This window comes from Hypanus sabinus, chromosome 21 (genome assembly GCF_030144855.1).
Source record: "Hypanus sabinus isolate sHypSab1 chromosome 21, sHypSab1.hap1, whole genome shotgun sequence".
NCBI classification, from domain to species: Eukaryota; Metazoa; Chordata; class Chondrichthyes; order Myliobatiformes; family Dasyatidae; genus Hypanus; species Hypanus sabinus.
Window position 1 is genome coordinate 57,838,833 of NC_082726.1, and position 72,089 is coordinate 57,910,921.

The 72,089-nt window shown below is 43.6% G+C and overlaps 1 protein-coding gene across 1 annotated transcript; it reads right to left on the reverse strand.

Annotated features, from left to right (window-relative positions):
- Positions 1-12,909: 12,909 nt before the first annotated feature.
- Positions 12,910-50,885, reverse strand: LOC132379257 (pro-neuregulin-4, membrane-bound isoform-like). The gene is made up of 5 exons (XM_059946959.1): positions 50,854-50,885; positions 41,848-41,892; positions 25,364-25,451; positions 19,158-19,313; positions 12,910-13,058 (listed from the first exon to the last, which is right to left on the reverse strand). Exons 2-5 carry the CDS (start codon positions 41,858-41,860, stop codon positions 12,941-12,943), a joined length of 375 nt encoding a protein of 124 aa, XP_059802942.1. The 5' UTR covers positions 41,861-41,892; positions 50,854-50,885; the 3' UTR covers positions 12,910-12,940.
- Positions 50,886-72,089: the final 21,204 nt, after the last annotated feature.

Genomic DNA, 72,089 nt, shown 5'->3' on the forward strand with positions numbered 1-72,089 from the left:
GGGCAAGAAGTTCAGTTGTGTTTAGACTAAGCATCAAAATGGTGTGATCTAAGTGACTTTGACTGCAGAATGATTGTTGGTGTCAGATAGGGTGGTGATTTTCTGGCATTTTTACACACAACAATCTAGAGTTTATAGAGGGTGCTATGATAAACAAAAATCATTCAGCTTGTTAACGAAAGAGGTCAGGAGAATGCCCAAACTGGTTCAGGCAGACAGGAAGGTGACAGTAACTCAAATAACCATGTGTGACAACTAGCGTGCAGAAGAGCATCTCTGACTGCACGGCACATTGAACCTTGAAGTTGATGGGCAGCAGAGAACCACACAGGGTTCCACTTCTGTATCTAATGAAATGGTCACTGAGTGTACTGTATATTGCAATTTAATCAAAAGAACTTACAAAAGTGTGAGATGTGAATTGGCTTCAGTGGATTGGGAAACTACGTTAAAAGATAAGAGTAAATAGTCGATGGCTGGCATTTAAAGATGATATTTTTAATAGCAAATATGTATCCCTTTCATGACAAATACCTAACAAATGTCCAGCTACCATTGACTGACAAGTTAATGATAGTAATAAATTAAAGGAGAAGGCTCATGACATTGGCAAAAAGAGCAGAAGAATGGAAAAACTTGAAAATTCAAACAGAGTAATCTACAAAGGAACATGTAAACAGAGTTAAAAGGTTCTACAGTTTATAGTCAGAAAATATAAAAAAGGTAATGTAACTCCTTTGCAGCAGAGGTTGGAAAAAAGGAAAAACAATGGCAGAAACAATTAAGGAAATGGGTGGCTACCCATTTCAATGTGACCTCCCATTTTCTCACCAACGTAAGATCATAAAACATAGGAGCAGAATTAGGCCATCTGGCCCATTGAGTCTGTTCCGCCATTCAATCAAGGCTGTTCCTTTTTTTTCTCCTCAAACTCAGTTCCCTGCCTTCTCCCCGTAACCTTTGATGCCATGCCCAATCAAGAACCTATCAATCTCTGCCTTAAATACACCCAACGACCTGGCCTCCACTGCTGCATGTGGCAAAAAAATTCCACAAATTTACCACCCTTTGGGTAAAGAAATTTCTCTGCATCTCTATTTTGGAAGGGCGCCCTCTATCCTGAGGCTGTGCCCTCTTGTCCTAGACTCTTCCAACATGGGAAACATCCTTTCCACATCTAGTCTGTCTAGGCCTTTCAACATTTGAAAGGTTTCATTGAGATTCCCCCCTTATCCTTCAAAATTCCAGTGAGTACAGACCCAGAGCAATCAAATGTTCCTCGTATGATAACCTTTTCATTCCTGGAATCATCCTTGTGAACCTCCTCTGGATCCTTTCCAATGCCAGCTCATGTTTTCTAAGATGATGGTCCCAAAACTGTTCACAGTACTCAAGGTGAGGCCTCACTAGTATCTTATAAAATCTCAGCATCACATCCTTGCTCTTGTATTCTAGACCTCTTGAAATGAATGCTAACATGGCATTTGTCTTTCTCACTACAGATTCAACCCGCACATTAACCTCCAGGGTGTTCTGCACAAGGACTCCCAGGTTCCTCTGTATCCCAGATTACTGGATTTTCTCCCTGTTTAGAAAATAGTTTGCACATTTATTTCTACTACCAAAGTACATGACCATGAATTTTCCAACATTGCATTTCATTTGCCACTTTCTTGCCTATCCTCCTAATCTGTCTAAGTCCTTCTGCATCCTACCTGTTTCCTCAACACTACCTGCCCTTCCAACAATCTTCGTATCATCTGCAAATGGCAACAAAGTCATCTATTCCAATACCTAAATCATTGATATACAGCGTAAAAAGAAACAGTCCCAACACCAACCCCTGCGGAACACCACTAGTCACTGGCAGCCAACCAGAAAAGGATCCTTTTATTCCCACTCACTGCCTCCTACCAATCAACCAATACTCTAACTGTGTTAGTAACTTTCCTGTAATACCATGGACACTTAACTTGGTAAGCAGCCTCATGTGGCACCTTGTCAAAGGCCTTTTGAAAGTCCAAATATACAACATCCACTGCATCCCCTTTCTCTATCCTACTTGTAATCTCCTCAACAGATTCGTCAGGCAAGATTTTCCCTGAAGGAAACCAGCTGACTTTGTCCTGTGTCACCAAGTACTCCAACATATCAGTCCATAGACTCTACTGCCACTATGAGGCCAAACACAGGTTGGGAGAGTAACAACTCATACTCTATCTGGCTAGTCTTCAATGTGATGGTATAAACAATGATTTCTCTGACTTCCAATAGCCACTACACTCTGCCTTAAATCCTGCCTCCTTTTTGGTTTTACCCCCATTTTGATGGCCCTCTCACCACTTTTTCTCCTCTCTGCCCTCAGTTCCCCTCCTCCTTCCCTTTCTTCTATGATCCTCTCTCCTGTTAGATTCCTTTTTCAGCCCTTTTCCTATCCCCTTCCAGCTTCTCATATCACCCCACCCCCCCCCCCACCACCACCTTCCTCCCTCATCTGTTGGCTTGTACTCCTACCCCTCCCTCCACCTTCTAATTCGAGCTTCTGCCCCCTTCCTTTCCAGTCCTAATGAAGGACTTCAGCTCAAAATGTCAACTGTTTATTTCCATCTGTGGATGCTGTCTGACCTGCTGAGTTCCTTCAGCATTTTGTGTACGTGCTGTGCAGGAAAATGGAAAAATTTTATAGCTGAGTTAAGGGGAAAAAAAGTGTAGCTAGAGAAATTTAGATAATTTTATACAGAAGTGAGAGAATCCCATTCCAGCAGAGTGAATCTACTTCCCAACTGGGGAATGAATGGAGTTCTGAGTGATTTTGGGGGTTGGGGAGAGGGAATGGGTGGAATTATAAGACATCAGGTTTAGACATAAGAATTAGGTTGTTTGGTCCATTGAGTCCACCAATCGGTCATGGGTGATCTTTCTGTCTTAACTCCATTCTCCTGCCTTCTCCCTGTACCCTTTAATGCCCTTACAAATCAAAAACTTATCAACCTCTGCTTTCAAAACACCCAATGACCTGGTGTCCACTTTGACAATGAGTTCACAGATTCACCACCCACTGGCTAAGGAACTTACTCCTCATCTCTGTTCTAAAGGGTCGTCCTTGTATTCTGAAGCTGTGCCCTGTGGTTCTAGGTTCTTTCACGGATGTTAACATCTGCACGTCCACTCTGTCTAGGCCTTTCAATATTCAGTAGATTTCAATGAGATCCTTCCTCACTCTCTTAAATAAAACAAGCAGGAGTGACAGAGTTGATGGAGGGGAAAGCAAAGGGTGGGGAGGCTGATGGTGGCAGTTAGGGGGAATGGTACAAACAGACCAAGGGAGAAATTAATAAGAGGAAGGAATTGAGGCGGGCAAAATGAAACAAACTGCTGGAGGTATTGAGCCAGACAAAGGTACATCCTTCAGCTTTGGGAGCTCAGCTCAGGGCTGACAACCCTAACAATGCTGTTAAGGAAACAGCAATGGAGAATCCTTCTACATCTGTGTAGAAGCATCCTAAATCTTCACCCGGGACTGATAGTGTATCAAGAGGAAGCTACTGAGACAATGAAGGACGCAGTAATTGTCTCCCTAATGGCCAGTGGTGTAACAGGCGAAAGCAGAAGAAAGACAAAGGTACTGTTAATGTTTTGTGTTGAGACCCTTCTTTTGGACTAAGGGAGATAGCTGGTATAAAAAGGGGATGGGGTAGAGGAAGAGCTGGTAACACACACACACACACACACACACACAAAGTGTTGGACCCAATGAAGGGTCTCTGCCCAAAGTATCGACTATTTCCCTCCACAGATGCTACCTGACCTGCTGAGTTCCTCCAGCGTTTTGTGCGTCTGGCTAATGATTTCCAGCATCTGCAAAATCTGTGTCTATTGAAGTTATTGATGGATTCAGGTGAGGAGGGGCCATTGGTAGATGAAGGGTGGAAATGGTGACAGAGGCTGGGAGGTGATAGGTAGAGGCAATGAAAGGGACATGAGGGAGAGGAACTGAAAAAATAGGCTGCGTGTCTGCCTCCATGAATGTGGTCAGTGTATCTGTGTGTGCTAAGCTCCATCTTGGAATATCCTTGTCAAGGCTACACAGTGTGCAAAGGCTTCCCCAGTATTCAAAGAAATCACACTTGAGTGGAGGAAAGTCATCCTCAATTGGAATGGCAGCTTAATTCTTACTGTCCCAGTGACTCTGGTTCTGTTCTGCCACTGCAAGGAGATCGTTAGTTCTCCCCAGAATCACACGAGTTTCCTCCAGGTGCTCCAGTATCCGCTGGCATTCCAAAGACGTGCAGATTAGTAGGTTAATTGGTCACATGACTATAATTGGGCAATGCAGCTTGTTGGGCTAGAAAGACCTGTTACCATGCTGTATCTCGAAATGTGTAAATCCCAAGGAACTGACAAAGCTTGCTCTGCGTAGATCTGGTCCTTATATGAGTAGAGGGATGCGCAGAGAGATGGGAGAACTTGCTTAGCTTTACTGATCTATGTTCTAACTACCGCTTGGGAGCAGGTGTGACCTGTTTGTTGTTAGCTCTGGATCTTTATCTTAATTGGAAGAACTTCTGTTCCTGTAATGAGAGTTGCTAATTACATTCATTAAATTTCTTTTATCATAGGGAAGGTACTAAAATATATGCATGCACACTGACAATTATCACTGTTTTTTTTCCACTGTATAAAATTGCACTGTTGTCAAGACAGGGTTGATTATTCCTCCAGTAATAAGACATTAGGATCACATACATTGGTTGAGTTACTGACGGAGCCTGCAGTTTTCAAGTGGGAAGGAAAAAGCTAAAGGTCGGTTGAGATTACCGGAAAATTTATTCCATTCACAGGCTGATTATTTAATGTGGGAAGTAGGGACAGGATCGAGGATCAACTTCACTTGCTATATATATATATGTATGTATTTGGAATTTGCTGTGCTGTGTTGGGCAGGGTGTGACATGAAATAAAAAACTTCATCAATTTTAAAGGTTAAAGAATTATATTAAAAAATATAAAGTTAGAGGTTAAAGTATGGATATAGAATAAAATATGTATAAATACCATCATGTATTTACAATGTAAAGAGCATTATAAAAAGCGGTTTAAAGTATTTACAGTGCTGTGTTAGGGGTAATAGAAGTGGTCTATGGGAAATTGAATGGTCTGTCACTGCCCCCTCCCACTTGTGAACAGGTTAAATAGGTGAGGGAAAAAACTTCTACAATGATGTGAACTTTTTTGTTGTTTTGCTAGCCCTGTGGTGCTTACCAGAAGAGAGCTTTTGGATAAGGCAGTTTGCAAGGTGGTTAGTGTCCAGTGTAGTTTTTCCCGCCCATTGCTTTGTCCTGGACAACTGGAAGTATGTCGTGGGAATATCTGGGCTTTATCAGTAGAGTATATACACAGAGAAGTCATGCTTCATGAAACTTATGGCCAGCTGGGAGTATTGGGTTTAATTCCCACCACCGTCTGTTAGGAGTTTGTAGATTCTCACTGTGACCTCATGGGTTTCCTCCAGGTGCTCCAGCTTTCACCCACAGTCTAAATGACATACAGGGCAGTAGATTAATAGGATCACATTTGTGTAATTGGGCGCCACAGTCTCATTGGGCTGGAAGGACCTATTAAAGTGCCGTATCTCTAAATAAAAATAAAGTAAATTCTGATAGCTATTTAAATGCATTAGTGAGAGTACAGGAACGAGTTACGAAAGAAGAACGGGGTCAGATTTGATGGGAGTGTACCAACATGATGAAGGGTGTGGACACAGTAGATAGAGGAGGTTGTTTCCTTTTGTGGACAGGAGCTCACAGATAGAAATTAAAGGGTGGGGTGAATTAAGAGTGACACAATGAAGTTTTTTTTAACAACATCTGACTTGTCCCTGGAATGCACTGCCTGCAGGCTTGTTGGAAACATCATGACCTTCAAGAGTGAACAAATATTGTGGTAAGGCTATGGGGAAAGAGCTGAAGGGTGGAGCAAGAGACAATCAACATGCACACAATGGGCTGAATGGCCTTCATTTTCTTTGCTCAAACCATTTAATAATCCCGTGTGCCTTAGATTAGTAAATTTTGCATTGTAGCTGATCTCCGAACAGTATTTTGATGCATAGATGAACCCCAAGAGAGTCCATAGGAATGGGCCAAATGGCAGACGCCATTGTTGTATGAAAATGTGATTAATGTAATGTGATCAGTTATTCATCAATGAGTACAAATTTCACTTCACGGGTGTGGGTTTTGAAATTAATTAAGTGAATAAATCTGGAATAAAATGCAGTTGCCAATAATGGCGACTGTGAAAATAACCTTCAGAACTCGTACCACCAGGCTCAATTGCAGCTTCTATCCCACTGTTCCAATAAGTCTCTTGAAAGGACCTCATACACCAGTCTGCTTTGTCATGGCCTTTGCATTTTATTTCTTTACCAGCACTGCACTGTCTGTAAATGCAGCACTCTATCTTGCATCCTTTTCTCTATTACCTCAATGTAATTAAGTATTTATTTATTCATTTAGAGGCACAGCATGGCATAGGCCCTTCAAGGCTCAGTAACCCCCAATTTAATCCTGAGCCTAATCATGAGACAATTTACAATGACCAATTAACCTACCGACTGGTACGTCTTTGGACTGAGGGAGGAAACTGGAGCTCCTGGAGGAAACCACGTGGTCACGGGGAGAACATGCAAACTCCTTCCAGGCAGCAGCGAGAACTGAACCCAGGACTCCTGTACTGCAAAGTGTTGCGCTGACCATTACTCCGCCTGTCCAGTGGCGTGCAAACAGGAACTTTCCACAGAGTCTCGGTTCACTCTTGAAGTCAGGATGTCAACACAATAATAAACCAATCGGCAATAAGATGGTCTTAGATAAAAAGATTAGCTTTATTTGTCACACATACACCAAAACGTACAGCAAAATGTGTCGCTTTGCATCAATGACAGAGTCCTAGAATTGTGCTTGGGACAGCTGGCAAGTGTTGCCATGTTTCTGGTGTCAATATAGCATGCATGCAATTTACTAACCCTAACCCTAACCATTGGGATGTAGGGGAAAACCTACGCGGTCACAGGGAGAATGTACAAACTGCCTACAGACAGTGGCAGGAGTCGAACCCCAGTCTGTGATTGCTGATGAGGAAGGCAAATGCAATGTTAGCATTTATTTCCAAGAGGACTAGAATATAAAAGTAAGAATGTAATATTGAACCTTTATGAAGCACTGGCAAGACCTCACTTGGAATATTGTGAGCAGTTTTGGGACCCTGATCCCTGAAAGGATGTGCTGAAACTGGAGAGGGTTCAAAGCAGGTTCATATAAATGATTCCAGGATTGAATAGCTTGTCATATCTGATTGCTCTGGGCCTGTATTCACTAGACTTCAAAAGAATGAGGCTAACCTCATTGAAACCTATCAAATGATGAGAGGCCTTGTTGGAGTGGATGTGGAGAGGATGTTTCCAGTGGTGGGAGAGTTTAAAACCAGAGGACACAACCTCAGAATAGAGTGGATTCCTGTTACAATGGAGGTGAGGAGGAATTTCTTTAGCCAGAGAGTGTGGACCTGTGGAATTCTTTGCCACAGGCAGCTGTGGAAGTCAATCCTTTATATATATATTTAAGAGAGAAGTTGATAGATTTATGATTTGTCAGGGCATGAAGGGGTATGGGAAGAAGGCAGGAGACTAGGGCTGAGGAAAAATGGATCGGCCATGATGAAATGGCGGAGCAGCCTTGATGAGCCAAATGACCTAATTCTGCTCCTATGTCTTGTGGTCTAATGTTATACAGTCACAGCTTCCTCCTGTCAGCCATCAGATTTATGAACAGCCCTCGAGCACGACCTTGGTTTTTTTTTTGCTCTTTTTATTTATTTTTGTAGTTTATAGTAATTTATGTATTTACACTGTATTTCTGCCAAAGGAAAAACAAATTTAATTTTATACAAGTTAACTTTAACAGTTACAGTTTCACGACCATCTGAACATTCTATTATGATGGAGATGGGGAAGAATGGTTGCTTCCCATTCCTGGACACATTCTAATACGACAGAAACTGGACGGTAGTCTCGGACATGGCATCTATCGGAAACCCACAATAATAGCCATCATCACGCCTCCCAACATAGAGCAGTTTTGATTAACCTTGCGAAAACTATTTCAGACCCGGAGGAAATAAGAGGTTCCTAAATATTGGCTATAAGGTGAAGGAAATCAATTGGGCCCTTAAAATTGCTGATGGAAAAAAACAGGAAAGCTAACAATGACGAGGAACCCATCGCTGCCGTCAGTCTTCCCGATATCTCTCCGGTTTCTAGAAGGACCGCCAGGATCCTGAAGACGTACTGTACCGGATTAATGCCATCCACAAACTCTTAAAGGAGCTCAAATCACAGCTGATGTGGGTCAAAGATGACCTGGGACTCGGGTCGGCCGGCGTTTACAGGATTCCCACTGAATGCGGAGCAGTGGATTATCCGCCAGATGGGGCACGGTGGAAACCCGGTGTATCCGTTTGGGTTACCCGGGGAAGTCAGCGGGAGCAGAACATTACGTTCACAATGGACATGGGATTGACTTCGATGACACAAAAGTACTGTGCCGCGCCAATGGCTTTTGGGACCGCCATTGAAATAAAACTAGAGGAAAATTTTTTTTACAAAGATGAAGGTCTCTCTCTAAGAACAGGAATTCGATTGTAAACAAGGTGGGCGAGCGGAAACCTGATTGGATGAGGACTAACCAATCAGGAGGGGTGGAGTATAAACACTGCCCGACAAGACATGCCCAGACATCATCCCTGTTGAAGATGGCATTTTGTCATGGAAACGTCGGTTATGATCGCTACCTGTATCCAGCTGGAAGCCCAAGAAGTTAAATTGTTCCCGTAACCACTCCCCCTCTGTCCTCCCTCCCCCCCCATGTTTCCTTTTCTTTCTCCAACTTATTTAATTGGCTTCCATTACTGTCTTTCTCCTCCCCACCGTCTTCCTGTTTCCACCTGCCCATCATCAACACACTCCCTCCCTCTCTCCCTCCCTTTATTCCATTGCACCACTGCCCTCTGACCCCAGGTTCCATCAGCTTCATGCCTTTGTCACTTCCACTTATCACCTTCAGCTTTTGACATCATTCCTACCTTGTGTGCCAATCACCCTTCACCTCTCACTTGCTAGCTCTTGTTCACCCCTTCCCCTTACCTTTTTATACTGGCTATCTTCCCCCTTTCTTTCCAGTCCAGATGGAGGGTCTCAACCCGAAACTTCAACTGTCCATTTCCCTCCCTAGATGCTGCCTGACCTGCTGAGTTCCTCCAACCCTTTTCATATTGCACCAGATTCCAGCACCTGCACTCTTGGCTTGAACTTTCAGGATAATGCAGTTACTTAAAGTTGGCTGGTATATCAAGTCCATTTTAAGACTTTGCATTCTTTTGTCTTTCTGATATCACCTTGTTTGCTTGCTAGTTGTAAACAACAACGCTGAAAGTACAAACCCCATTTCCAGAAAAGTTGGGATATTTTCCAAAATGCAATAAAAACAAAAACCTGTGATATGTTAATTCAACTGACAAAAGTACAAAGAAAATATTTTCAATAGTTTTACTGACCAACTTAATTGTATTTTGTAATACACAAATTTAGAATTTGATGGCTGCAACACACTCAGCAAAAGTTGGAGCAGAGTTAAAATAAGATTGAAAAGTGCACAAAATATTAAAGTAACACCGGTTTGGAAGTCTCCACATTAAGCAGGCTAATTAGTAGCAGGTGAGGTATCATGACTGGGTATAAAAGTAGCGTCCATCAAAGGCTCAGTCTTTGCAAGCAAGGATGGGTCATGGCTCACCCCTTTGTGCCAAAATTCGTGAGAGAATTGTTAGTCAGTTCAAAAGGAACATTTCCCAATGCAAGATTGAAGAGAATTTAGGTCTTTCAATATCTACAGTACATAATATTGTGAAAAGATTCTAGCCAATTATAGCCATCTAGGCTCGGGAGTACTTCAGAAAACCATTGTCACTTAACACAGTCTGTCACTGCATCCAGAAATGCAACTTGAAACTGTATTACGCAAGGAGGAAGCCATACATCAACTCTATGCAGAAACGCCGGCGAGTTCTCTGGGCCTGAGCTCATCTCAGATGGACCGAAAGACTGTGGAACTGTGTGCTGTGGGCAGATGAGTCCATGTTTCAGCTAGTTTTCGGAAAAAATGGGCGTCGAGTTCTCCGTGCCAAAGATGAAAACAACCATCCTGATTGTTATCAGCGAAAGGTGCAAAAGCTGGCATCTGTGATGGTACGGGGGTGCATCAGTGCCCACGGCATGGGTGAGTTGCATGTATGTGAAGGTACCATTGACTCTGAGGTGTATATTAGGATTTTAGAGAGTTATATGTTGCCATCAAGGCGACGTCTCTTCCCGGGACGTCCATGCTTATTTCAGCAGGACAATGCCAGACCACATTCTGCTTGGGCTACAACAGCGTGGCTTTGTAGACACAGAGTGCATGTGCTTGACTGGCCTGCTGCCAGTCCAGATCTATCTCCTATTGAAAATGTATGGCGCATCATGAAGAAGAGAATCAGACAACGGAAACCACGGACTGTTGAGCAACTGAAGTCTTATATCAAGCAAGAATGGACAAAATTTCCAATTGCAAACCTACTACAATTAGTATCCTCAGTTCCAAAATGATTAAAAAGTGTTATTAAAAGGAAAGGTGATGTAACACAACGGTAAACATGCCTCTGTCCCAACTTTTGTTGAGTGTGTTGCAGCCATCAAATTCTAAATTTCTGTATATTTACAAAATACAATTAAGTTGGTCAGTAAAACTATTGAAAATCTTTTCTTTGTACTTTTGTCAGTTAAATAAAGGTTCACGTGAATTAACATATTGTGGCGACCCATTTCCTGGCACATCCGAACCGGCTCACAATTAGATAGCCTACGGGGGTTTGCGAGCACAGAGCTTTGGAGCCTCTGCGTCACGGGGGGCAGGTTGAGGGAGGCTTAAAAGTGAGGCTGAGGATTTCGAATAAAGTTTTTTCCTTTTTCTACAGTTACCGACTCCGTGTCGTAATTTTAGCGCTGCATGTAGCACACCGCTACAATATCACAGATTTTTGTTTTTATTGCATTTTGGAAAATATCCCAACTTTTCTGGAAATGGGGTTTGTAATTTGCAAAGCAGAGGAACCCTCCTGTGAAACAAAAGGATGTGTGGGATGCATTGGGGGTGGGCATTCAACAGGAGAGGGAAGCACTGCAGTGGTACCATTAACCAGGAGGTGTAATTACAACAAAGGACTACATAGATATTTTCTATTAGAAATAGGGAGACAATTTCTAATGGTAAAAGTTGACAAGTGTAATTAAAATATGGCAAGACGTAAAGATATTCAGAACTGAAATATACAGGATTGATCTGATACACTACATGCAGAATGATGCATTCTGACTCTTTTCAAAACATGCTGTTGTTTTATTTACTTGGAGATACTGCACCATTTCGGCACTTTGATCCACGCGGCCCAACAACCCACCAATTTAACCCTGGCCTAATCACAGGACTCTTTACAATGACTAATTAGCCTACTAACCAGTAAGTCTTTGGACTGTGGGAGGAAACCCACATGCACATGGGAAGGAACGCACAAACAGAGGATGCCAGTATTGAACATTGTCACTGTGTCCAATAACAGGACGCACAAGATGCTGGAGGAACTCGAGCAAGATCTATGGAGAGGAATAAATAGTTGATACTTAGGACCATAAGAAATGGGAGCAGAATTAGGCCATTTCTCTGTCATTTGATTGTAGCTGAGTTATTTTCCCTCTCAACTCCATTCTTCTGCCTTCTCCCCATAACGGTTGACACCGTTATAAAGGTACCAACCTCTGCTTTAAATACACTCAATGACTTGATCTTCACAGCCGTCTGGCATTGGATTCCACAGATTCTCCCTCTCTTGCTAAAGAAATTCTTCTTCATCTCAGTTCTAAAGCGTTGCACTATATTCTGCACAAATATTGCGCCCTTTGGCCCTAGATTCCCCATTTTAGGAAATATCCTCTCTGCATCCACTCTACCTAGGCCTTTCAATACTTGATAGATTTCAATGAGATCCTCCCTCATTGCTCCAGTGAGTACAGGTCCACAGCCATCAAACGGTCCTCATGAAGGATCACGATGAAGAGTCTTGGCTCGAATGATTAGCTGTTTATCACCTCCATAGAAGCTTCTGGTTTGGAGAGTCCATCCAGTATTTTGTGTGGGTTGCTCAAGATTTCCAGCACCTGCACAATCTCTTGTGTTATGATCTCCCCATAACAATACTGTAGCACATGGAGTGAAGCCCTCACCATCACCGCCTCAAGGCCATTCAGGAATTGGACAATAACTTTGACCATCCCAATCTCACTCACAAATCAAACCAGAAACGGGTCTGTGCAGTCAAAAACTCATTCTAGGACAGTGTTACCTGCTTGGGTGAGTATTGGCTCTGCTGAAAAGAGCAGTGAAGTCATGTTGCTAAGGGTGAAACCATCCTGAAGTGTATCGAGCAGTAGAGCAACACTATTGTAACATAGTTCTTTTAATTCAGCAGTTAAGCTACGAGAAATTGGTTCCTTTCACATTCAGCCTTAGCAGTTGATCCACAAAGCAGGTAACACATTTATAGTCACTCTTGGATGTTTAAGTTGGTTAGGACTTGAGCAATTTTCAGTTCATTCACTTTGTTGGTCACCATGAGGGATTGGTAAGTAATGGGATTTGAAGGTGTGGTTCTGAGAGGGAAAGGTTTCAGGCGGGCAGTAACTGAAGATGCTGCTCTGAAAGGAAAGTGAGTAACTCGTAGCTTAATGGTTCACTGATTCAGAATGAGGCCGTCTAAGGATGTAGGCTACTTCTGCACAGCAGCCGCGCACTTAGATGTGTTGACAGTCTTGCTCATGCTTTGTGGCTCCAGTGCCTTTGTCCCTGTGTCTGGCCACCACTTGGTACAGGCTCCTGCCCCGCTCCTTCCTTCTCTTCTGCTGCCGTTTCCTGGAAAACAAGCACAGATCTGTGACTAACAAGTGCTGAATGGGCACTGCTAGACTTGCCGGGAAGTTTGCACAGCTGGGGTTGGGGGAAGGTACTCTTCCAATTCAATATTGCCCTCGTCCCAATCCACACTGTGACCAGACCACCCGATCTTCTTCTCATCCTTTTCAAATCATTTCCCCACCCTCCCCCTTGTGACCCCCTCCAGCCCTACAGTCTGAAGGACAGTGTAAGTGGTGCAGTGAGCAGAGCTGCTACTTCACAGCTTCAGACATCTGGGTTCGAGAGCAACACATAAAAGTCTGGATGATCTCCGCTGGTCAGCTGCATCTATGGAGGAGAACAAACAGGGACATTCGGGCTGAGACACTTCATCAGCACTGGAACTGTCCCAGGGTATTCATTTTTTCCAGTTTTGTGAATGTTCTATTTTAATTAGCTCAATTAAAGCTTCAGGGACAGTTCAACTACAAAGGAAAGACAGGAGTCTGCAGGTAGCGGGAGAAGCTGGATAACCTGATGCAAGGTTTTGACCCAAAACATGGGCAGTTCTTTTCCACCCTCAGTTGCTTATTGTCCTGTCAGTTTCCACCAGCAGATAGTTTGTTATTCCCACTTAAAAGGTCAACACAACATCATGGACCAATGAGCTTGTGCTGTTCTATGTTCTATCAACATATCCAGACCATCACCACTTTACTCCTTGTGTGCTCCAGTTGGCTGAACCTTTTGCCCTAATGACAGTAGGGACATTGTACTGTCCTATGCTCTAGATTCTGTGATCTGCAGCCATTTGCTGCCTCCACCTATCACTTCCCAGCCTCTGTCTCTCTCTTCCATCCTTCCCACCTGTGGTAAACTGTGGTATACCTGTCTGGACCTGCCCCTCTGCTGACTACTCCTGTGGCTCCTCCCACAGACCCCTGTATAAAGGCGATTGGGGCACTGCTCCTCCCTCAGTCTCCGAGATGTCGTGCTCCCTTTTGCTGCTAATAAAAGCCTATCGTTCACTTCCAGTCTCTGAGAGTTATTGATGGTGCATCACCACCACCACCCAACTCCATCTGCCCACAACCTCTCCTCACTTTCCAGTTCTTGCCCTTCTCCTACCCTTCACCTCTATATATAGGCTATATCCCCCATACAGTTGTGCAAATGAAGGGTCTCAATTTACAATGCTAACTGTCTGTTTCCCTCCACAGATGCTGACTGACCCACCAAGTTCCTCCGGCAGCTTGTGTTTGGCTTTGAGAAAGTGGAACTGTCCTTATAACTCCAGTGACTCGGGTTCAGTCCTGACCTTGGGCGCTATGTGGAGCTTGCGGGTTCTGTTCGTGACCATGTCAGTTTCCCCCGAATGCTCTGGTTTCCACCCTTATCCCAAAGCCATGTGGCCTGGTAAGTTTATTGGCTGCTGTAAATCACCCTGGTGTAGGCTTTAGGTAGAATTAATGGAAATATGGGGAGAATTAAACAATTAAGTGGTGGGTAAGCAGTATGGCTCTGTGAGCTGACGTGGACCAGATGAGCCAACCTAGTGGCTATATTTTGAGGAAACCTAACTAAAACTATATGTCCCCCCCCAAACTGGTAATCCAGATTAAAGATTAGTTTTATTTGTCGCACGTGCATCAAACCATACAGTGAAATGCATCATTTTGCATCAATGACTAACACAGTCCAAGGATTGTGCTGGGACAGCCTGCATGTTATTGCCATGTTTCTGGTGCCAACGCAGCATACCCACAAATGACTCACCCTAAATGTATGTCAGTCGGAATGTGGGATGAAACTGGAGTACTCAGAGGAAACTCACCTCGTCATGGGGAGAACCGATAAACCTTTTTACAGTCAACGGTGGGAAATGAACTTGGGTCGCTAGCATTGTGAAGCATTATGCTAACTGCTCTACTACTGTACCTTATTGTAGGGCATTGCGGGAGCTTGCTAGGTACAGCTTGGGTGATAGATGCCCTACGTTACAATCATGACCACACTTTACAATCAACTTCGCTGTCTTTTATTTTTATAAGACAGGCTTTATCCTTCGATCTCGAAAGGCACCATAGGAATGTTACTCTTCTCTCACGCCCAGGTAAGCGGTGAGGGAAGGTTGAAATATCAGCTGTGGCTACAGCTCATGATTTATATCCAGTGAGTTTGCAGAAGCTCTGTATGTTCTAACACAAAGGTTGTGGCTACACATGACAGCAGAAGTTTGCTGGTGACTCCAGCATATGCTCTTGCCTTCGGAAGGCTTGAAAAGGCATTGGAGGTCAAAGCAGATCATTTTGTTTTGTGTCTCACATTTTCTTACACTGGTGAAAGAGGCCATTTAGCCTATTAAGTTAATTCTAACACTCAGATTAATCCCATTCCTCTTAATTTCTTCTTATAGAGGTTTATAAAATCATGAGAGACATAGGTAAATGGAAAATCCTTCCTTCCCAGCACCACTCAACTCCATCTGCCCACAACCTCTCCTCATGTGCCAGCTCTTGCCCCTCTCAGAATTGGAGGGCATTGGTATAATGTGAGAGAAGAAAGCTTTAAAAGGACCCAAGGGGCAGCGCTTTCACACGCTGAATGGTGAGCATATGGATCAAGCTGCCAAAGGAAACAGTTGAGGCAGGTACAGTTACATTTAAGTCAAGTCAAGTCACTTTTTATTGTTATTTCAACCAAAACTGCTGGTTCAGTAGACAGTAAAAACGAGAGAATGTTTTTCAGGACCATAGTGCTACATGAAACAGTACAAAAACTACACTGAGCTATGTAAAAACGACACAGAGAAAAAAACTACACCAGACTACAGACCTACCCAGGACAGCATAAAGTGCACAAAACAGTGCAGGCGTTACAGTAAATAATAAACAGGACAATAGGCACAGTAGAGGGCAGTAAGTTGGTGTCAGTCCAGACTCTGGGTATTGAGGAGTCTGATAGCTTGAGGGAAGAAACTGTTACATAGTCTGATCGTGAGAGCCCGAATGCTCCGGTGCCTTTTCCCAGACGGCAGGAGGGAGAAGAGGCTTTTTCCACTGAGATTGGGTGAGACTAGAACTGGAGGCCATGGGTTAAGGGTGAAAGGTGAAATGTTTAAGAGAAACTTGAAGGAGAATGTCTTTACTTAGGGTGGTGACAGTGTTGAGCTCTCAGCTTCAATTTCAACATTTAAGAGAATTTGGATAAGTACATGGATGAGAGGGGTGTGAAGAGCTATGGTCCAGTGCAGGTTGGGGGAACTAATAGTTTGGCATGATCTAGATGGGCTGAAGGGTTTGCATCAGTGCTGTAGTGCTCAACGACTGTATAGGTAGGGAAGGTTTAGTGTAATGTGGGCCAAACATAGGCAAATATGACTAGCTCAGTTAGCAGAGAGAAATAATCACTAACTAATCCTTCAGTATAGCAAAACTTTTGCATTACAATTAACTTTGGTTTTAGTTCTAATCGTATTAATTCCTTTATAATTATGGTTAATTTGTGTTTTTCTAATGAACGTTGGTCTCTATGAGCAGCACACAGCTCGAATCACATCATCAAATTTGCTGATGACACAACCGTGGTGGGTCTCATCAGCAAGAACGACGAGTCAGCTTACAGAGAGGAGGTGCAGCAGCTAACAGACTGGTGCAGAGCCAACAACCTGTCTCTGAATGTGAACAAAACAAAAGAGATGGTTGTTGACTTCAGGAGGGCATGAAGCGACCACTCCCCACTGAACATTGACGGCTTCTCCATTGAGATGGTTAAGAGCAACAAATTTCTTGGTGTTCACCTGGCGGAGAATCTCACCTGGTCCATCGACACCAGCTCCATAGCCAAGAAAGCCCAGCAGCTTCTCTACTTTCTACGAAGGCTGAGAAAAGTCCATCTCCCACCCCCCCATCCTCACCACATTCTACAGAGGTTGTATTGAGAGCATCCTGAGCAGCTGCATCACTGCCTGGTTCGGAAATTGCACCGTCTCAGATCACAAGACTCTGCAGCAGATAGTGAGGTCAGCTGAGAAGATCATTGGGGTCTCTCTTCCTACCATTACAAACATTTACATGACACACTGCACTCACAAAGCTAACAACATTGTGAAGGACCCCACGCACCCCTCATACAAACTCTTCTCCCTCCTGCCATCTGGGAAAAAGTACCGAAGCTTTTGGGCTCTCACGACCAGACTGTGCAACAGTTTCTTCCCCCAAACCATCAGACTCCTCAATACCCAGAGTCTAAACTGACATCTACATCATTTACTATTATATTGAAATTTGTCCTCTACTGTGTGTATTGTCTTGTTAATTAATCAATCAATCAATTAATTAATTAATAACTATTGTACTGCCCTGTACTGTTTTGTGTACTTTATGTAGTCCTGTGTAGGTCTGTAGTCTAGTGTAGTTTTGTGTTGTTTCATGTAGCACCAGGGTCCTGGAGGAACGTTGTTCTGTTTTTACTGTGTATTGTACCTGCAGTTTATTGTCAAAATGACAATAGAAAGCAACTTGACGACTAATGCATTGTGCCTGCGATGTTGTTGCAAGTTTTTATTGCACTTGTGCATGCAACAGACAGTAAACTCAGTGTTGACACTGCCTTTTGACTTTGTGTCGGGCTGAAGGGCTCATTTCTGTGCTGCCTGGTTCCATAGCCCTATTTATTTCCACAGAGACATGAAAGATGGCAGACGCTGGAGCCTGGAGCAACAGATAGCCTGCCTGAGGAACTCAGCGGGGTTGAGCACTAAAAGAGGGAGGAAAGGAATTATCAATGTTTCAGGTTGAAAACCTGCATCAGGACTGAACTTCCCTACCCTGGGGGAAAGGCCACAACTATTCGCCTTGTTGATGTGGTTTGACCCACTTCCTCCAGCAGATTGTTAGGGGTTAGGGTTAGGCAGATATTTACACTCTGTGGCCACTTTACGAAGTACCCCATGTATCTGATAAACTGCCCCCTGAGTGTATGATCATGGCCTTCTGCTGCTGTAGCCTACCCACTCCAAGTTTCGACATGTTGTGAGTTCAGAAATCCTATTCTGCATTTCACTGGTTTCCAACAGTAACTCGAATAATGCTTGGTTATTTGAGTTACTGTCTCCTTCCTGTCAACTGGAACCGGCCTACCCACTCTCCTCTGAGCTCTCTCATTAATAAGATGTTTTTCCCCACAGAATTACTGCTCACTGGATGGCTTTTGTCCCATTCTCTGTAAACTTCAGAAGATATTGATCCTGAAGATCCTAGCAGGTCGGCAGTTTCTGAGATACTCAAACCACCCTGTCTGGCACCAACGATCATTCCACAGTCATGTCTACTGTTTAGTGTGATCAACAACGGAACCTCTCAGCCACGTCTACATGCTTTGAAGCATTGAGTAGCTGCCACATGATTGGCTGATCAGATATTTGCATTAATGATCAGGTATACCTAATAAAGTGGCCATTGAGTATATTTTCTAGTTATTTCTACTTCTGCGATTGCCTATTAACCTGATCCTTCAAGGGAAATTTTCAGCAGCCAGCAAGTCTTTGGAATGCAAGGGGAATTCAGAGCATCCAGGGGAACTCTACATAGTCACAGAAAAAAATGTTCAAATTCTTCATGGACCGCACCCAGATCGATGGAGTCATGAGAGAGTTGCATTATCTGCTGCGTTGCTGTTCTACCTTAAGTTGGTCCCTTAAAGTAGAACTTGGAAAAACTTAACTCAGATACCAAGCAGGGCAAAATGCTGGAGGAACTCAGCGGGTCAGGCAGCATCTATGGAGGGGAATAACCAATCGATACTTTGGGCAAGACCAGGACTGGAAAGGAAGGGAGAAGAGCATGGAGGGAGTAGGTGGTGATAGGTAAGGGGGAAGGTGGTGGATGGATGGGGGAGGGAAGTGAAGTAAGAAGCTGGGAGGGGATAGGGAAAGAGGTAAAGGGCTGAAGAAGAAGGAATGTGATAGGACAGGAAGGGAAGGAAGACGGGGTCCAGAGGGGAGGTGATGGCCAGGTCATACACTGAATAATACAAATCTTTTCTCCATCACTTCCTCCCTAGCCCTGCCTGGCTCATGTTTCCCTTTGGAGAGGTCCAATGACTAATTGTGCTTACCTGCAATAGAAGTAGGTCCTGACCGTGATTACTAGGACCCCGATGAGCAGGGTGACCACAGTGAGGATGATGAACAGTGAACTTACAGACCGTTTTGGTTGGTGGCTGGAGAGCAGGAACTCCTCGCATCGATTTCCTTTGAAGCTGTTGTTACACCTATGGGAGACAGGATTCTCATTAGTGATGTCATTGAATGAGGAACAACCTGTGGGCTGAATGACCTCTCATAAAGTTTAGCTTTACTTATCACATATACATTGAAACCTATAGTGGACTAAGTTGTTTGAATAAAATCAAACTGACAGGAATTGTACTGAGCCACAAGAATGGCCACACTTCCGGCACCAACATAGCATGCCCACAACTCACTAACTCTAATCTGTATGTCTTTGGGGTGTGTGGTTCTGTGTGATGGAACATAGAGGCAACAGGAAGCCATCATCCCTTTGAACTATTCCATCATTTTGTTTGATGTCAGCTAATGTGTACCTCAACTCCATCTCCCTACCTAGTTTCCATCCCACTTGACATCCTGACCTATCAATCAATCAATCTTATCAAGTCAAGTCCTGACAAAGGGTCTCGGCCCGAAATGTTGACGGTGCTTCTCCTTAAAGATGCTGCCTGACCAGCTGTGTCCCACCAGCATTTTGTGTGTGTTGTTTCAAGTCAAGTCAGGTCACTTTTATTGTCATTTCGACCATAACTGCTGGTACAGTGCATAGTAAAAATGAGACTGTTTTTCAGGACCATGGTGTTACCTGACACAGTACAAAAACTAGACTGAACTATGCTAAAAAAAACAACACAGAGAAAGATACACTAGACTACAGACCTACACCGGACTGCATATAGTGCACAAAAACAGTGCAGGCATTACAATAAATAATAAACAGGACAGTAGGGCAAGGTGTCAGTCCAGGTTTCGGGTATTGAGGAATCTGATAGCTTGGGGGCAGAAACAGTTACATAGTCTGGTTTGAGAGCCCGAATGCTTCGGAGCCTTTTCCCAGACGGCAGGAGGGGGAGGAGATTGTATGAGGGGTGCATGGGGTCCTTCATACTGCAATCATAATCCAAGCTGTATGTGACAGGCCCCACAGTTGAATAGCTCACCCTGTTTTTGATCCTAGTGTAATATTATCTGAATTAATATCAGGTGTATGATTGAGAGTTCTTATGTCACTCCTGGCACTTCCATCAGCTGTCTTTTGTGTGCGTGTGAAACAGCTAATAGGATTAGATGGTGGGAGGAGCAATATGTGGAGAATAAATGCCAGCCTGCACTAGTTGGCATGTGCAGCCAGTAACCATGTTGTGGATTCTATATAGACTCATTAACTACTTTATTAGGTACTTCCCATACCTAATAAAAGTGGCCATTGAGTTTATGTCCATGGTGTTCTGCTGCTGTAACCTATCCACTTCAAGGATCAATGTTTTGTATGTTTAGAGAAGCTCCTGCACATCACTGTTGTAACACCTGCATTCTTGAGTTACTGGCACCTTCCTGTCAGCTTGAACCAGTCTGGCCATTCTCTTCTGACTTCTCTCATTAACAATGCGGTTTTGCCCACAGAACTGTTACTTACAAAATGTTTTTTGTTTCTCACACCATTCTCTGTAAACTCTACAGACCGTTGTCGATGAAAATCCCAGGAGATCAGCAGTTTCTCAAATACTCAAACCACCCTGTCTGGCACCAACAATCATTCCATGGTCAAAGTCACTTAGATCACATTTCTTCCCCATTCTGATGAACCTCTTGACCATGGTTACGTGCTTTTATGCATCGTGTGTCCGCCACATGATTGGCCAATTAGATATTGGTATTAATGAGCAGGTCACTGAGTGTGTTTCTCTGCACTTGTCGGGCGGTGTTGTTACTTAAGAAATTGCAGAGTCATTGGTTTGTTATTATGTGTGGAGTAGAGTGAAAAACTTTGTTTTGAATTCTGTTCATTCAGATCATTTCATTACATCATTACATTGAGGTAGTCATGGGAAAAACAACAAAAGAATGCAGAATTAAAGTGTAGCAGTTACAGGGTAAGTGCTATTCTGGTAGACAAATAAGGTGAATAAGGTGCAAGCCCATAAAAGATTGAAAGATTAAGGATCTATTTTATTGTACAAGGGGAGCATTTAATAGTCTTATAACAACAGGATAGAAGCTGTCCTTGAACCTGGTGTTACATGCTTTCAGGTTTTTTAAAATCTTTGTTCGGAAGAAGATTGGATATATTAGTTTTATTTGTCATTTATACATTGAAGCATACAGTGAAATGTGTTGTTTTGCATTGAATCAAATTAATGAAAATTGTGCTGGGCAACCCACAAGTTTCACCATGCTTCCAGCAGCATTTCCACAGCTCATTAGCCATTACCATGTGTCCTTGGAATGTGGGAAGAAACCAGAGCACTCAGTGGAAATCATGGGGTGGATGCACAAACTCCTTACAGGCTGCATTGGCAATCGAATGCTAATCTTAGGTCTGGCTTCCCTAAAGTGTTGTGATAACCACAATGCTTCCATGCAACTCCAGAAGAGCTGGGTGGTGTCTTTGATTATGCTGGCTGCTTTCTGAGTAGTGAAAAGTGTAGACAGAGTTCATGGAGGGGAGGCTTGTTTTCTAGAAGTGCTGAGCAGCATCCACAACTTTCTGTGTTGCAGTTTTGGTAGGACAAGCCGGGGTAAGACTTGCACAAATGAATGGAAGCTCTGAGCTGTGTGATAGAACAAAGGGATCTGGGAGTAGACATCCATAATTCCTTGAAAGCGGCATCACAGGTAGATAAGATTGTAAAAGGAGCTTTTGGCACATTGGCTTTCATAACTCAGAGCACTGATTACAGGAGATGGGATGTAAATTCAAAGTTATGTAAGACGTTGGTGAGGCAGAATTTGGATCTCTGTGCACAGCTCTAGTCACCTTCCTATAGGAAAGGTATCAATAAGCTTGAAAGAACGCTAAGAAAATTTACGTTGTTTAGACTTGGGGACCTGAGAGACAGTTTGAATAGGTTAGGACTTTACTCCCCTGAGCATAAGAGAATGAGGGGAGATCTTATTGAGGTATACAAAATTATGACTGGTATAGATAGGATGAATGCATGCAGGTATTATCCCCTTTGGACAGGTGAGACTCGAACTAGAGGTCATAGTTTAAGCAAAAGTGAAATATTTAAGGGGAATCTGAGGGGGATCTTCACTTAGAGGGTGGTGCAAGTGGAACGGGCTGCCAGCGAAAGTGGTAGATGTGGGTCCATTTTAAGAGAAGTTTGGATAGATGCACGTGGATGGGACTGAACAAAAAATGAGTTGGCACAGTCTCGATGGGCCAAAAGGCCTACTTCCATGTTTTCTGTGTTCAGAGATGCTCTTCTGCACACCACTGTTGTAACACATGATTATCTGAGTTGCAGTCGCCTCCCTGTCGGCTTGAACCAGCCTGGCCGTCCTCCTCTGACTTCTCTCATTAACGACGTGTTTTCACCCACAGGAATGCCACTCACCCGATGATTTTGGTTTCTCCCTAAACCCTAGAGACAGTTGTGCGTGAAAATCCCAAGAGATCAGCAGATTCTGAGATACTCAAATCATCTTGTCAAAGTCACTTCAATCACATTTCTTCTCACTCTGATGTTATATCTGAACAACAGCTGAACCTCTTCACCACGTCTACATGCTTTTATGTACTGAGTTGCCACCACATGATTGGCCAATTAGATATTGGTATTAACGAGCAGGTCACTGAGTGTGTTTCTCTGCACTTGCCGGGCGGTGTTGCTACTTAAGAAACTGCAGAGTCATCGGTTTGTTATTATGTGTGGAATAGACAGAAAAACTTTGTTTTGAATTCTGTTCATTCAGATCATTTCATCACACCATTACATTGAGATAGTCAAGGAGAAAACAACAGAATGCAGAATAAAATGTAGCATTCTATGTTACAGAGAAAATGCTATTCAGGTAGATAAATATGGTGCAAGGCCAAATAGTAGATTGTGAGATCAATGATCCATCTTTACGAGGGGACCATTTAATAGTCTTATAACAGCAGGGTAGTCGGTGTCTTTGAGCCTGGTGTTACGTGCTTTCAGGCTTTTTTAAAATCTTCTTTTGGGATAAGATTGCATATATTAACTTTACTTATCACTTGTACATTGGAACATACAGTGAAATAGTCACTTTGCATCAAATCAGTTAACGAAGATTGTGCTGAAGAACCTGCAAGTTTCACCATGCATCCAGCAGCAACGCAGCATTTCCACAACTCACTAGCTGTTACCGCGTGTCTTTGGAGAGTGGGAAGAAACCGGAGCACCCAGTGGAAACCCTGGCGGTCATGGGGTGAACATACAAACTTCTTACAGACGGCAGCAGAAATCAAACGCTAATTTTATTGCTGGCTCTCCAAAGTGTTGCAATAACCACAATGCTACCATGCCACCCTAGAAGAGAGATCTGGGCTGGGTGGTGTCTTTGATTATGCTGGCTGCTTTCTGGGGTAATGAGAAGTATGGACTGAGTCCATGGAGGGAGGCTTGTTTCATGGAGTGCCGAGCTGTGTCCATAACTTTCTGTGAAAGACAAACCAGGATAACTGAATGGTCAGTCTCTGAGGTGTGCAATAGGACAAGGGGATCTGGGAATACAGATCTGTAATTCCCCGAGAGTGGCAACACAGGTAAATAAGATTGTCAGGAGAACTTTTGGTACATTGGCCTTCATAAATCAGGGCAACAAGTACAGGAGTTGGGAAGTAATGTTGAAGCTGTATAAGATGTTGATGAGGCAGAATTTGGACTACTGTGTCACTTATCTACAGGAAATGTATCACTAAGCTTGAAAGAATGCTGAGAAAATTTACAAGGATGTTGCTTGGTCTTGAGGACCTCAGTCACAGAGAAAGTTTGAACAGGTTAGGATGAAATTACCCCGAGTGTAGGAGAATGAGGGAAGATCTTAACCCAGATAAGTGTAAAGTGGTTCATTTGAGGCATTGATCATGTGGATAGTCAGAGGCCTTTCCCCAGGGCTGAAATGGCTACCACAAGAGGACACAGGTTTAAGGTGCTGGAGAGTAGGTACAGAGGAGATGTCAGGGGTAAATTTTTTACTCAGAGAGTGGTGAGTGCGTGGATTTGCCTGCTGGCAACGGTGGTGGAGGCAGATAGAATAGGGTCTTTTAAGAGACTTTTAGGTAGGTGAATGGAGCTTAGAAAAATAGAGGGCTATGGGTAACCCTAGTAATTCCTAAAGGTAGGGACGTGTTCGGCACAACTTTGTGGGCTGAAGGGCCTGTATTGTGCTGTAGTTTTTCTATGTTTCTATCTTATAGAGGTGTACAAAATAGTGACTAGTATAGATAGGATGGATGCATGCAGACTTTTTATCCCCTTAGTTTGGGTGAGACTAGAACTAAAGGTCATAGGTTTATGCAAGAGATGAATTATTTAAGTGGAATCTGAGCAGGAACAACTTCTCTCAGAGGGTGGTGTAAGTGTGGAATGAGCAGCCAGCTAAAGTGGTATCTGTGGGTTCATTTGCAACATTTAAGAGAAATTTGGACGGGGATGGGACTAGGTGCAGTCTAGATGGGCCAAAAGGCCTGTTTCTATGCTATAGTGCTACATGCCTCTATGTGACAGTCATAAACCAATTACTAAATTACCATTCATTAGAGCTGCTCTGGGAATTTGGATCCACCAGGAGCTGGGCTTATCCAACCAATCTAACTTCAGTTCATTACAGTCGATGTGCAACAACTCATTCTATTGGTCAGAACTGGATCTGAGGACTGGATCTTAGATCCTAAGTGGGTAATCTAGAATCAGGTTTATTATCCCTGATAATGTGAAGTTCATTTTATGGCACCAGTACAGCATAAGATGTAAAAATTACTATAAAGTACCATAAATATCTAGAGCAAAAGGTAATAACATGGTAGTGTTCATAGTTTCATGGACTGTTCAGAAATCTGATGGTAGAGAGGAAGGAACTGTTCCTGATGTAGTAACGTAAAGAGGGTATGTCCTGAATAGTGAGGGTTCTTAATGCTGAATGTTGTATTCTTGAGGCAACACCTCTTGAAAATGTCCTTGATGGCAAGGACCTCCATTGCCACAGCTTGGATCTGCAGGCCTTCACTCTGTTCGTGTGGGCTGACTATGGATTCATTGCCAGAGAGGATTTGACTTACCAGCAGAAGGGTGTGGATACCAGAATGTAGCAGGTGCCTCCATTAAGACAGTAGTAATTGTAGCTATCGGGACAGAGCTCCCCGTGTGCTGAGAGGATTAAGAGAGAATCCAAAATTAGGGATTGGCATACAAGCTCTTCAAAGAACAAAAAACAAAAAGAACAAGGAGTGTATTTTACCCTATTTTGTTTTGACCATGAAACCTGGACTACATTTTAGACACAAGAGGCACTGCAAATGCTGGAAATCTAGAGCAGTACACTCAATGTGCTGGAGGAGCTCAGCAGGTCAGGCAGCATCTATGTATGGGAATAAACAGTCGACGTTTCGGGCCGAGACCCTTCATCAGGGCTATGTTTTCTTATACTTACCCCAGCCTAGGCATTGTTTGAACACTTGCTCTAGTTTGGAGTTCCTAAAGCTGTCCTACATTGAGTTCAACGCTGACTGGCAACCCCTGCAATGCCACTGGTGCCAAACTGTATCGGTCCCTCCCGTTCCTTTGGTCTCATCAGCTACGTGGAGAGGGGGAGTCTGCTGCAAGGGCAACAGCTCTCCATATCTTATTGACCTGGCTTGAATATCACACAGACAGCTAGGAGGCAGCTTCCATGGTTGACCCCAACCAGTGGAGGGCCTTGGTCGCTATGGTGTTTCCTTCAAGAGTGGCTGCATCTCTAAAGTGTTATATTTGTTTTAAAATGCTCCGAGACCTCTGCATTCTGTTGACGTTGTGGCTTAGACAGTTGAATTTTTAGCTTTGTAGGAATGGTTTTAGGGACAACACGGAATTATAGAGTCACAGAGTCAACAGCACAGAAACAGGTTAGGGTTTAGGGACGGGGATAAGAGGGAGCTAGGGTCAGGAGCAATAAATGAGTTAGGAGCAGGAGCTGGTGTTTGGAACCTGGGTCAGAGTGGTCTGCCGTTGAAAGTCAGCAGCCTCTGAAGAGACCAGTGATCCCCATATTGGCGAATCCAGGGAGGGAGGTCTGTACGGGCAGGAGTCACAGAGGCCGGTGATCCCCCAGGCCACCAGGATTGGGGGTCCGGTGAGTCCCCGGGCCAGCGGGATTGGAGGTCCATTGTCCATCCGAGTTTAGATGTCAGGAGTCAAACCCAAGATCAGTGTTTTCTGAGGTCCACAAAGTGCAAAGTTAGAGGCCCAGTATCTGAGATCCTGAGAGTCGGGGCTTGGATGCCAGATTGTGATTGTGCGTGGGAAAGGGAATTGCTTTGCTGTTGTTATCTCAGTTTGTGTTGTGTGGTTCTGCTGAACACTGTGGAAATGCTACGTTGATACTGAAATTTGTGGCAAAACGTGGGCTGCCTTCAGCACATCCTTGGATGTTAATGCAAACGATGCATCTCACTCAATGTGGTAAATAATCTGAATCTGTGGTTGTGAAGAACACTATATTTCAATTGCATGGTTGCACACAGAAATAGCTCAGGTTATGACTATCTAGTGCAAATGGACCAATGCTGACCCATTAATTGATTCTGTAGCAACCACTAAGCATTTATTTACACTGATCCAGTACTAATTTGGTTTTATTCTCCCCACATTTCCATTTACTTCACAAGACTCCGTCATTCACCTACACCCCAGGGGCAATTTTCAATGCCCAGTTACCTAACAAACTGCACACCTTTAGGCTGTGGGAGGAAACCAGAAGAACTGGGGAAATCTGTACGCTTACAGCAAAAACATAGAAGCACCACCCGGTCAACACAGGGGGTCAGGACTGAACCCGGGAGGCTGGGATTGTGAGGTAGCTGTGCCACAGAGAGAGAAACAGGTTTAATATCTGAGGTGTCTCTCTCCACAATACTGTCTAACCTGTTGCACATTCCCAGCATTTTTTGAACATAAAACAGAACAGTACCCACCACACTCTGTGTAAAAAGACCTTTGACATCCTCCCCCCATACTTTCCACCAATCACCTTAAAATTATGCCCCTTCGTATTAACCATATCCACCCTTGGAGGAAAATATCTCTAGCAATCCACTCAACTTATGACTCTTCTCATCTTGTACACCTCTATCAAGTCACTTCCCTTTCACTCCAAAGAGAAAACCCCCCAGCTCATTTAATCTATCCTCTTCAGCCATGCTCGCTAATTGTCAGCATCCTGATACATCTCCTCTGCATCCTCTCAATACCTTCCACATCCTTCCTACCATGAGCCAACCAGAAATGAACACAATACTCCAAGTGTGATCTAATCAGATTTTGTAGTGCTGCAACATTACCTCATGCCTCTTGAACCCAACCCTGACTAATTAAGGGGAAAACACTGTATGCCTTCTTAACCACCCTATCAACCTGTATGGCAACCTTGAGAGAGCTGTTGTCACGGACCAATGATTTTGTGTATTTTTTCAGATTTACAGTTTCTTTGATGTTTTGTATTTCACTGTTAATGGGAGATTTAATTAAGGTGGCAAAAAATGAACGGTTTTAATGAAGTGGATAAGAAATAACCTGTTTCTATTGGAGAGACAGTAACCAGAGAACTTAAGTTCAAGGTAACTCGCAAATGAACCTAGTCAGGTATCAGGTGAATTTTAATTATACTGTAGGTTGCGAGATTGTCATCAAGCCAATTACATCATGTGACCAAAAGTTGGGGCAAAGAGCTGTGATAAGGGAAAAAGAACTACTATGCCTGGTACGCTCACAGTATGTATATGTATGTGTGTATGTGTCTATCTATATATATATGTGTGTGTGTGAGAGAGAGTGTGTGTGAGTGTGTGCGCGTGTATATATATCACCACGGTATATTTGTAGAAATCTACTAGAGTTTTCGGAGACATCCCAAATCGCCTCAACCCCTAATGAAATATAGCCACTGATGTGCCTTCTTCTAATTGCATCAATATGTTAGGCCAGGTTAGGTCTTCAAAGATGTTGACACCCAGAGACTTGAAACTGCTCACCCTTTCCCCTGATCTCCCCTCCGTAGGGGCTGGTGCATTGCCACCAGTGATGTGGGACCAAATTGGGGATGAGTATTGCGATAGTCAAAAAAAATAGAATTGTAGGAAGGTGCAGATCATAAAAAACTGTAGAGTTGGAAGAAATTAGCATGGAGGTGAGGCTGGGGAAACTGAGGGGATTTAAATATATGTGAACGGGGAACCAAAGCCAACAAACTACACTTTATGGGTGAATTAACAGATGAGAAGAAATTAGATTAAAGAACGTTGTGTCTGGCCATGCCAGTTCTGGTCATGCCTTTCACTAACTGTTCTCAAACCAAAAGGAAATTAATTCTTTTCATCTTCCTTGTTTCCACCTTGATATATGGGCTCACTATTCTAGTGGAGGCGTGTGGTAACCTGCAGTTGGAAATTGTTTGCTCACTGATATCTTTTGCAGCAAATATGAGATTGCCAAAGAGCCCAATGTTCCAAAGAAGCATTCCAAAATGGTTAGTGAGCCAGGGTTCTTTGAAAAGGATTCGTGGATCTTAATTAAAAGGTACATTTAGAGTATTAAACATTGCAACTTATCAACCTGATTCAATCATATCATAATGGCACCTGGTATGATGAGTTTCAGGAGAAGATAAGATGAACTTTAAATGTCACACAAACATCAAAACATCCAGTGAAATCCATCATTTGCATCAAAACAAATTAGCAACTATTGTGCTGGGGCAGTTGCAAATGTCCAGTTGCAAGTGTCAACATCATGTGCCCACTACCCACTAACCCTGGTCTGTACATCTTTGAAATATGGGAGGAAATGTGGTCATGATGAGAAGGTATAAACTCCTAACAGGCACCGGCAGGAATCATACCCTGATTGCCGGTGCTGTAAAGTGATGCGCTGGCCACAATTTCATATCGTAGGGCAAGGGTTCCCTGCCCGAGGACCTCGGACCTCTGAGTTAATGGCAGGGGTCCATGGCATTGAAAAGGTTGGGAACCCCTGTTGTAGGGTGTTCTGGTGAAGCTTTATCGTCTTCAAGAGAGAAAAGGATTGGTTCTTTGCTGGGGCTGAGCTTACATTATGTATGACAAAAGTGAATTTGCAGACAGCAGTTGCTGAAGTTCTAAATCCATTCATACATCTTTAAATGCCTTATCTGAGTCCTCCTTACATACAAGGGTAACAACAACATTTATTTATGTAGCACCTTCAAGGAGGGAAAGATTTTTCTGGAATATTGCCAACCAAATTTGGTACCAGACCACTTAGGTCAAAATGAGTGGCTTCAATGGAGCTAAGGAAGGTGGAGAACTTTATGGTGAAGTTGAAGACATAGCTGACAGTCAGAGAATTCTCCAGAGGTTACCCCTGCCCCTCATTGACCCAGGGGTGCATTCTGATTGGCCTTATTTGTTACATGTGCATTGAAACAAACAGTGAAATGTATCATTTTCGTCAATGGCCAGCACAATCTGGGCATTGTGCTTGGGGTATTCTGCTAGTGTCACAACATAGCATACCCCCAAATCACTAACCCTACCCTGAGCTTAACCATATGTCTTTGGAATGTGGGAGGAAACATCAGCACCCAGGGGAAATGGACATGGTTACGGGGAGGACATACAAACTCCTTACAGACCGCAGTGGGGTTTGACCTGTGAGGCAGCAAGTGGGAATAAAAGGATCCTTTTCTGGTCGGCTGAGAGTGACTCACAGTGTTCTGCAGGGGTTGGTGGTGGGACCGCTTCTTTTTATGCTGTATATCAACGATTTAGATGATGGAATAGATTGCTTTGTTGCCACATTTCCAGATGATATGAAGATTGGTGGAGGGGCAGATTGTGTTGAGGAAACAGGTAGACTGCAGAAGGACTTAGATTAGAAGAATGGGCAAGAAAGTGGTAAAATGAAATGCAATGTTGGAAAGTGCATGGTCATGCACTTTGGTAGTAGAAATAAATGTATAGACTATTTTCTAAACCCGGAGAAAATCCAAAAATCTATGATGCAATGGAACTTGTGAGTCCTTGTGCAGAACACCCTAAAGTTTAATTTGCATGTTGAGTCAGTGGTGAGGAAGGCAAATGCAATGATAGCATTCATTTCAAGAGGTCTAGAATACAAGAGGAGGAATGTGATGCTGAGGCTGAATAAGACACTGGTGAGGCCTCACCTTGAGTGTTGTGAACAATTTTGGGCTCCTCATCTAGAAAAAGATTTGCTGGCATTGGAGAGAGTCCAAGGGAGGTTCACAAGGATGATTCCAGGAATTAAAAGGTTATCACATGAGGAACGTTTGATGGCTCTGGGTCTGTACTCGCTGGAATTCAGAAGGATGAGGGATGATCTCAATGAAACCTTTCAAATGTTGAAAGGCCGAGACAGAGTAGATGTGGAATGGATGTTTCCCATGGTGGGGGATTCTAGGACAAGAAGGCACAGCCTCAGGATAGAGGGGTGTCCATTTAAAAAAGAAGAAGAAGAAAGCCCTTAACAGCGTCGTGACAGCATTTTTTTTTTTTAGCAGGCTTTCTTATTTTTACGAGGCCAAGTTACTAGCTCGACACTCAACCCAGCCCGGATAGAAAGCGGGCAAGGGAGCTGGCTGGATTTGAGCCTTTGCTCTGAAGTCTGGTGCTGATGCCACTACACCACTGGCCAGCATTTAAAACAGAGATGCAGAGAAACTTCTTTAGCCAGAGGGTGGTGAATTTGTGGAATTGTTACCACAGGCAGCTGTGGAGGCCAGGTCGTTGGGTGTATTTAAGGCCAAGCTTGATAGGTTCTTGATTGGACAGGGCATCAAAGGTTACGGGGAGAAGGCTAGGGAGTGGGACGGAGGAAGGGAAAAAAGGATGAGCCATGGTTGAATGATAGAGCAGACTTGATGGGCCAAATGGCATAATTCTGCTCCTATGCCTTATGGTGATCACTGGCACTGTAAAGAATTGCACTAATTACTATGCTGCCAAAGTGGCTAGTATCCTCTTTGTAGTGATTTCTCAAGGTTCGAATGGGGATGGGTGGAAAACCCGTAGTCTGACATTCTAGCCCCCACTTTGGTGGTATACAGTATTTCCTTCTTGACATTTTCTTATTTGATAAACTTGTAATCCTCAACACTCTGCTCCTCTGTATCCCAATTAGCAGCACTGCTGTAAACATATCAGCCCAGAGCTCGCTGATCTCTGCCTGATAAAGCTAAAGGCACAAGAGATTCTGCAGATGCTGGGAATCTCGAATAACACTGACACCAAATGCTGGAGGAACTCAGCATCTATAGAGGGGAATAAACAGTCCAACTGATGAACGGCTTTGGCTAAAAAGTCGACTCCTACTTCCAGAATCAGCTCCTTGAGCCAGTCACCTGGACTGAGATCTATTTCTCTGGTTGACGATGCTTCGTATAAGCACACTGGACATTTTAGTACATTTAATGGGTACCATCTAAACCCAAGTTTCTGTTCTAGATTCAAGATTGTTTATTGTTATTCGTACTTCAGGACGTGATTGTACAGGTGAATGAAGTGATTGTTATTCCAGATCTGATGCAAAATTTTTTAAAAAACACAAAAAGCATGAAGAACACAAAAAAAGCAATCAATACAAACCAGTCCTATAAAACACAATGTACATGTACAGTAACTGTAATACACAAAGACTGATGTATCACAATGGCACTTGGTGATGTGTATGTAGTGGTGGTGGGGTTGTTGCATTGGCGGAGGGGGGGTTAATCAGCCTGATGACTTGGGGAAGTTACTGTTTCTGAATCTGGTGGTCCTGGTGTGGATACTGCATAGCCTCTTCCCTGATGGGAGTGGGGCCAAACAGTCCATGAGCAGGGTGGGTGGGATTCTTTGTGATATCGCTGGCCTTTTTCTGGCACCTTTCTGTATATGCTTTCTCGATGGTGGGTAGGCTGGTGATGCGTGGGGAGATTTTAACTACCCATTGTAGAGCCCTCTCTGTCTGCCTCAGTGCAGGTTCCTTACCGTACCGCACAGTGACGCAGTACGCTAGGAATCTCTCTGTCTGAGTATTGGCCTTCAGCCTCAAAGTCAAGGCATTGCGGAAGATGTGATCTGAGACCATGAGATGTTGTGCTAGATGTGCACTCGCTGGAGTTCATGCCACTGTGCCGCCAATATGGGGGGGGGGGTGTGAGTGGTGTGGGTTTCTTTGAAGTCGATCATTATAAATGACCTTGCTATCATTATAAATGAGGGAGAGCAAATGCAAATAAGCCTTCCGATTAAAGATTCCCTGCGCTTCAACGTAAAATTTAGTCACCAGGCTCACTCAGAATTTCTGATGTAGCAAATGTAAAGCTCACTGATGCAACAGGGAGTGTTTTGAGTGCACAATCTAGATAACTCGAGGGTCTGAGAATAACATATTCCATTTCCTCATACTGACATTCTTTATCTTACGACAAAATTCTACTTGAGCTCAGCAAGGAACCATAAAAGATCATCAAGGACCCAGAAATCTTCTGAGCTCAGCTTCAGAAGGGAACTTCAGATTCATATTTCAATCCTCCCAGTCTTCAGAAATCAAATTTACATACAGCAGGATCACACAAGAATGTTCCGATTAGCCATATTCTGTTCCTCTGTCATATAGTCCACAATAAGCTGGACTATTGCTTCATCGTTTTTTTTTGTGGAGATGTTGGCTGCAGGAAGGACATTGTGCAAGACAACTTTGGGACCTCATGCCCTTCTTACTAAAGCAACACAGAATTTTGCTTGTAGCAACAAGCTGACATATCATACTTCAATAGCTTGTCAAAAACACAATGCCTCTGGCAGCACAGTGCTTTTTCAAAACATTGCTGCAATCATGAGTTCAAATCTCAGGTCTCGTTGACACGAGAATCCTGTAAATCAAATATTCTAAACATGGAAAAGTCTGCAGGTGCTGGAAATCTGGAGCAACACACACAAAGTGTTGGTGAAAGTCAGAAGGTCTGGCAACCTTCATGGAAATGAATAGATAGTCGAAATTTTGGGCCAAAATCCTTCTTCAGGGCTGAGACCAAATGTGTAACTTTACTTAAGTTCTGCAATTCTTCTGAATCAGCCATGTATGTATTATGTTGTGAGATGACATTTTCGTTCTAGATTTTAGTACCCAATAGGTAAGCATATCACTGTGTTTGTCAATTGGAGGATAAGTTGGAGGATAAGTTTTGGAGGATATGCCTTGATAGAGCAGATGTGGAAAGGATGTTTCCTTTGCTGGGGAAGTCTAAGACCAGAGGACACAGCTCAGAATTGAGGGGTGTCCAGTTAGAACAGAGATGAGGAAGAATTTCTTTCGCCAGAGAGTGGTGAATCTGTGGCCTTCGTTACTACAGGTGGCTGTGGAGGACAAGTTTTTGAGTATATTTAAGACAAAGGTTGATAGACTCTTGTATAGTAAGGGAATGAAGGCAGGAGGTAGGGGCTGAGAGGGAAAATGGATCAGTCATGATGAGATGGAGGAGCAGACTTGATGGGCCTTACTCTGCTCTGCATGGTTCCATGGCATTGGCCACTACAGGGACAGTGGTGCAGCTAGCAGAGCCTCTGTCCCACAGCTCCTGCTATTTGGATTCAATCTTGTTTCACAGTGTGGAGTCTGCACGTTCTCATCAGGACTGAGTGAGTTTCTTCTGGCTTCCTCCCACTTCCCAAAAATAGGCTGGTTGATGGTTGAATTGGTTACTAGAAGAACTGGTCCTGGTGGGCAGGTGAGAGGGAGGATGCAGAGGGAGTTGATGGGAATGTGGGAAGAACAAAATGCTTTAGTGTGGGATTGGTGTATGTGGAGACACAGGCTGCAGGTACAATCAGAATAGACAAAGGAGAGTCAGGGGATGTAGTTTATTTGGATTTTCAGAAGGCTTTTGACAAGGTGCGCATGAGGCTGTTTAACAATACAGGAGCCCATGATATTACAGGAAAGGTATTAGCATGGATAGAAACACGATAAAATCAGGAATGGGGGGGGGAGGGGGGAAGAGAGGGCCGAAGGCCAGTAATAGAGATAGGGGAGAGGGTAGGGCCTAGAGGCGCCAGGTGGAAAGCCAATCAGAGGAAAGATAAAGGGGGAGGGGGAGGGGATAAGCATGAAAGAACTGTAGAGATAAAGAAGCAGAAAGTTGAAAGGGGAGAGAGGCAGAGAGGGACCGACTGGACAGACTGGGAGAATGGGCAAAGAGGTGGCAGATGGAATATAGTTTAGGGAAATGTATGATCATGCACTTCGGTAGAAGGAATAAAGGTGTAGATTCCAGGAATAAAAGGATTAACATATAAGGAGTATTTGATGGCTCTGGGCCTGTACTGTCTTGAGTTTAGAAGAATGAGGGAGGATCACATTGAAAACTATTGAATATTGAAAGGCCTAAATAACATAGATGTGGAGAAGTTGTTTCCTGTAATGAGTGAGTTTATGACCAGAGGGCATTGCCTCAGAATAGAAGGATGTCCATTTAGAACAGAGATGAGGAGGAATTTCTTTAGCCAGAGGGTAAAGAATCTTTAGAATTCATTACCACGGAAGGTGGTGGAGGCCAAGTCTTTGAGTGTATTTAAAGTGGAGATTTAATTTGTTTTTAATTTGTTAGGGCGTCATAGGTTACAGGGAGAAGGCGGGAGAGGGGTTGAGAGAGATAAAAAATCAGCCATGATGGAATGGTGGCGTAGACCTGATGGGCTGAATGGCCTAATTCTGATCCTATGTCTTATGGCCTTATGCTGGAATCTGGAGGAACACACAGTCTGCTGGAGGATCTCAGCAGGTCGAGCAGCATCTGTGGAGGGTTGGGTGGGGAGGGACTGTTGATATTTGGGCCAAAGCCTTGCATTGGAACTGAGACTGGAAAAAGGTGGGTTTAGTGCAAACATGGATGCTTTGTGGTCAGTATAGATATGATGGGCCAAAGGGCCTATTGACTCTATGAAGAATAGTGCCAAGACCAGGCCAACATGGTTTTATGAAAAAGAAATCTTGTTTGACCAATTTATTGGAGTTCATTGACAAGGTAATGTGCTGTAGTTAAAGGGATGTAGAACAGGTTTACTAAAATGTAGGATGTACTGTACTATAGATCTTCTGAAGGAGTTTGATAAGGGTCTTGTGTGAATCAAAATTCCACATTGCTTCCATTTCAAAGGTTATTGTGGAAAATAAAGCTCATGGTGTATGAGGTGACATTTTGGTGTGACGAGAGACTGGGGGACTTATAGAAAACAGAGAAGTCATACATTGTAACATGAACAAAGTCACCAGAAAGAGACTGAAGCTGGTGGATACAGAAGTGTTTTATTCAACAAAATGAGACACTCTCGGTGAAAGGGGCCTGTTCAACCCAATATTACATGACATTTTATGCTAAAGATCAAAGGACGTTTCTTTAGTTACTATCTATCTACAATACTTCCTTTGAATTACATATAATGTTCACACCATTGTTCTCACCCACACTCCACACACCCAAAATTAATGTTATTCAATATTGGCTGGTTTTCAATTAACTGGAGTCCAAACAGCTCCTGGAAACTATTGTCCAGGGCTGCATTTGAAATTTAATCTACAATCCACACTCAGGCCTAAAGATTGGTAGCTGAAGTTAGTATTTTGCTATATAACAGATTCCAGAATACACCTAACAGCATAAATGGTTTGTTTCTGGATGGCATCGTGTGGTTCTCACCCTTCTGTGATTTACAATTTATATTATTTTTCTTATGATAAGGAAAAAGGCCATTTGGCCCATTGAGTCTATTTTGGCTCTCAGAGTAATCCCATCAATGCATTCTCCCCACATTTATTTCCTATAACCTATATTTTCACTCAATTCCATCAACTTCCCACTGCACTGGGTGGCCAATAGAACAAGCAATCAGCACATCTTTCAGAACTGGGAGGAATCCAAAGTCTTTGCGGGAAGCCTCATGGTCAAAGGACTGTGAGTGGAGAAGGGAAGGAGCCAGCAAAAGGATTAGTGGTGACTGGCACATACTTAATGGGCTAAAGGAATACAGATAATAACTGAATTTAGTATTAAACCCAGTACTCTTGAATTATGAGGCACAGCACTACCGGCCACACCACCAAGCTTAAGAATGGCACAGAAGAATCTGATGCTGTTGTTGCTAGCTTTGCTAATGGCATAAAGGTAGCTAGGATGGTGATTTATGAAGATGATATAAGGAGGTTTCTATGGGATGTGGAAAGATTGTGAATGGGTAAATATATAGTTGCAGTGTAATGAGGGAAAACATAACATTTTTCTTATCTTTTCTAAATGGTGAGAGATTGCCCAACTCAAATGTAGAGTGATTCTGGGTGACCAAATGCATAATTTGGAAAAGGCTAGAGTAAGTAATTCGGGACATTGATGGAATGTTATCTTTATGACCGTAGGAAATAAGTGCAAAAGTAGCGAGGTCACAGTTCTCACACAAAATGCTAGAGGAACACAACAGGCCAGGCAGCATCTGTGGAAAAGAGTACAGTCGATGATCAGGCCGAGACCTTTCACCAGGTGAGGGACCTCAGCCCGAAACGTCAACTGTACTCTTTTCCACGGATGCTGCCTGGTCTGCTGAGTTCCTCCAGCATTTTGTGTGTGTTGATGCAGATTTTTTCCTGTTTGTGAGCTCATGCTTCTGTTTAGGGCAGGCATGGGCAAACTATGGCCCGCGGGCCATATGTGGCCCGTTAAGCTCTTTAATCCGGCCCGCAGAACTTGATGAAATTATATTAATAAACCTTGTTAACGTTTTTTTCCCCGCAATTCTGGCGTTTTCCCAATAGATGACGCACTCTATATACATTTGTGGCGACCCATTTCCTGGCACATCCGACCCGGCTCCCAATTAGCCAGCGTTCCGGCGAAGGGAGATAGCCTACGGGGATTTGCGAGCACAGAGCTTTGGAGCCTGTGCGCAGGGGGGCAGGTTGAGGGAGGCTTAAAAGTGAGGCTGGGGATTTCGAATAAAGTTTTTTTCTTCGACTGCAGTTACCGACTCCGTGTCGTAATTTTAGCGCTGCATGTAGCACACCGCTACACATTGACCTTTGTTGAGGTGCAGCGTATTACTCCACATTTGCGCTTTACTCTTTGTTCAGCTCGACCTATTTGTGTGAACAGGCGTTCAGCGTCATGAACATCAACAAAGCCAGCCACAGATCCAAGTTAACTGATCAACACTTCAGATCCATCCTGAGATTCGCCACAACAAAACTAAATCCAGACTTTGATGCGCTGGCTAAAAAGGGAGACCAACAACACTGTTCCCACTGAAATTAAAAATAAGTTTCTTCCTTGTGTTATGTAAAAAATGCATTTGAAAATATTTTTTTTCAATAAGCCTTACATGTTACATGTCATTTCTGTTAAGTGATGGACATGAGTATTGCGCAGGTACACGTACGTTCTCAAAATAAAAAATGCGCTCCAGATCAAATAATGCGCTCCGCATACTGGCGCGCTGTCACTGTTCTGTCATTGTGCGGGTCGTTGTTGAGTTTTGGCACAGGGGACAATTGAATAAGAAGGAGCAGGACAAGTAGACCTGCATCTCCTACCGTTTTTGAAATAAAGACAGTCAGGAGGAGAGTGATGATGATAATATCTTGAAGGATAACAGAATTTTCAGTGCTTTAAAATAATAACTGTTACTATTTAAAAAAGCTGTATTTCATTCATTTAATTTTCAGAATTTTAAAAGTCATTTCAATAAATAGCTAAATACCATGGGACTTCAAAGACAGATATTTTGTTGTAATGCATTTGTTCATTTTCAATTGAAATTAAAGCACATGTTTTCTACATATCCCATGATATTTTATTTTCTCTTATGAGGTGTATTACCAAAACACTCCGTCCATCTGCTCCTGGTCCGTCTCCCCCTGTCAAATTTTAGAACCCTTTGTGGCCCTCAAGTCAAAAAGTTTGCCCACCCCTGGTTTAGAGTCTGGATTACTTTACACAGTGTTGGTTTCCCTGTATGAGGATGGATGTCACTGCATTGGGATCTGTTCTGCAGAGGTTTACTGGACTGGTAACCAGAATGAGTAAGTTATTTTATGAGGAAACTGGGGTTTATTTATTTATTGAGATACAGCATGGAATAGGCCTTGCCTGCCAGCAACCCCTGATTCAATTATAGCCTAATCACAAGACAATTTACAATAACCAATTAACCTATGAACCAGGACGTCTTTGGACTGTGGGAGGAAACTGGAGCACCTGGAGAAAACCCACGCAGTCATGGGCAGAACGTACAAACTTCCAGGCAGTGGTGGGAATTGAACTCAGGTTGCCTGTGCTGTAAAGCATTCTGCTAACCATTTCACCACTGTGCCATGCCACGTTTATAGGGAAAGACTGAATAGGTTAAGACTTTATTCCCTGCAGAATAGGAGAATGAGGGTAGATTTGATAGAGGTATAGAATATTATGAGGGGTATTGATAGGGCTTTTTCCACTGAGATTGGGTGAGACTAGAACTAGAAGTTGTGGTTAAGGGCAAAAGGTGAAATGTTTAAGGGGAACCTGAGGAGGATTTTCTTCATATAGAGGGTGATGAGAGTGTGGAGCGAGCTGCCTGCAGAAGTGGTGGATGCGGGTTCAATTGCACCATTGAACTTGAATGAAGGCTAACATAAGGCTAGATGGGAACATAGAGTCAGCCGTGATCTTATTAAACATCCGATTGGATGGAGGGACTAGGTGGCCTACTTCTGTCCCCGATTTGGATATTTGCACAGGACACAGGATTGCTCCTACATTCCTCTTCAAAAAAGTAGCAAGGGATTTTTCACTGCTGCCTGAGGGAGTAGGTGGAGACTCTGATAGATACACCTGAAAGACATTCGAAGGTCCGGCGTGCTGGTGAATGATGAAGTTCCCATGCAGAAGGTACAGTGAATGCCTAGGATCAAGGACCGAGAGTTGAATTGCATCTCTGGAGGTCAAGGCCTATTGACCAGAGCCCCGTGTATGCTAAAATCTGTGAGTCCGCTGGGGGCTGAGTGCCGAAGAAGGCGACGTGTCCTGGGGCTAAAGGACTGTGTATGTACATGGGTGGGCAGGAGGGAGGAACGAGGATTGTTTTGTTGTTGTTGCTTGTTGTGTTCTACGTTTCTCTGCCAGGCATTGTGGGAATTCTGAGTTGGCACCGGAATGTGGGACGACACTTGTGGACTGTCCCCAGCACACACTTGGGTGTGTTGGTTGCTAGTACATTTCACTGGATATTTCGATGTCCACATGATAAATAAACTTGAAGTACCTCTACACCCCAGTGTCCTGGGGCACAGTGAGAGCTCTGCCACAGTGCAGGACTGGGGATTAGATAGGATGGCCTCATGTTCACCTGGCTGAGTGGGCAAGCCTGTCAACATTGCAGTGCAGGCTCACAGAGGAGTTTTGAGCACTGGAGAGTCACCAGAGCAAATTCTGCTCTGTGAAATCATGACAGAGTGAGGGTCCACACAATGGTTGTGGAAGAGCATGAAATAAGCAGCATCCATCATCAAGGACCTGACCATCCAGGCCATGATCTCTTATTGCTGCAGCCATCAAGCAGGAGATAAAGAAGCCTTGGATCCCACACCACCAGGTTGAGGAGCAGTTATTATCCTTCAACCATCAGGCTCCTGAACTGGCATGGATAAGTTCACTCACATCAACTCTGAACAGACTCCATAACCTACAGACTCACTTTCAAAGACTCTACAATTCATCTTCTCAGTATTATCTATTTTTTTTACTTGCACTATTTGTCTTTCTTTACACATTAGTTTTTAGTCAGTCTACATATATAGTTTTTCATAAATTTTAATATATTTCTTCGTTTTCTTGTAAATGCCTGGCAGAAAATGGGTGTCAATGAACTTTGTGACACATAAGAACTTTAATAACACTTTGACTTGGAGGATTTGGTGGGGTGGGAAGGGGGAATGTTTAATATTTGTTGATTGTAAACTTAACACTAATCGGAGTGGCACTGGGGCACACCTCGCAGAGCTGCTGCCTCATGTTGTCAGAGACCTGGTTCAGTCCTGACCTGTTTAAGCGGAGATGGCACCCTCTCCTTGTGACCACCTGTGTCTCCTCTGGGTACTCTGGTTTCCTTCTGCATCCCAAACATGTGGGGGTTGGTAAACCATAAGAATTAGGCCATTTGGCCTGCTGAGCCTGCTCCACCATTTCATCATGACCGATCCATTTTCCTTCTCAGCCCGCAACCTCCTGTCATCTCCCCGCATCCCTTCATGTCCTGACCGATCAAGAATCTGTCAAACTCTGGCTTGAATATACGCTAAGACTTGGCCTCCAAAGCCACCTTCATGGCAACAGATTCTACAGGTTCACCGTCCTCTGGCTGACCTCCGTTCTAAAGGGACGCCCCTCTATTCTGAGGCTGTGTCCTCTGGTCTGAGGCTCTCCCACCATAGGCCACTACCTCTCCACATCCACTGTATCTGTGTCCTCTAGTCCCAGACTCCCCCACTACCTCTCCACATCCACTGTATCTGTGTCCTCTAGTCCCAGACTCCCCCACTACCTCTCCACATCCACTGTATCTGTGTCCTCTAGTCCCAGACTCCCCCACTACCTCTCCACATCCACTGTATCTGTGTCCTCTAGTCCCAGACTCCCCCACTACCTCTCCACATCCACTGTATCTATGTCCTCTAGTCCCAGACTTCCCCACTTCCTCTCCACATCCACTGTATCTGTGTCCTCTAGTCCCAGACTCCCCCACTACCTCTCCACATCCACTGTATCTGTGTCCTCTAGTCCCAGACTCCCCCACTACCTCTCCACATCCACTGTATCTGTGTCCTCTAGTCCCAGACTCCCCCACTACCTCTCCACATCCACTGTATCTATGTCCTCTAGTCCCAGACTTCCCCACTACCTCTCCACATCCACTGTATCTGTGTCCTCTAGTCCCAGACTCCCCCACTACCTCTCCACATCCACTGTATCTATGTCCTCTAGTCCCAGACTCCCCCACTACCTCTCCACATCCACTGTATCTGTGTCCTCTAGTCCCAGACTCCCCCACTACCTCTCCACATCCACTGTATCTGTGTCCTCTAGTCCCAGACTCCCCCACTACCTCTCCACATCCACTGTATCTGTGTCCTCTAGTCCCAGACTTCCCCACTACCTCTCCACATCCACTGTATCTGTGTCCTCTAGTCCCAGACTCCCCCACTACTTCTCCACATCCACTCTATCGAGGGTGAATGGTAGGTAAGTTCACTACTGTGCTCAGTTTGTAGATGAGTGGTAGGATCTAATGGGGAGATGTGTTGTTTATCAGGCCGTGGGGAGAGTAAAATGGGGTCAGTGTGTATTGGTAGTTAATGGTTGTTAGCCTGCTGGGTTGAAGGGCCTGTTTCTATGTTTTATTAATATATGATCACAACATGTTCTGATAATTCAGCTACATCAAGTGATCTTTGCTGCTTAAGAAGTGATCTTATCCCACAAATCCCAGATGTCACCAACACTCCTTACCTGGTGTCTCCATGTCACTATTGTCTTTTCGATCCACAATTCTCCCTGAAAGGAATGGAAGGACCAGTTTAGAATGCTTCAGAAGGAATGGTGCTCCTGATGTTGAATTTCTTGTAGTTTAACTTTCCTGTGCTTGGTTATAATCTTTATTTAATCACCTATATCCATGTGACTGTTCAGTGAATTTTCCAATAGTCGTATGACTGATTCTAAATGTTCTAGGATTTTCTCGGTTTTTGTGCAGCAGGTGTCACTCAACTTGTATCTGGCCATTTGATAGGTTAATTGTTATCACTGAAATGCTGTTATCTCTAGAATGGGTATGAGACAGCCAAAACTTATTTTTCTTTGCCTTGTCTTCATCGTTCATTCTTTGTTCTTGTAATACTTAATACACTTGCTGCAATCATTAAGTATTATGCCTGATTCTTGACTTAGAACCTAGATCAATATCATCAGGTCCAACAGTGGATTTTGCTAAGTTTAACAAATGCTGTCATTTGACTTCAGAGGTCACCAAGGGTCATGTTCTAGGTCACAACTGATGGAGATTCACTATCTTTCTGTGCCCTTCTGCCCTTTTCTCTCTATTGTATCTTTATCACTGTAATTGACAAAATTAGAGCCAGTAAATTGACTCTATTTAGGATGCACAGAATCTTTAATGTCATAAAACCAAGGCATTTCACAGCAATATTGTAAAAAGGAAAGTTGACTCTGAGCCATATGATTTGCCGAGATGCTTGGGTTGCTTCTCAATCTGCCTAGAATGGTCCTGGCTGTACTCAGCTCCTCCACCAGCCCACCACACAGGTTTAAGCCCATGAGACCATTAGACATAGGAGCAGAATTAGGCCATTTGGCCCACCAAGTCTGCTTTGCCATTCAATCATGGCTGATCCTTTTTTTCCTCCTCCTTAACCCCATTTCCTGGCCTTTTCCCCGTAACCTTTGATGCCATGTCCAATCAAGAACCTATCGATCTCTGCCTTAAATACACCCAACGACCTGGCCTCCACAGCTGCATGTGGCAAAAAATTTCCACAAATTCACCATACTTTGGCTAAAGAAATTTCTCCATATCTCTATTTTGAAAGGGGGGGCCCCTCTATCTTGACGCTGTGCCCTCTTGTCCTAGACTCTCCTACCATGGGAAACATCCTTTTCACATCTACTCTGTCTAGACCTTTCAACATCTGAAAGGTTTCAATGAGATCCCCCCTCATCCTTCTAAATTCCAGCGAGTACAGACCCAGAGCCATCAAACGTTTCCTGTGTGACAACCCTTTCATTCCTGGAATCATCCTTGTGAACCTCCTTTGGACCCTCTCCAATGTCAGCACAACTCTTCCGAGATGAAGAGCCCAAAACTGTTCACAATACTCAAGGTGAGGCCTCACCAGTGCCTTATAAAGCCTCAGCATCACATCCCTGCTCTTGTATTTTCTCTTAATCATTCTTCATCTCCTCTCCTGAAGCCTGTTAGGTCTAGTCCCACTGCATCTGCAAGCACCTGACAGTCTCCCCCTAGCTAGTGAGATTCACACGCCACTCATTCTAGACTCATCACCTGCAGCCTGTTTGACCCCACGGTCCTTGTTCACTCATTGAACCAGCCTGCTTCAACCATTTGCTCTAAGCTTTCACTCTCCTTGCCCAACCTTGTTGCTTATTGTTCATAGTTTCTGTGCTCTCTCATTTTGTAGCCCCTCATGGCTTGTTATTTTGTGGTCCATTGTTGATGTTATCATTCACCACTGAATCATCTCTCTTGCTCTGCTTTTTAGTCAATAATCATCTACATTTCATGACAAAGATGTTAACTGTGTCTGTGCATAAGCTCACTCCACTCAGCAGCTCCAGAGTGAACATCAACAACCCATTCCATTGGCAGGATGTTCCACCCCCACCCCCAAGCATAGTCCTCATCCTGATTTTGATCTTGTCCTCACCAACACCCAGCAAAAGCATCAGAAGATCACACAGTACATTAGCCTTGACTCAGTGGAGTCAGTCCGAGTCAGGAGTTGTGGTCTCACATCGAGTAGGCAATGCATCTCCTGTGGTTACGTGGGAAAGTGTCCTAAGAAGGGGAGTGGTTGGAGACGAAAGATTGCTCGATGAGGACAAGGTGGAGGCAGACTCATCAGAGTGCTGAAAGGGGAGGGGAGCATGTGTCTGATGTTGGAAATGCATTGATAGTGATGGAAACCATGGAGGTTGATGAGTGATGGAGATGAAACTTCAAGTTGAAAACTTTTGGCTTCCAGCACAGTGCTTTTATTTTTGTTATCTGTTCTTCTGAATCCACCTTCAGTAATGTAAACAAGTTCAGTTATTGGTGTTCCCTGGTGAGCAGCAAACAAAATACCTTGTGATAATATGAATTTCTTAAAGAGAGAGGCTATAATTCATTTGGAGTCTGAGAAGATTTGGTATGTCACTGAAAATGCTCTCAAATTTCTACAGATGTACCATGAACAACATTCTAACTAGTTGCACCACCGTCTGCTATGGGTGGGGGTGGGTGTTGTTGGTTGACTACTGCACAGGTTCAAAGTAAGCTGCAAAGAGTTGTAAACTTAGTCAGCTTCATCATGGGCACAAGCCTCTGTAGTATCCAGGACATCTTTAAGAGGTGATACCACAAAAAAGTCACATCCATCATTTAAGACCCCCATCACCCAGGTCATTCCTTGATTCATTGCTACCATCAGGAAGGTGGTACAGAAGACTGAAGGCACACACTCAACGATTCAGGAACAGCTTCTTTCCCTCTGCCATTCAATTTCTGAAAGGACCCATTGAACCCATGAAAACTACCTCATTACTTGTATTATTTCTATTTTTTTTTGCATTATGTATTTAATTTAACTAATTTACTGTAATTCACATTTTTTCCCTCTCTCTATTATTATACAATGCATTGTACTGCTGCCGCAAAGTTAACAAATTTCACGACGTATGCTGGTGATATTAAACCTGATTCTGATTCTGATCTTGCACCATATTGTCAACCTGTTCTGCACTTTGCAGCTGTTACACTTTATTTTGCATTGTTATTCTACTTCAGTGTAATGATTTAATCTGTATGAACAGTACACAAGATAAACTTTTCACTGTACCTTTGTACATGTGACCGTAATAAACCAATACTCTACACTTCCTACACTCTGGTATCTACTATGTTAGCGCTACCCTATTTGAGAATTGGTCTTCTGAGAGCCTTTTATGCATTAAACTGACACCCACCTTCTCCCTCAGGTGCCGAGAATTCGTGGCACTGTTTCCCCTCAACACCCTGTTCAATATCGATTCAAAAGAACATAGAACACTAAAACACAGGACAGGCCCTTTGGCCCACAATGTTAGAAACATAGAAAACCTACAGCACAATACAGGCCCTTCGGCCCACAATGCTGTGCTGAAACATGTACTTACTTTAGAATTTACCTGAGGTTACCCATAGCCCTCTAATTTTCTAAGTTCCATGAACCTATCCAGGAGTCTCTTTAAAGACTCTATCGTATCTGCCTCCACCACCGTTGCTGGCAGCCCATTCCACACACCACTCTCTGCATAAAAAACTTACCCCTGACATCTCCTCTGTACCTACGTCCAAGCACCTTAAAACTGTGCCCTCTTGTGCTAGCCATTTCAGCCCTGGAAAAAAGGCTCTGACTATCCACACAATCAATGCCTTTCATCTTCTTATACACCTCTATCAGGTCACCTCTCATCCTCCAATGCTCCAAGGAGAAAAAGCAGAGTTCACTCAACCTATTCTCATAAGGCATGCTCTCCAATCCAGGCAACATCCTTGTAAATCTCCTCTGCACCCTTTCTATAGTTTCCACATCCTGCCTGTAGTGAGGAGACCAGAACTGACCATAGTACTCCAAGTGGGGTCTGACCAGGGTCCTATATAGTTGTAACATTACCTCTCAGCTCTTGAACTCAATCCCACAATTGAAGAAGGCCAATACACCGTATGCCTTCTTAACCACAGAGACAACCTGCACAGCTGCTTTGAGTGTCCTATGGACTCGGACCCCAAGATCCCTCTGATCTTTCACATTGCCAAGAGTCTTACCATTAATACTATATTCTGCCATCATATTTGACCTACCAAAATGAACCACCTCACACTTATCTAGGTTGAAGTCCATCTGCCACTTCTCAGCCCAGTTTTGCATCCTATCGATGTCCCACTGTAACCTCGGACAGCCCTCCACACTATCTACAACACCCTCAATCTTTGTGTCATCAGCAAATTTACTAACCCATCCCTCCACTTCCTCATCCAGGTCATTTACAAAGATCACAAAGAGAAGAGGTCCCAGAACAGATCCCTGAGGCATACCACTGGTCACTGACCTCCATGCAGAATATGACCCATCTATAACCACTCTTTGCCTTCTGTGAGCAAGCTAATTCTGGATCAACGAAGCAAGGTCCCCTTGGATTCCATGCCTCCTTACTTTCTCAATAAGCCTTGCATGGGTTACCTTATCAAATACCTTGCTGTAATCCATATACACTACATCTACTGCTCTACCTTCATCAATGTGTTCAGTCACATCTTCAAACAATTCAATCAGGCTCATAAGGCATGATTTGCCTTTGACAAAACCATGCTGACTATTCCTAATCATATCATGCCTCTCCAAATGTTCATAAATCCTGCATCTCAGGATCTTTTCCATCAACCAAAGTAAGACTCACTGGTCTATAATTTCTTGGGCTATCTCTACTCCCTTTCTTGAATAAGGGAACAACACCCACAACCCTCCAATCCTCTGGAACCTCTCCCGTCCCCATTGATGATGCAAAGATCATCGCCAGAGGTTCAGCAATCTCCTCCCTTGCCTCCCACAGTAGCCTGGGATCCATCTCATCTGGTCCCGGAGACTTATCCAACTTGATGCTTTCCAAAAGCTCCAGCAAATCCTCTTTCTTAATGTCTATATGGTCAAGCTTTTCAATCCGCTGTAAGTCATCTCTACAATCGCCAAGATCTTTTTCCATAGTGAATACTGAAGCAAAGAATTCATTAAATATCTCTGCTATCTCCTGTGGTTCCATACACACTTTTCCACTGTCACACTTGATTGGTCCTATTCTCTCATATCTTATCCTCTGGCTCTTCACATACTTGTCAAATGCCTTGAGGTTTTCCTTAATTCTGCTGGCCAATTTCTTCTCATAGCCCCTTCTGGTTCTCTAATTTCATTCTTAAGCTCCTTCCTGCTAGCCTTAGAATCTTCTAGATCTCTATCATTACCTAGTTTTTGAACCTTTCATAAGTTTTTCTTTTCTTCTTCACTAGATTTTCAACAGCCTCTGTACACCAGAGTTCCTGTACCCTACCATCCTTCCCCTGTCTCATTGGAATGCACCTACACAAAATGCCATGCAAATATCCCCTGATTATTTGCCACATTTCTGCCATACACTTCCCTGAGAACATCCGTTCCAAATCTATGCTTCCAAGTTCCTGCCTGATAGCTTCATATTTCCCCTTACTCCAATTAAACACCTTCCTATCCTTCACTAATGCTCTGGTAAAGGAGATAGAATTGTATCACTATCTCCAAAATGCTCTCCCACTGAGAGAACTGACACCTGACCAGGTTTATTTCCCAATATCAGATCAAGTACAGCCTTTCCTCTTGTAGGCTTATCTACATATTGTGTCAGGAAACCTTCTTGAACACACCTAACCAACTCCAGCTCATCTAAACCCCTCGCTCTAGGGACATACCAATCGAGATTTGGGAAACTTAAAGCTCCCACAACAACCTTGTTATTGTTACACCTTTCCAGAATCTGTCTCCCTATCTGCTCCTTGATATCCCTGTTACTATTGGGTGGTCTATACAAAACACCCAGTAGAGGTATTGACACCTTTCTGTTTCTAACTTTCACCCATAGAGACTCCATGGACAATCCCTCCATGACTTCCTCCTTTTAAACCGTGCCACGGACTGCTCTTTATCAGATTACGGTATTGCTTTGCACTGTTGAAACTATGTGTTATAATTATGTGGTCTTTGTCAGTTAGTCTTTTATCAATAATGGTATTGTCTGCACTGTTGAAACTATATGTTAACTATAACTATATGTAACTATGTGGTTTTGTGTAGGTCTTGTAGTTTTAGGTTTGTCTGATGGGTTTGTAGTTCCTTTCTGGGGAACGTGCTAAGACGGTAGCGCGATATCGATATGCAGCAGCCTCTCCGGACTCTGGATTGGGGATTACCAAACGTTATGTGGTTTTTCTTGTGTGGTCTGTTTTGTGCTTTCTCGTGATATCATTCTGGAGAACGTTGTCTCAATTTTTAACTGCATTGTATTTGTAGTTTCTAAGTGACAATAAACTGAATCTGAATCTGAATTTTCTGCAGCTGTGACATTATCTCTAATCAACAGTGCCACACCTCCACCTCTTTTGCCTTCCTCTCTGTCCTTTCTAAAACATCTAAAGCCTGACACTCTGAGTAACCATTCCTGTCCCTGAGCCATCCAAGTCTCTGTAATGGCCACAACATCATAGCTCCAAGTGCTGATCCACACTCTAAGCTCATCTGCTTTGTTCATGATGCTTTTTTGCATTAAAATAGACACATCTCAAACCATCGGTCTGAGCACATTCCTTCTCTATCACCTACCTATTCTCCATCTCACACTGTCTCCAAGCTTTCTCTATTTGTGAGCCAACTGTCCCTTCCTCTACCTCTTCAGTTCAGTTCCCAGCCCCCAGCAATTCTAGTTTAAACACTCCCCAGTAGCCTTTGCAAACCTCCCCACCAGGATATTGATCCACCTGGGATTCAAGTGCAACAAGTCCTTTTTGTACAGGTCATGCCTGCCCCAAAAGAAGTCCCAATGATCCAGAAATCTGAATCCTTGCTCCCTGCTCCCTCCCTCAGCCATGCACTTATCCTCCACCTCACTCTATTCCTATTCTCACTGTCGTGTGGTACAGGCAGTAATCCCGAGATTACTACCTTTGAGATCCTGCTTCTCAACTTCCTTCCTAACTCCCTGTAGTCTGTTTTTAGGACCTCCTCCCTTTTCCTACCTATGTCGTTGGTACCAAAATGTACCATGACCTCTGGCTGTTCACCTTCCCATTTCAGGATATTGTAACATGATCAGAAACATCCCGGACCCTGGCACCTGGGAGGCAAACAACCATCCATATTTCTTTCCTGCATCCATGTTATGCTGACCTTTTAACCTACTGTAAGATTTGTATAACCCTTCCCTCCTACATAGCCCTCTATTTTCCTATCATCCATGTGCCTATCTATGAGTTTATTAAATGCCCCAAATATACCTGCCTCTACCACCATCCCAGCAGAGAGTTCCACAAACCCACAACTCACAGTGTAAAAAAAAACTTACCTCTGACATTCCCCAATCACCTTAAAATTACGCTCCCCAGGAATTAGCCATTTCTGCCCTGTGATAAAGTTAGCTACTTGATCTGTGCCTCTTATCATCTTGTACATCTCTATGAAGTCACCCCTCATCCTCCTTCACTCCAAAGAGAAAATTCTAGCTCACTCAACCTATCCTCATATGGTATACTCTCTCATCCAGGCTGCATCCTGGTAAATCTCCTCTACACTCTCTAAATCTTCCACATGCTTCCTATAATGATGCAACCAGAGTTGAACACAATATTCCAGTTCTAGTCTAACCAGAGTTTTATAGAGCCACAATATTATATAATGGCTCTTGAACTGAATCCCCCAACTAATGAAGGCTGACGCACCATACACCTTCTTAACCACCCTATCAACTGGTGCAACAATTTTGGATGTGTAATAATGCGGGCATGGACCCCAAGATCTCGCTATTCCTCCACATTGTTAAGAATCCATTAACCCTGTATTCTGCTTTCAAATCCGACCCTCCAAAGTGAATTAATATTACCATAAACAAATTATCTTATCATTATCATGTTATGGGAGCTTTTTCTCATTCGTCACTAGAGAAGCCTTTTATGACTTTGGAGCATCATTGGGGTTTAGTGGATTATGAAGGGAAATCTGGAGAGACACATCTTTTTTTTTGGAATAGGATAGCCAAGGGTGAACAAATCCAGAATAATTGTTACTTTGCTAACTTTGGTCGACACCCTGTGTGTTTCCTTCCCTCTCTGCAGCATTTGTTTTCACGCATTTCCAACTGCAGCATTTGTTTTCACGCATTTCCAACGCATTTCCCTGACCTGAGATGTTAACTCTGTAACCTACCCTAGTGATGCTGCCTGACCTGCTGAGTGTGTCCAGCATTTCGACCCAGATGTTCCATTCAGAGACCGAGGTTCTTTGCACTACGCTCCAGCCAACACTTAATTCTGGGCAGATGGAAAACGGAGCCAGAGTCCCACTGGATTTTATGCCCCAGGACGTGTTAATCCCTCAAAACCCTTTGGAGTGGTCCATATAGTGTGCCTTCTCCCCAGTAGTCCCATACAAAGCACAAGTTGCTGGGCATCAGTTGATATGCCCCTTTCACTGAAGTTGAAACTTCAGCTTTGAAGTTGCAGCTTTGAAAGGTGGGGCCAAACGCTGACATTCAACATTTTTTAAGCGTATTGTTCAGGGTGGAGAGAAAGTCAGCACTGATCGCCTGTCCCTTTGATAATTTACAGGTGAGATGTCTTCTGGAACCAATACAGTGGTCTCAGCACAACAGGTCTCACGTAAGGTCTGGATTAACGAGAAGCTCAGACCAGCTAGGAGGCAGATTTCCCTCTCTGCAGAACAAATGGAAATGGGACAGAGTTTTATGCTAATATAGTTATTTCATGATCACCATTACTGACACTAATTTTTACCTAATAAGCTGAATTTGAACTCTCCAACTGTCTTAATGGCATAGGAACTCACATTTTCAGTTCATTAATTCAAGCCTCTAGCTTACTATATTCACAAAGTAGCCCCCTTCTCTAACGTTCCCCCGGTAAAGCAACAGAGGTCCTTCACTTACTTGTTACACAGCCTTTTGCCCGCAATGGCACCTCTTGCAGATCCTTTAAAAATCAGCCTAAGGCATGACTAGTGCTTGGAATTGTCTTCACTCCGAGAGAGGTGTAAGCTTGTGGGTGTGAGAGAACTGAGTTCAGACTGCTGGAAGTAATTTTCCACACCTTTCCTCACGAATCTCAGTTTCAAATAGAACAGGATTAAACCAAGCATCAAACTGGGGCAGTGTTTCACGTTCGGTTCTTCAGAAGACCACTTTGGCAGGAGTTTGCCTTGCTGATCCTGCTGGCTCCAACTCTCTGCTGGTGCTAGACTTCTTATGTTCTGCAGTACAGTACTTCCTCATTCACACAATCCTCTGGTTGGCTGATAGCCCAATCAGACCAAATCAATCAAATCTCTCTCTGGCTTCTCCTTGAGAACTATTTCTGAGAGATAATAGAGTGGCAGAGGAAACCTTGAAGGACTTCAAGACTGAGCACGAATAGCCAGGATGATAGACTTTCCATGGAAGACTGTAACCCCAGGTGAGGTAGTTTTGGAATAATGTATAACATCATAAGAGACCCACTTATTGAGACATGTCAGTGTGTAACTAGTTTGTACAAGTAACCGTAGCCTGTTTTAGACAGGTTAGTGCAGTAGCCTCGATCCATCAAACTTGTTTTAACCCACACCTACTTTCCTACTGCACCCCCTCAAATAGTTCTTCCTTCATGGAGCAGACTTGATGGGCAAGATGACATAATTCTACTCCTATGACTTATGATCGCTTGCAGAATTCTCCTAATTCTTGTAACGTTTTCTCCTCAGCCTCCGATTTTCTGCAAAGTCATTGGGGCAACATCATAAAAGCCCTTTGCACATGCTTTCTACCTCACTCAAACCTCCAATCATAACAACCGGTCCTCCCATTCTACCCCACCCCCAAGAATTCCCCACACAAAATCTTCTCACAGAAATCCCCCATACAAACTCCACCCACAATAATCCTCCTCACAATAAACTTCACGCATGGTACCTCACACAAATCCCATCAACCCATAATTATTTCCCCTCACTAAATCGCACTCACAATAAATCCCCATTAAATTCCACCCTGATTGAACTACTGCACAAACCATTCACCCACTATAAATGTCCGTTCACAATAACCATTCCCATATCAAATTCCACTCACAATGTTAATTTCTCTTACAATATTCCGCCCACACACTGCATCACCTGCATGACACATATTGTTTGTTTAAGCCATTGTGTGTGCTTGATCATCTGATTACTGATAAGAACATGAGAGGAGACAACAGATTGCTTGGCGGGAGAGGGAGTTTAAAAGTGAGTGGAGGCCGTCAGCACATTTAGTGTGCCTTGGCCTTGAGGCTACATCAGATTGTGCACAATAAGGCAGTTGGCAAGGACCAATTATAAAAAAAAGTTATGCTTAAGAGGAGAGGCCATTGTGTGAGTGGTCCAGTGTTGTATTGGGGATTTGAGGCAATGGGAAAAGCTAGACTGTAGGTAGATTTTTTTTTCATTATTTATTCTTCATGTTGTATTGTGCATTTAGAGCAGAAGGGATGGATGCCAGACCAGATACTGGAATGCTTCTCTTACAGGAGGTAGGGAGACCTCCAGTGTCCCTGATGAGAAACGATCCAGCTGCAGCTTCTAATAGACCGTATCAAGGAGCTAGAGCTGGAACTGGATGAACTCAGAGTTTGATAGGCAAGATGTATAGGGAGGTAGTTACACCCAAGGTGCAGGGCACAGGTGACTGGGTGACTGTCAGGAGAGGGAAAGGGGATAGGAAGCCAGTGCAGGGTACCCCTGTGGCCATCCCCCTCAACAACAGGTGTTCGGCTTTGGATACTGTTAAGGTGACTGACCTAGCAGAGGAAAGCCACAGTGGTAATGTCTCTGGCACTGTGGCTCAGAAGGGAAGGGGGAGAAGAGACGAGTTGTAGTGATAGGGGATTCATTGCTTAGGGGAACAGAAAGGAGGTTCTGTGGATAAGAGTGAGATTCCTGAACCTCACCCGGGTTGCCAGTATCGATTTGGCCGAGACGTTTTTACTGACCCTGTTCCAAGAGGAGTTAGAGGGTGGTAAAACAGAGAATAGGAAAGTGAAAGAGAGTAAGGGAGAGGAGGTAGACCTGCCCTTAGCCAGGAGGAAATTTATAAAGGCACGGAGTAAAGATGAGAAACAGATAAGGCTGTTAAAAGGTCCAGGGCTGGACATGGAGGATCTGTCTGGTTTGGCAGAACTGTTTGAAGAAGTTGAAAATTTTAAATGTGTTCCCGATAATGAAATGAGAGCAGTCCTAGACGAAAAGTATGCCATTACCTTGAAGAAGTCTGCTGCGATGGCAGATGAGATTGTTTCAGCCCGCGGGGTTGAGTTTACTTGGGAAGGGAGTTGCCCAGAGAGTAACTGGGAGGATCAGGGGAACTTAGAATTTGAAAAGGGTACGGGTATTGAAAACCTGGAAGAGGCAGATGTCCCGTTTGAGTGTGTTCAAGATGTGGATGCACGTGGTACTGAACCTAGTAATGGAGCTCAGAAAAAGTCTGAGGTATTTGATTCAGTTGAAAAGGAATGCAGTCCTTGTGGGTCAGATGGACTTGGTTCAGTGATGAAAGGGTTAACCTTGGTGCTAGTGGGAAGTGAGAATTCCCAGTTGTTTGTGTTCGAAGGTGTGTTAAAAGCTAGTGAGGAGATAAAAGGTGGTGAGGTGAATATTATTATTGAAGGAAAAGGGAAAAGTGTAGTTCCTAAATTGAATGAAGAAAATTTAAAGTCTGGATTGATGTCAGAAGCAGCAACCAGGCTGCAGAGACAATGGCTTGGAAACAAGGTGCCTGCGAATCAATTACAGATTGATTTGGAATATAAAGGTGCCCCACACGCTATTGTTATTCAAGAGAGTGCTGTGAAGAGGCAGAATTTGAAATGCTGTTTGAACAAAGAGGGATCGCTTGCAGAGTTTAAACTGAAAACTAATAGCATGAAGGGTCCTGAAGATAAAACTACCAACTTGCTTAAAATTAAAGAATTGTGTGGAAATTTTGAAAATGGTCTAAGTTTGGAACACATTGTTGATAAAATAACTCCTATGAAAGGAGCATGCAAAAGCCTATTCCACACTAGGAGGAGTTAACTGGAAAAGGGGCGAGGGTTGACGGGATGCCATTTTAAATAACAGGATCCGGTTTTAAGGGATTTCGGCAAAGCAGGTGAATAATAAAGACAAACCCCAAAGAAGATTGACTGTTAAGTTTGAAAGTAACATAAAGATTAGTATTTGATGAACTTTTGTAGTATACACATAAGCTAAGATCACAACTCTTTAGTTTTTGTCTGCTGAAGAAAAGGAATAAACAAAATAGGTGGTTATTAAATTGGAGTCTGATGCTACAAGAATTTATTAAGGTACAAGATGTTAAGATATTAAAGGAAGTGACAATGTAATCACTAGCTGAATTGAATGTATAACTGTATTACTCTATAGTGAAAAAAACTTTTGTATTGTGTTAGATTCTGAGATCCTGTAAGACTCTGTATTAATTCATTTTTACCAGTGGTAAAAATCTTAGCAGGAAGGGGGTGGTATGAATGTGCCACAACTCTGAGGGGCCGAAGGGTACAAAGTCGTCCCCTCCTTTTAGAGAATCGCAAGATTGCTATTAATTTGGGTCTGGGACCCAGGAAATGAGAGAAAGAGACGCGCAGAATCCACAAGGTTTGGAATGTGTCCTGGCCTCAGCGAAACAAAGCCACTGAGAACGGCCATTGTCTCTTGGAGATGGAATTGTGTATTGAGTACTGTACTATTCATTGAAGCCCCTCAGGGGACGACTAGAGTGGGCTGGTTGAGGGATTGCATCATCCCAACCTGATTGACATCTGAGACCCCATGAGTAAGGATAAAAGAGGGTCTGGGGAACAACCCCTTTAGACGCACCAGGAGAAATGCTAGAAATCCCGTGACAGTGTTTAATAGCGACAGCTGGTGGGGGGCTCGTGTGCGTCCTCCCTTGCCTGGGATTGGCGGGCTCGCCACGGAAGAACGGCTTAGCTAAAGGAGAGGCCACAAGTGAACAGCCACACCAACGAGACTCCGACAGATCGAAATCATAAAAGGAATCGGCAAGTTTTTCTCCCAAAACTCTCTCTCTCTCTCTCCAACCATTGCAAACCCAGCGGTCCCCAAAGGCTGCAGCCTGCATGAACTGAGTGAACTTTATATTGCCATCGGACAATACATTATCCCCTAGACAACGATACAGCTATTTCTTATTGATTATTATTATACCCGCACCTTTAGATTTAGTATTGACAACGTATATTATCTGTATATTTGCATTGATATTATTTTTGTGTATTTTTACTAATAAATACTGTTAAAAATAGTACCATCAGACTTCAATGGACCTCTCTATCTTTGCTGGTAAGTGACCCAGTTACGGGGTTCATAACACCAGAGAATGGTAAATCTGTGGAATTCTCTGCCCGATGAAGCAGTGGAGGCTACCTCAGTACATATATTTAAGACAAGGTTGAATAGATTTTTGCATAGTTGGGGAATTAAGGGTTATGGGGAAAAGGCAGGTAGGTAGAGATGAGTCCATGGCCAGATCAGCCATGATCTTATTGAATGGTGGAGCAGGCTTGATGGGCCAGATGGGCTTACTCCTGTTTCTGTTTCTTATGTTCTTATGGTGGGACTAATGTTCTGAGCTGCATATATTTCAAAGCAAGGATATTGTAGGAAAGGAGGATGAGCTTAGGGCATGGATCAGCACATGGAATTATGACATTGTAACCATTAGTGCGACTTGGTTGCAGGAGGGGCAGTACTGACAGTTCTGTGTTCCGGGGCTTCATTGTTTTAGACATGATAGAGCGGGCAGAATTAAAGGGGGAGTGGCGGCATTACTACTCTGGGAAAATGTCATGGCCGTGCCCAGTCAGGACAGACTGGAGAACTCGTCTAGTGAGGCTTTATGTGTAGAATTGAAGAATATGAAAGGAATGACCACATATATTTTAGATCACTCAACTGTCCCTGGGATTTAGAGGAGCAAATTTGTAGAGAGGTCACAGACAGTTGCAAGAAATGTAAGGCTGTGATAGTAGGTGATTTTAATTTTCCATGTATTGACTGGGACTCTCAAACTGTAAAAGGGCTGAATGGGAAATAGATTATCAATGTGTTCAGGAAAGTTTCCTTAATCAGTAAAAGTAAGTCCCAACGAGAGAGAGTGTGATACTAAATCTCCTATTGGAGGATGAGAATGACAGAATTTCTGAAGGGGAACACTTTACATCTGATGATCATAATGCCATTAGTTTCAAGGTAATCATGGAAAGGGATACGTCTGGTTCTTGGGATGAGATTCTATGTTGGAGAAAGACCGATTTTGATGGTATCAGAAAGGATCTGGCAATTGTGGATTGGGACAGGTTGTTTTTGACAAAGGTGGACCTTCAAATAAAAGGCAAGGATAATAGGTTTAGGAAACCTTGGTTTTCAAGAGATTTTGAGGCCCTGGTTAAGAAAAAGAAGGAGATGCAAAGTAGGTGTAGGCAGGCAGGAACTAATGAGATAGTTGAAAAGTATAAGACAAGAAAGAGAACATTTAAGAAGGAAATCAGGAGTACTAAAAGAAGACATGGATTTTCTCCAGTGACAAGGTGTAAGAAAATCCTAAGGACTTCTACAGATATATTAAGAGCAAAAGTGTTCTTGGTTTCAAGGTGATTATTTCTCATTCTTCTGAATTCAAGAGTTCTGGTTGAGCGTGTATAATCTACCATCTATAACAAATTACTACTCTGGAATCAACATAGTGAGTTTTTGTCTCAACTTCCTCATGTCTTTCCTTTGGTAGGGAGATCAGAGTTGTACAAAATATTCTGAATCCTTTCTCTCAAGGGCTCTGTATAGTTCAAGCAAAAAATAGTATTTTTGATAATAACACACATAAAATGCTGAGGAACTCAACAAGTCAGGCAGCATCTGTAGAGAGGAAGAAACAGTCGACACGTACGAACACGCTGGAGGAACTCAGCAGGTCGGGCAGCATCCGTGGAAACGAGCAGTCAACGTTTCGGGCCGAGACCCTTCGTCAGGAAACAGTCGACATTTTGGGCTGAGGTCCTCCATCAATTTTTGTCGTCTTACCGTTAATGGAAAATAAACATACACACACACAAATGCCACCTGGCCTGCTGAGTTCCTCCAGTAATTTGTGCGTGTTGCTTTGATTTCCAGTATCTGCAGATTTTCTCTTGTCTGTGATCTAAGGAGTGCTGATAAACAGCCTTTCCCTGTGATCTTTATCTGACAGGGTCATGGAGCACACAGTCACGAGAATGTGAATGACTGGAAGATATAATCAGTCAGAATGTTATAGTAAAAGAAAATTAAAAACAAAACAAATGCAGATATTGGAAACCTAAAATAAAGGGAATATAGGTTCACAATTCCCTGAAAGTGGTGTCACTGGTAGATAGGGTCATAAGGAAACTTTTTGGCACATTGGTTTTCATAAATCAATGCATCACTCGTATCAACGATCACCACAGTCTCAGGACAGTGCTGTGGGTAGTCCGTACATTCGTGCCCACAACTCAATAACGCTAACCCTAACCCGTACTTCTTTTGGAATGTGGGAAGCAGCACCCAGAGGAAACCCTCCATGTGAATTGAACCCCGATGGATGACGTTGGCACTCTAATGCATTTTGCTAACCGCTGCCTGTGCAATGAAGGGCCATGTATCACTAACTTTCTTTATTTTTATAAATTATTCTATCGAAATTCATCAACTCACATCCACTCTCTACACCCAGTGGCCACTTTATTGGGTACCTCAAGTACCTAATAATGTGTCACTGAGTGTATGTTTATGGTCTGCTGCTGTAACCAATGGCACTTCAAGGTTTGACGTGTTGTGCGTTCAGAGAAGCTCTTCTGCACATCACTGTTGTAACGTGGTTATTTGAGTTACTGTCACCTTCCTGTTTGCCTGAACCAGTCTGGTCATTTTCCTCTGACCTCTCTCATTAACAAGGTAGTTTCTCCCACAGAACTGCGGCTCACTGGATGTTGTGTTTTTTTTTGCATTGTTCCCAAGATACTCAAACCTCCCCGTATGGCACCAACAATCATTCCAAGGTCAAAGTCACTTAGATCACATTGCTGCCTCATTCTGGTGTTTGGTCTGAAAAGCAACTGAATCTCTTGACCATGTCTGCATGCTTTTATGCAATGAGTTACTGCCGCATGATTGGCTAATTAGATATTTGCATTAATGAACAGGTGAATAGGTGTGCCTAATAAAGTAGCCACTAAGTGTATTTGCCATGTCCCGCCCATTCACTTAACATGTTTCTCCCTCTTTCTACACTTTGTATCACCAATAAACTTCGATATATTCTACTTGATCCCCTCATCCAAAATGCATAATTGGAGTAGCATTACCATATTAGTAAGAGCATTCCAGGCTGAGCATCATCCATATATTTCAACTAATAGTTTTCTGTACATTAAAGTCACCCCGGTCCTCAGCTACATGTTACCTTCAATACTATGCACTCAAATTTTGCCTAGTAGTCCCCTATGCAGCATCTTATCAAATGGTTTCTAGAAGTCTAAACGCACCACATCAACTGGTTCACCTTCATTTAGCAACAACAAGTTTGTCAAATGTTCTTTCCATCTCATTAGTGCTGCTCAGACCTATTATCCTCAGTTATTAACGCATAAAGTCATTGAGAGACTTTACAGGGAAGTAGGCCCTCTCGTCTACCAAGTCAATGCTGATAATCAACCGTCCAAGGCTCATTGGTTCAGGACCCTACATAAATCTGATAGCGGAAGGGAATTCCCATTGGGTGTGGGAATTGCAAGGCACCAGACCACAAGACCCTGCGATAGATTGTGAGGACAGCTGAGAGAATCATGAGGGTCTCTTCCCCAACATTCCCCCCCCCCACCAGAGCGTTGTGTTCGCTGAGCCCTCAGCATTGTCAAGGACCTCTCCTATCCTTCCCACAATCTCTTTGACCGCCTACCATCAGGCAGAAGGTACCACAGTATCTTCTGCCTTACAGAACAACAACAAAGACTGTTAGGCTTGGGTCAGCATGGACAGGTTGGGCAGGAGGGCCTATTTCTGTGCTGTATGTCTTTATAATTAACAGTGATGCTGACAAATCACCTTGGGTATGCCAGTCCCTCACCAGTGGTGAATAAGCTTATTAATCTAAGGGGCATGCGGTTCCTATAAGTGCCCAATCAGAGATGCCCTGCTGGTCACATGACCCTGACAGTCAGTGAAAAACAAGATGTCTCTCCCATTCAGTTACCCATCTGTTGGATCATGTTTCCACTCAGTCCTACCCACTGGACAGTACTCAGTGGAGATATAAGCTTTCACTGTCTCCCTGTGCCAACCACTCCTCCACTACATCCCCAGTTCACCCTTGACCAACATGCTGGCACTCACTGTCAATGTCAGCACATTAAAAATGGGCTTCAGAAGGAGAGATGGGGGTAGGTGTCACCCAAAGGCACCCCACATCACAATCAGCTTCTTCCCCTAGGCTGAGAGACATCTGAACGCTCTGCTACCACCAGCACACACAAATAACTGTGTCAGTAGCAGTAATACTGTCGTATATTTAACTATATGTCAACTTGCACGTCTATAGAATACCTATTTTTAATCTGTTAATATTATTCTATGCGCTGTATGTGTTTATATATACTGCGTTTTGCACCTTGATCCCAGTGGACCACTGTTTCGTTTAGCCATATACATTTGAGCAGTGATGCACCATCAATAACTCTCAGAGACTGGAAGCGAACGATGGGCTTTTTTTTAAACAGCAACAGGGGAGCACGACATCTCGGAGACTGAGGGAGGAGCTGTGCCTCCAACTGCCTTTGTACAGGGGTCTGTGGGAGGAGCCACAGGAGCAGTCAGCAGAGGGGCTCGTCCAGACAGGTATACATAGATAACCACAAGCAGATCAATGGCAATGAACTTGAACTTGAAGAAGATGTTTCTAAAACACTAACTGTATTCTTAGGCACCTGTACCTCCTCCCTGAGGGCAGGAATAAGAAGAGGCATGACCTGGATGGTGAGGGGCCTTAGAGATAGATTCCACCTTCTTGAGGCAATGCCTTTTGAAATGTCCTCGATGGTGCCCTGATGAAACCAGTTAAGACTAGAACCCGCTGCAGCTTTTTCTGATCCGTGTATCACAGTGATGCCAGTCAGGATGCTCTCCACAGTATGTCTATAGACATTTGCTGGGGAGTTTTATTGTGCTTTTCTTGATGTTTTGTTTGTACAAGTGACTGGGTCATTTGTCAGGTCACAGAGTCAAACATTTGAAAGTGAAACTGATTACAGAGCCAGAAATGAATTGGGAATAACTAGTAACAGAAATATTATTGCTGCCCAAGAAGACACATGTAATAAATACTTTCATTTTAAAAAAGGCAGATAACTTCTCAGTGGAAATGGGGCAATTCACATTTAGGTATAAGCTGCTTACAAAGGATGAGTTTTCCCCCAATGTGTGCCTTTAAGATTCATTACATAATCCCTGTAACTAAAGTCAAAGAGAGTGTGTGGATCACAACAGGCAATTGGATTTTGTTACAACTATCTGTTTTTATTACTTCATATATAAAGTGTTTTAATAAGTGCACAGGCAATACAATATTTATTGTTTAAATTATGCCGCATTACAGCAGAGCCTTCTGTAACTAATTTTAGATTCATTCCCAGACATATCCTTCAAAAGAGTTATAACCCCAATAAAACACCATCATCACCCAGCATTTTTTTTAATAACAATTCTTCTTCAATAACACGGAGATCTCATCTCTATGTGTAGGCCTTTCATTCAACAGTGGGCAGGCGAAGCTGCGTCTGAGCTTACCAATGTGAGTGTGTAAGTGGACGTGTCCTTACAGGCACCCGTGTATCTGATTAGTTTTTTCCGTTGTGCGTGGGAGTGTGTGCACGCTCATTACAACATCCTTCAACAAAGATCCCTGCCATCCCGGGCACGCGACCTCCTCACAGCCACCACTGGGCAGGAGGTACAGAAGCTTGCAGTGCCACACCATCAGGTTCAGGAACAGTTACTTCCCTTCATACACTTGGTTCTTAAACCACCCAGCAACACCCTAGCAATCAACTTTCCAAGGAATAAAAACCATTGTTTGGGTAATCTTCTCATTTAATTTAATGTTTAAATTCCAGTATCAATAATGCAGAGACTGAAACATAGAAGAGTATGGGGGTCCCTTCTGTCCATGATGCTGTGCCAACCTTTTACCCCACTCCAGGATCAATCTAACCCTTCCCTCCCACACAGCTCGACATTTTTCTTTCACCTTTCTGCCTATCTAAGAGTTTCTTAAATGTTCCTAATGTATCTGACTCTACCACCACCCCTGGCAGCACGTTCCACACACCCACCACTATGTGTGTGAAAAAACCTACCTCTGACATCTCTTTCTTTTCTCCAATCACCTTAAAATTATATTCACTCATATTAATCATTGCCACATAGTGAAGAAGGTGCTGGCTGTCCACTCTGTCTATGCCCCTTATCATCTTGTACACCTCTATCAAGTTACTTCTCATCCTCTGTCACTCCAAAGAGAAAAGCCCTAGTTCACTCAACATTTCCTCATAAGACATGCTCTCTAATCCAGACAGCATCCTGGGAAATCTTTGCCTCCTCTCTAAAGCATCCACATTCTTCAATAATGGGGCAACCAGATTTGAATACAACACTCCAAGTGTGGTCTAACCAGAGTTTTACAGAGCAGCAACATTACCTCACAGTTCATGAATTCAGTCCCCCAACTAATAAAGGCCAATACATCGTGCGCCTTCTTAACAAACCTATCCACTTGCGTGACAGCTTTGAGGGATCTATGGATGTGGACCCTAAGAGCCTGTTGTTCCTCCACACCGCTAAAAATCCTGCCATTAACCTTGTACTCTGCCTTCAAGTTTAATCTTCCTAAGTGTATCAATTCACACTTTCCTACATTGAACTCCATCGGCCACTTCTCAGCCCAGCTCCACATCCCGTCAAGGTTTGTGTTGTAACCTATGACCAACTTTCTAACCATCCACAACAACACCACCACAGCTCCAGAAACCCAGGTTTAATCCTGGCTTCAGATGTTGTCCATGTAGACTTTATCTGTGTAGGTTGGTAGCTGTTGCAAATTGCCCCTATTGAATGTAGCAGAATCTGGGGGGATTTTAAGAGAATGTGGGGAGAATAAAATGGGATTACTTACTTACTTACTTACTGTCTGTTACACCACTACCATTTAGGACAGCAATAAAGGTCCTCAATCTCTGTCTGTCCTTGGCCAATTTTAGTCTTGGTCTTGGCAGTGTTCAAGGCTTCCTTCATGAGCCAGTAGCTTGTGCTTGGTTTTCACTACTGTCAGCCACGCAGATCTAGGGTGGAGACTCAGGAATACCATCACACTCAGATGTAGAAGGAATCTTCATTGCTGTTTCTGTAACCATTTTGTTTTACCAGTCCGTGTTGTTAGCCCTGAGCTGAAGCCCCGAACCTGGAGGACCAGTGGATCCCTCTTAGTCTGGCCTCTACCCTTTGACCCATTTGGCATGGGTGACCCTACCAACAGCCAAAACATAAAGGTCTGACTCCTGCCAACATGGCTCTCCAGGTCATTGAGGCACACAAGCCTCCAAACCACAACAAGGTCATGGTCCTCTTGGAGGACTAAAAGAGGATTAGGGTAGGATGGATGTAACTGATAGTCAGAGTGCACTTGATGTGCCACAGGGTCTGTTTCTGTATTGTAAAACTCTAAAACTGATCTTGAAACTTCCAATAACAACAGTGGGGAGCATGTCCACCTGATGGTTACAGGTCTCCACTATTACCTTCTTGGGAACAGTTCAGGGTGGGTGCCTGCCTTGATGCTTTCTCCAAAGCCAATACAGACAGTCCCTGGGTTTTATTAGGTTCTGTTCCTGGAAACTGACCCCAACCCAGTTTTTCTGTAAGTCAGGAATGTCTATTTTCTTTAGCTTCCTATATTATAATGCACTACATAAGCTTGCTGTAATACTTTCATCTGACTGAATAATCACCCTAATGCTACCCATAATTAAACTAATGTAATATTTACAGAATCCAGTCAATAATGAAATATTTTACTACTGTTATCACTAGCTTGAAAAATGATTAAAAAATTGTACTGAAGAAAATTTGTGTAAAATCAGATTTCTATAGGTCAGGTCATCATAACCTAGGAAACTGCCATAGCTCCTTTCTAAGACTTGCCTAGAGCACTCCACAGCACATTGAGGTATTCTGGTGATTGACCAGAGTATAAATCCTGACCCAGTCATGGCCTAACCAAACCCCTTCCCAACTATAATAACCCAACACGTGGTTTTATAGTCCCGATTAAGGGTCTTGGTCTGAAACATTAACAATTTAGGCCTGAACTAGCCTGCTGAGTTCCTCCAGCACATTGACCTGCATTTACAGAATTTGCACAGATTATTTTGAAGTTGATGGCATGCCCAACCCAAACACAAGAGTATGATCACAATGTAGACCTGAACTGACGTTCTGAACCTGACAGGTAGTTGGTTACCATTGGGTTGGGCGGATGGCCAAGTTCTAGGGCTTTGCCTTCGATATTGAAGATCAATCTATTAGCAGCAAGATCAGCATTTCCTGAACCCGTGAAGATGCTGAGCCACCTCTTTTAAGTTCTACCTATGAAGATAGTGCAAGCAAACGATGTTACCAAGGGCAACATCCTCAAGGTGGGTCACTGGGCAACTCCTTTCACTAGTTTTACATCTTTGCTTTATTTCAGATCTGGTTCTGTTACTGTTGGAGCCTGTTACTTACATTCTGGCGGAATGTTTTTGGGTCAATCGGACGATCTGGTGCTTCACTGTCTCCGGGAGGGTACGATGAGACTGCAAGCAAAGCGTGCGGCATGGGGGCCAGGACGCATGAAGATGGGGCGCAAGTCCATGATTGACTTCATCTCTTGCGTATCTAGCCATTTAAAGTGCCAGGAAGATCGAGGCAGCTGCAGAGGCAAGCAGGTGTTCAGCACTATCTACCAGCCTCTCACTCGCTGCTGACGGTCGACGGTGTCAATGTGCAGCGGCCTGTCTCTCCTTGCTTTTTGACCCCGAGGGAAGTTCCGTGTGTTCAAATGATCTCCCTCTCTCTCTCCCTCTTTTGATGCTGTCATAGGTTTGATGGTGCCAGAACAAGGTTTAATCAATGTGGTTTACGGGTTGTGGAATCTAATTCATGCTTATGATGGTTCTAGTTAGTGGTCACTCATTATTTTGTTGCTAGTTTGGGCAACTTTGAATCGGAGCTGCCTGCTGATAATCAACACTGGGCTGAATTGAAATATGCCGTTTGATTTTATGTTTTATATCCTGTGTGTTCACTTGTTTTTTTTTGTTGCCATTTGCACAAATTTGTTTTCTTTTTGCACGTAGGGAAAGGGGAGGGGGGGGGTTGATTCTTTTCTTTCTTTGAATGGGTTGGTTCCATGGCTCTTTGTTTTGTGACTGTCTGTGGGGGAGATGAATTTCAGGGTTGTATACTGTATACATACTTTGAATGGCGATCTGACAATGCTGGTCGAGAAGGAGTTCAGGGCTTTACACTCCCGCCATGGTGAAGGACTAGCAAAGTATTTCCAAGTCAAAATGATCTGTGACTTTCAGGTTCAAGTTTAAATGAATACAGCCAAACGCAATAGCGTTCCTCCAGGGCTAAGATACAAAACTCAGTCCCAATTGTCACACACAGCACATATAATTACATTAGCAGAAAACATATAGCTACAATAATGATATTAATAATATAAAAAGATAATAATATAAGCCAAGTCCCTAAGTGTCGTGGCCTGTAGATTGATGGTATATGGATGTTGTCCTGGACCATGTTTCTACAAGAACAAGCCCGCAGCAGTTGTTCATCTCACACAAGTACAGTTGCAGATGAACACGATCCAGCTTGTCTTCTACTGAGCGAACACTGAAGGGCAGCATTGACAGGAGAGGCCAGCCCATATCCAGCACAAAATCCAGTGGCACGCAGCCAGCTCCGGCACCTCCTTTTCTGGCGGCTGTAACAGGCAATCCCAAGGCAAGAAGGCCTAGTATGCGTAACAACTGAGGCCATTGGCCTCGCCACTGAACCAGTCAATCAGTCTCGCAGTATTCTACATTACCAATGTGCAGGCAAACCTGTCTGGGTTGGTGCCCTTGTCCTTCTTTGTTGAGTTTGGTAGCCTGGGTGAGTAAATATAGTATATCTAGTAGATTTGGCACAGTAGTATTGCATTGGTAGTGGTGGGAATGAATGCTGAAGGTGGAAAGTGGGCTACCATTTGAGCGGATGCTTTTCCTAGGACATTGTGGAGTTTCCCAAGTGTTGCTGACAGTTGATGGCTCTAGGCCTGTACTCACTGGAGTTCAGAAGAATGGGGTAGGGGGATAGATCTCATTGAAGCCTGTAGAATATTGAAAGGCCTAGACAGAGTGGTTGTGGAGAGGTTGTTTCTTATAGTGAGGGAGGAGAGGACCAGTGGACACAGCCTCAGAATAGGACTTCCCTTTAGAACAGAGATGAGGAGGAATTTCTTTAGCCAGAGTGTGGTGAATCTGTGGAACTCATTGCCACAGTAGCTGTGGAAGACAAGTCATTTGGTACATATGAAAAGGAGGTCTATAGGTTCTTAATTAGTATGGATGCCAAAGATTATGATGTGAAGGCGGGAGAATAGGACTGAATAGGATTATAAATCAGCCATGGTGGAATGACAGAACAGACATGATGGGCTGAATAGCCTAATTCTGCTCTTATGTCTTATGGTCTTATGGAGCCATACTCAACCTGGAAAATAGAGAACATTCCGTCACAGATCTGTACCTTTAAGAAGATCAAGAGGCTTTGGGGTGTCAGGAGTGAGTCACTCACTGCAGGGTATTCAACCTGCTCCTATAGACTGAGTTTTTACGTTGCTAGTCCAGTGAAGTTTAATTTTTAATAAAATGTCTTGAATTAAAATATTAATGTAAGGCTCTAGCCAGATATTTATATTTTTTGTATGACCTACAGTACATTTTTGTTCAGTAGAGTTGACAAGAAAAGTATATTGAATCTTTTTTTTATAGATTGAATGGAAAAAAATTGCAGCAATTCTGGCAACTAATAAGAATTAACAATGAGGAACAAATTCAATAATCTCTGTAAATAATGGATTCCATTGGAAGCAATACAGCTCATAGATACTCTCAGTGTAAGTACAGCAAAAATGGAAAGGAAGACTGTGTCGTTCATAACCCTATGACACCCTCAGGCTCTTCATAACCAATGTAGTGACTATTGCATTGTGGAAAGCCCATCTGCCCACAGCAAGTTTCACAAAAAGCAATATAATGAAATCAAGTCAAAATGATAGAGAAGTAATTATTTAGCAGGAGTAGGGTGGAAGTGGAGATGCTTCTCTGCCATAGGAGGTGTCAGACGCTCCTTACCTCCGCTAGCCTGTAGGTCACCCTTGGAAGCAAGCAGGGTGTAGCACACGCTTAGCCCCCACCTCCCCATTAGGGTCATATGAAGCCATGGGTGAAAATGTTGAATGGTCATATGAGCAGCTGGTGCATATCACAAATCCTGGTTATGCAGCCACTGATGCCAGGCAGACAATCTCTGAAGAGCATTGATTACGGCTGGGGTTACCTGTCTTGTAAAGACACTGCCCAGAAGAGGGCAATGGCAAACCACTTCTGTGGAAAAATTTGCCAAGAGCCATCATGGTCATGGAAAGACCATGATCACCCACATCATACAACAAGGCATATAACGAATTAACAAGAGTGAAGGATTGATATCTGTCTTTGGCCACCAATGCTGAAGGAACTTTGGTGGTACCCAGCTTGGAACTTCTCGAGCCTTGGGAAGTGGGAGGCTGTATTGTTAAGAATGGATGTCTGCAAAAGGCTACACAGATGACCACCCCCATCAGGGAAGAGGTTATGCAGCATCCACACCAGGACCACCAGACTCAAAAACAATGACTTCCCCCAAGTCATGTGGCTGGTCAATACATTAACCCACCCCACCATCACTACTTGATCACATCCTGCAGAGCCACCTATTGGACAGATACTTCTGTACCGAGCATCATTTAATGTCCAGACAATCAGTCTTTATGCTTATTAATGAGTTTTTATGCTGCATAGGATCCAGAGTAACAATCATTCCATTCTCCTTTACACTTGTGTACTGAAGAGTGACAATAAACAACCTTGAATCTTGGAGAGCAGCTTGACCCCAGTTGGCACTGAGATAGTGGACCAGTTGGTAAGATCTTGGCTCGGATGTAGGATGGACCCAGATTTCTGAGGGCAAATTTGGAAAGGCTATTCCATAACTCATTTTAATTGGCAGTGAAATGTTTTTATCAGATCAGAAAAGGACAAGTAGTAGAGTGGCTGGTGCTGATCCCTGGATATTTCTTAGAACTGTCACACAACGTGTCCATTGTACCACTAGATAAGACCATAAGAGCAGAACTAGACCATTTGGCCCATCGAGCCTACTCCATCATTTCATCATGGCTGATTTATTATCCCTCTCAACCCCATTCATCCGTCTTCACCCCATAATCTTTAATGCCCTTACTAATCGAGAACCTCCACTTTAAGTATACCCAATGACTTGGCCATCTGTGGCAATGAATTCCAGAGATTCACCACTCTCTGGCTAACGAAATTCCTCCTCATCTCTGTTCTAAAGGGATGTCCTTCTTTTCTGAGGCTGTTCCCTCTAGTTCTACACTCTCCCACTATAGGAAATATCCTCTCCATGTCCACTCTATCTAGGACTTTTAATACGCGATAGGTTTCAATGAGAATTCCCCCCCCCCCCATTGTTCTCAACTCCAGTGAGTACAGGCCCAAAGCCATCCAATGCTCCTTATATGTTAACCTTTTCATTTCGTGGTCAGTCTCGTGAACCACTTCTGGACTCTCTCCAATGCCAGCGTATCCTCAGATGGTTGGGATACACAGTGTGATCTGGAGCTCCTCAGGCACCAGGACAAGGCTGTGGAGGAGAGTCTGAGTGATAACTTTCCTTGTGGTGGTCAGCAGCTTAACACGTCTGCAGTAACTGCAGTCAGTTTTGCTCTCTTTCATAGAATGTAGAACATAGAACAGTACAACACAGTACAGGCCCTTCAGCCCATGATGTTGTCTCCAAGACCAATCCATCCCTAGCTTCCCACGTGGCCATCCATTTTTCTTTCAGCCACATGTCTACCTAAGAGTCTCTTAAGTGCCCCTAATCTGCCTCTACCACCACCCCTGACAGCACGTTCCAGGCACTTACCACTCTCTGTGTAAAACACCTACCTCTGATATCCCCCCTATACTTTCCTCCAATCATCTTATAATTATACCCTCTCATTTTAGTCATTTCTGCCCTGGGAAAAAGTATCCATCTAGGCCTCTTATCATTTTGTACACCTCTCTCATTTCAAAGAGAAAAACCCTAGTTCACTCAACTGATCCTCAGAAGACCTGCTCTCTAATCCAGGAAGCATCCTGGTCAATCTCTTTTGCATCATTTCTGAAGCCTGCACATCCTTCCTATAATGAGACAACCAGAACTGAACACAATGCTCAATACTTTCTTGCAGATGGTCACATCAATGGCATGTCTGAGGTCCTCCCCCTCCCCCGTGAAGGTGGAACTTTGTGACTTCTCTCTGTCAAAGGGCAACCTTCACTATGGACACCATCCTCTCAATGTCATGTCAAGAAGGTGGTGCCCGTGGTGTGGAATGACAGCAAAGCTGAAGCCTGAGCAGTGTAGGCCTTCTGATGATGGACAGTCCTAAAGAATCTGCAGGTGTCCACACTATCAGCCAGTTGCTCGCTCTTCTGTCCACACTCAATGTATTCTCTCCGTTGAATTTGGGTTCTCAGGAATTGTTTTGTGTTGCTGGTGGTACCTTTAGTCCAAGAACACCTTACATTTGTAGTTAATTACTTCCTGGATCTTCTGGCTCTCCTCAACAAACAAATAAAATTTCTCGCCAGCAAGGTGAAAACTCTCATTAATGTCAAAGTCCAGTTTAGTGCCATCTACACAAGAACCTGTACACACAGGCACAAAGACAAACTTACTTGCAACAACATCACAGACACATTGTATCTGAGACACAACTTTCACAAAAAAACATAAATATAAAAAAAGCACACAATCAGAACAAAAAAAAGTCCATTGTACTACTAAGTGATTAAAGTCATCAAAGTGTTTCTATACTGAGGTAACAGACACTGGAGGAACTCAGCAGGCCAGACAACATCTATGGAGAAGAGTAAACAGTCGATGTTTCGGGCCGAGCCCCTTCATCAGGACTGGAAGAAAAGATGAAAGTAAGAAAGATGCTGGCATGCCTTAGTTGTGATTGTATCTATGTGTGCATCACAACAGCTAATTATGATGGATCACACTTCAAGTCTTCAAGAGGACCACAACTTTGTCATGGTTTGGAGGCTTGCGTGCCTCAGTGATCCGGAGAGCTATGTTGGCTGGAGTCAGGGCTTTATGCCTTTGCTCTTAGTAGGGTCACCCATGTCAAACAGGTCAAAGGGTAGAAGTCAGACTAAGAGTGGTCCACTGGTCCTCCAGGTTTGGGGATTCAGCTCAGGGCTAACAACGCTGACTGGTAAAACAACATTGTTGCGGAAACAGCAATGAAGAATCCTTCTACGTCGGAAAACAATGGAATACCTGAGTCTCCACCCGGGACTTGCATGACTGATAGTATTGAAAACCAAGACAAAGCTACTGACAAGATGAAGGAAGCCCTGGACACTGCCAGAGATGGAGGACCTTCATTGCTGCCCTAAACCCCAGTGGTGTAATGGGCAGTAAGTCAAACTCCAGCACTCCAGGCAGTCTGCAACTCCTGTTAATTGGGGTTTGTCAGGATATCTTGGAGACACTGACTGAAAAGAGATATGTTTCAAAGTCCTTGGGAAACAGACCATTGATTTTCTTTCAGCCATTGTATTGGAGCTAGGCTGATACCAGAGGAGATTGTGCAGTGGCTTGTCCAGCTGTGAATGGAATCTGTCATGGCAAGAGTGACTCTCAGCTGATAACACAATCTAACAAGTAGCAGTGCCTGTACTGAGGGCACTAACATGAAGTTTTGAGCTTAATTCTCCACAGGACGTAGCCTTCCTCACTCTATAAGACCATAAGGCATAGTAGCAGAATTAAGTCTGCTCTGTCACTCTGTCTTGGATGATTTATTTTGCCTCTCAACCCCACTCTCCTGCCTTCTCCCTGTAACCTTTGATGCCCCAACTGATCAAGAACCTATCAACCTTCATGGCAATGAATTCCACAGACTCACCATCTTCTGGCTAAAGAAATCCCTCATCTCTATTCTAAAGGGATGTACTTGTACGGATATGTTCTCCCCATGACTGCCTGGGTTTCCTCTGGGTGCTCCGGTTTCCTCCCATATTCCAAAGAGGTACGAGTTGGTAGGTTAGTTGGTCATTATAAATTGTCCTGTGATTAGGCGAGGATTAAATCGAGGGATTGCTGGGCAGCGTGGCTTGAAGGGACAGAGGGGTCCACTTCACGCCGTGTGCCAATAATTAATACTAATCAACAAGCTCCAAAATGTGCAGCTCAGTACATCCTTCTGCAACTGGATCCTTGACTTCCTCTCCGATCACAGTCAATGCAGATCAGAAATAACACCTCCTCACTGACAGTCAACACTGGCACACCTCAAGGATGTATGCTTATCTCACTGCTCTACTCTCTCTACACCCACAACCGTGTAGCCATTCACAGCTCAAGCAGCAGCCATAGATTTGCCAATGACTTTAGTGCTGACAGAATTTCAGACCGTGATGAGGAGGCGTACAGAAGTGAGGTGGATCCACTGGCTGAGTGGTGTCACAGCAAAAACCTTGCACTCAATGTTAGTTAGACTGAGCAATTGATTGTGGACTTCAGTGAGGGGAGGTCGAGGGAACACACACCTGTCCTCACCGAGGGATCAGCAGTGGAAAGGGTGAGCAGTTTTAAGTTCCTGGTTGTCAACATCTCTGAGGATCTATCCTGGGCCCAACATATCGATGCAATTACAAAGAAAGCATGGCAGCAGCTTTATTTTATTTGTAGTTTGAGGAGACTTGATATGTCACCAGAAGACTCTAGCAAATTTCCACAGATGTACTGTGGAGAGCTTTCTAACTGGTTGCATCACTGTCTGGTATGGAGGGGCCATAGCACAGGAGCAGGCTCAATCAACTCAGCCAGCTCCATCATGGTGTCTCCAGCATTGAGGACGTCTTCAAAAGGAGTTGCATCAAAAAGTGGCGTCCATCATTAAGGGCCCCTGTTGTCCAGGATATGCCCTCTTCCCATTGCTCCCAACAAGGAGGAGGTACAGGAGCTGGAAGACACACGCTCAGCATTTTAGGAACAGCTTCTTCACCTCTGCCATCAAATTTCTGAATGGACATGTCTTTTGTAATTTATAGTTTTTAAAATTGTGTATTGCACTGTACTGCTGCCACAGAACAACAAATTTCATGACATATGTCAGTGATATTGAACCTGATTCTTACCAATTAACCTACTAATCTGTATGTTTTTGGAATGTGAGAGGAAATGGGAACGGCTGGAGGAAAGGCATGGGGTCATGGGGAAAACATACAAACTGCTTACTCTTTATTGTACTCTTTCTTTTTTCCCTGTAAACTAATGCAAGAAAATGAATCACAAGTTAGTATGTGGTGACTTACTTTGATTATAAAAGTACTTAGAACATTGAGATGAAAGGTTTCCATATAAAACATCAACTGCCCATTTCCCTCAGAGATGTTGCCAAACCCACTGAGTTTCTCCAGCCTAAGGGGTCCAAGGAAATATAAACACAAGAGGTTCTGCAGATGTTTGAAATCTTGAGGAACACAAAATGCTGGAGGAGCTCAGTGGGTCAGACAACATCTATGGAGGGGAATAAGCAGTTTACATTTCGGGCCAAGACCCTTCATCAGGATTGGAAAGGAAGGGGACAGAAGCCAGAATAAGGCTGTGCTGTGTGTAGGAAACTGC

Coding starts and splice junctions, on each gene's coding strand:
- LOC132379257 (XM_059946959.1), bottom strand. Junction 19,314..25,363: donor GTATCCACACCCTTCTGCTG/GTAAGTCAAATC, acceptor TGTCTCCCATAG/GTGTAACAACAGCTTCAAAG. Junction 13,059..19,157: donor AGGACCTACTTCTATTGCAG/GTAAGCACAATT, acceptor CTTGTTTTCCAG/GAAACGGCAGCAGAAGAGAA.